At 35.3% G+C, this 72,089-nt stretch overlaps 3 protein-coding genes and 1 non-coding gene across 6 annotated transcripts; 1 reads left to right on the top strand and 3 right to left on the bottom strand.

Annotated features, from left to right (window-relative positions):
- Positions 1 to 24,565: 24,565 nt before the first annotated feature.
- Positions 24,566 to 24,726, bottom strand: LOC136207687 (U1 spliceosomal RNA). Its single transcript, XR_010676816.1, has one exon. It is a non-coding gene; the product is annotated as a U1 spliceosomal RNA (small nuclear RNA).
- A 1,522-nt stretch (positions 24,727 to 26,248) lies between these two features.
- On the bottom strand, positions 26,249 to 29,480 carry LOC136206255 (uncharacterized). Its single transcript, XM_065997236.1, has 5 exons — positions 29,075 to 29,480; positions 28,837 to 28,985; positions 28,543 to 28,704; positions 27,491 to 27,606; positions 26,249 to 26,590 (listed from the first exon to the last, which is right to left on the bottom strand). The coding sequence occupies exons 1-5, from the start codon at positions 29,295 to 29,297 to the stop codon at positions 26,569 to 26,571; spliced, it is 672 nt and encodes a 223-aa protein (XP_065853308.1). The 5' UTR covers positions 29,298 to 29,480; the 3' UTR covers positions 26,249 to 26,568.
- A 12,985-nt stretch (positions 29,481 to 42,465) lies between these two features.
- LOC136207097 (uncharacterized) lies at positions 42,466 to 45,065 on the top strand. The gene is made up of 2 exons (XM_065998371.1): positions 42,466 to 42,932; positions 43,904 to 45,065. Exons 1-2 carry the CDS (start codon positions 42,595 to 42,597, stop codon positions 44,559 to 44,561), a joined length of 996 nt encoding a protein of 331 aa, XP_065854443.1. The 5' UTR covers positions 42,466 to 42,594; the 3' UTR covers positions 44,562 to 45,065.
- Positions 45,066 to 46,741: 1,676 nt separating this feature from the next.
- On the bottom strand, positions 46,742 to 51,056 carry LOC136206525 (kinesin-like protein KIN-14U). 3 transcript variants are annotated; one of them, XM_065997605.1, is made up of 11 exons: positions 50,877 to 51,056; positions 50,208 to 50,460; positions 50,043 to 50,126; positions 49,808 to 49,969; positions 49,611 to 49,717; positions 49,325 to 49,515; positions 49,057 to 49,221; positions 48,774 to 48,971; positions 48,581 to 48,618; positions 47,752 to 47,879; positions 46,742 to 47,656 (listed from the first exon to the last, which is right to left on the bottom strand). In XM_065997605.1, the coding sequence occupies exons 2-11, from the start codon at positions 50,386 to 50,388 to the stop codon at positions 47,036 to 47,038; spliced, it is 1,875 nt and encodes a 624-aa protein (XP_065853677.1). In that variant the 5' UTR covers positions 50,389 to 50,460; positions 50,877 to 51,056; the 3' UTR covers positions 46,742 to 47,035. The 3 variants fall into 3 exon arrangements, with proteins under 3 accessions (XP_065853677.1, XP_065853679.1, XP_065853680.1); XM_065997607.1 differs by lacking the exon at positions 50,877 to 51,056 and adding an exon at positions 50,553 to 50,847; XM_065997608.1 differs by lacking the exon at positions 50,877 to 51,056 and adding an exon at positions 50,679 to 50,847.
- Positions 51,057 to 72,089: the final 21,033 nt, after the last annotated feature.

The following is a 72,089-nucleotide window of genomic DNA, read 5'->3' as shown; positions in this document are numbered from 1 at the left end:
CCTTGGGTAGTGATACTTCTCATCCGGGTTTGGAGTCGACCTCGATAATCCAGCTCTGGTTTTTAACTTGAAATCAATTCTTTCACCCTCTTAACTTTCTTCCATGCCCGGACTGTACATCGAATTTTTACCTTGGTGTTTGGTTCCCCATAAGTGAAGCCTGACCATTCCAAACCTGTCGTCACGGGTATAAATTGTCGTGCCCTAAATTATCGTCATACCAAATAAGGGGCATAGCCTATTCTCCCCTATGTACTGAGGAGAGGCACCCACGGGTAGGATCCACACCTAAAAGTCATTTCTGCTTAAATATTTCACTTATCTCGCTATGTATGTCGCCTTCTTTGATCGTTTTGAAGAATTCCAACCAATGATTCTTAGAAGGTCCCATATTAGACCAGTCGGCTTTCGTAAAGTCATGGATGTAGTTCTTTGCTAGGTTGTACGACTTATAGAATTTAGCTCAGGACGTTGAAAATGTTCCGAACACTAGAGATGACTCAAAGCCCAAAAGCAGAGTAGTTGTGTACACCCTTTGAATCTACCCCCGACATTTTTCTAGTGACCGAAGAGTCTCTGCCATGATCCTTATGACTGGATTGACCCCAACTATTTTCCTCTAGCTAACCTTGGCGAAGTAGATGATTACCTTAGGATGAATCTTCCCTTTTTCCTTTGGGAACAAAACCAGACTATAGGCGAGCAACACTATTACTCGTAAGCCATTATTGTTGTCGAGGTTGTCATTTGCAAAATCTAACATTTTGGAGATGTCAAATTCATTTCCTATCTCCCACTCTTCCATGTTACTATATTACTCTCTGGTCATCCTTGCTAATTGTATACATGTTTTGTCTTCCTTCACATGTTAACACAACTGATTATTATCCTTTATTGGGAGGTTCAGTGGCTGGTGATATTCCTCTAGCATTAGGGTCAAATGAAATTCTTTGAATGTGAAGCACTTGAAGCTGGGGTCCCAAAAATTGACGAGAGCTCTAACCAAGGATGACTAGGTTGGAACATATAATAAATGTAGGATGCATCCATACTGTATCATCATGTTTCCGATGGCTTGATCTAAGAGTTTACTAACCACTGATTTTAGGCTCTTCATGTCATTTGGGTTGCACTCTACTTTACTCGGATCTAAAACTATAATAGAAATGGTCATGATGTCCCTGCAGTGTTTCTGGTTGCGTTGTGACCAACTCTCAAATGTCTCTTCGCTCAAGATCTTTAAAACACATACAGACATGTAAATGTTTGTAGGATTTGATTTTTGTGTCTATGATTATATGTAAATGTACGTATGTGTGCTAACATTCACCATAACATGTTTTTTCTATAAAAGAGTATGAAAATGAAAAATGGAGTATCCATGAAAGTCCAGGACTTTAGATAATATCCAGTTGACTAGAGATAATTTATCTCTCTAGATGAATAAGTAATTTTGAGAAAGTGAAATAGACCCTTTTAAGGATAATTCATTTAATATAATCCCATGACATACTTTTCAAGTAGAATAGAGATCTTAAGTGAAGAGACATTTGAGAGTTGGTCACAACGCAACTAAAAACACTGCGGAGACAGTATGGCCATTTCTACTATAGTTTTAGAGCCCAGTAAAGTAGATTGCAACCCAAATGACTTGAAGGGTCTGAAATCAGTGGTTGGTAAACTCTTAGATGAAACCATCAGAAGCATGTTGATACAGTATGGATGGATCCTACATTTGTTATATGTTCCAACCTAGTCATCCTTGGTCAGAGCCCTCGTTAATTTTTGGGACCCCGGCTTCAATTGCTTCACATTCGAAGAATTCAATTTGACCCCAATGCTAGAGGAATATTACTAGCTGCTGAACCTCCCAATAGAGGATAATAATCGATTGTATGAACATACGAATGAAGAGAAAACAGGTAGAGAATTAGCTAGGATGATCAGAGAGCAATATAGTAACATGGAAGAGTGGTGGATAGAAAATGAATTCGACATCTCCAAAATGTTAGATTTTGCAAATGACAACCTCGACAACAATAATGGCTTAAGAGTAATAGTGTTGCTCGTCTATAGTCTGGTTTTGTTCCAAAGCAAAAAGGGAAGATTGATCCTAAGGTAATCATCTACTTCACCAAGGTTAGCTAGAGGAAAGTACTTGGGGTCAACCCAGTCATAGGGATCCTGGAAGAAACTCTTCGGTCACTAGACAAATGTCAGGCTGTTGGGGGAAGATTTGAAAGGTGCGCATAACTACTCTATGTTTGGGCTTTGAGTCATCTCTAGTGTCCGGAACATTTCCAATATCCTGAGCTAAATTCTATAAGTCGTACAACCCAACAAAGAACTACATCAATGACTTTAAGAAGGACAAATGACCTAATATGGGACCTTCCAAGAATCGTTGGTTGGAATTCTTCGAAAGGATCGAAGAAGGCAACATACATTGGCAAGCTAAGTGGAATATTCAAGCGGAATCACTTTTAGGTGTGGATCCTACCTATGGGTACCTCTCCTCGGTCCATATGGAGGGAATATGTTATGCCTCTTGTTTGTTACGGTGATAATTCGGGGCACGAAAGTTTATACCTGTGATGTCATGTTTGGAATGGTCAAGCTTCGCTTATGGGAAACCAAACACCAAGGAAAAAATTTGATGTATGGTCCGCACATGGAAAGAAGTTAAGAGGGTAGAAAGAACTGATTTTGAGTTAACAACCAACATGGATTATTGAGGTTTGCTTCAGAACCAGATGAGAGGTATCACCACCCAAGGAACACACAAAGAATCTCCTTCGAATTCGGATAAGGATAGCAAAATTGAGCGTCTACAAAAAAAAGTACTCGAGTTAGAGGTCAATAATCAATTGATAAAGGAAGATAGAGAGCGCATCAATGAAGATAGTTAGTATTATCTAAAAACTATGTCTGCCAAGGTTCAGGAATACAATGACCAAATTTGCAAACTAAGGGAACAAAACTACTTCTACCAATAAGAGAGAACCATAATAGATTACCAAATCACTCGAGCCACTGAAATCCTCAGAATAATAGCAGCAAGAGATAGGGTCATATCACAAGAATTGACTAAAATAAGAGCAAGTCTGGTGGTATCTAATGCTCAGGAGGCAACATTAATGCGGTGATAGATGAATTAATCAGGGAGACTGCCCACTACGGAAAGTTTGCTTGAAAAGAGGGATTATTTTTGGATGTCTTTGTTTGTGTTTGTGATTTGATTACTTTTGTATGAGTAATGCTTAAACTTTTGAATTAATGAAATTATGCCTTTGCATTCATCTAAAATTTTATCTCATTCCATAAGTTTAAAAAAAAATATCACAAAATAAAATATAAGGTGAAAGAAAACTAAAAATTTCCTTTTTGCAACACAAGACCCCAAGTAGCATGGTCTTATACGAGAAAGATATTTTTGGCCCACCGGTACTTGACACGATCAAAAGGCATAGTCGTGGAGGGGCATATGAATGATTAGTTGAGGAAATAAGTTAAGACCGTGAACGGGCAGTTAGTCAGGATCGAAGAACTGAAAGACCAGATGGCCTTGTTAATAAGTTTATTAAAGAACAAGAACCCCGGATGTAGAAGAACATAAGACCTCTGAACCTCACGTGTTTATCGGGCAAAAGAATAATGTTCACAAAGATGGATCCGGAGAAAAATATGTCAGCATCCAGAAGGAGAAGAGCGAAGTTGAAGTACCTTATATCGATAAGGTACAACTAGAGAAAGAAAGGTTCAAGTCGCTAGAGGAATGGTTGAGAAGCATCGTAGGGAGCCAAAAATTCATGGATGCAAGAGCTCTATGTCAAATACTAGATGTTGTAATACCATACAATTTTAAGACCCTAGATTTTGAGAAGTTCTCAGGCACCACATGCCCAAAAGACCCTTTGGCAATGTTTTGCAATAAAATGGTTGCCTACTCTAGCAACGATAAACTTTTTATGCATGTCTTTCAGGAATGTTTACAAGGACCGGCCTTAAGGTGGTACATGCAACTGGAAAAGTTCCACATTCGAAGGTGGAAGGATCTAGTCGAAGCATTCATACGGCAATACCAGCATAACGTGGTTTTGGCCCCGACTAGGGAAGATCTAAGATTAACTGAAAAGGGAGGAGATCAAACCTTTCGTGAATACGTAGCAATATGGAGGGAAAATTTGGCTCAAGTGAAACCTCTATTGTTAGAGAATGAGATGATCAATGTGTTCTTGGAAACTCTCAGAGCGCCATAATGTGTGATGATAATCACCATAGTGCGACACTCTTCCCAAACTTTATCATAGCTATCAAGAATGGAAAGTTGGATACGGCCTCCGCAGACAAGACCTTTAGGAAAAAGTTTGGGAATGTATTGAGAAAGAACCCACATGGTCGGCTTCTCACATGAAATTTCCACATACATACCCATCATGAGCCTTGATCACTGCATAGCAAACATACACAAACAAACATGTTCAACAACCCAAGGCCCACTTTGACAAAAGAAGTGGAACCAATAGAACCAATTCACATCCGTTATGCAGAGTTATTCCCACAGTTATTGCAAAATAAACAAATATATGTCACCCATTGGCTCTTTTAACCCCGCCATACCTAAAATGGTATTACCCTAACGCTACATGTGAATATCATGTCGGAGCTACAGGGCACTCGATCGAAAATTGCATTGCATTTAAGAGGAAAGTCCAATCTCTAATAAAAGCCAGGTGGTTAAAATTCAACCAGACTAATCAAAGGCCGGATGTGAAGAACAACCCCCTTCCTAATAATGAGAGTCCTAGTATCAACATGCTATCATATGAGGACTAGTGAAAGCGGGTTCAAGTGAAGGAGAACTTCCATCCCAGTGGAGCGAGTTTATCGAGTCATATGCCATGCTAGTTTAATTACGAAGAAGAAAAGAATGGGAAATGTTACCTGCCTATGCCATGCAGAGAACACTGATTTATGACATCCAAGAATGCACCCCATTCCGGACGATGGTCCAAGAATTCATGAATTCAGGGATCATTCCATTTTGGGACGGGGGAGAGCAACCCCCACCAATTAACATGCTACGGTGGAACGAATTGGTCAGACCATATCCTTTAATCATTGATTGGGCCCCAAAAGGGCCAGTTGAAGTTGACATTACGGGAGCTACCATCGCAAAGTTGGAAATCCAAACCCCTACCCTGTTTCCGTAAAAGAGAGACAAGGATGTACCATGGTCATTTTGTCATTCAGAAAGGCACAAAAAATTACAACTCAAACCATTCAATTTCATCTTCAAAATTTTGACAGAACAGCTCAAATCCCTAAACAGTGCTTAGGATTAGAAATCCCTCAAAGCTCAATTTCAAATTTCCTAATCCAAACCAAATCCCTAATCAATTCCTAGATTAACAAAGGTTGAAGTCTACTACTCTGCTCTCACTCTATCCGTCTGTCCATCCTTCTTCGAAGGTTGTTGAAGTCTGCTTCACTCACTCACTCGTATGGTCTCATTTCTTAACTTGATGTGTAAGTTGTGTTATTATCAGTGTTAATTGATTTAGATGTAGTTTTGTGTTATTATTAATTGAAATTCATGTTTGTTTGTGTTGATTAGCTTGATTTAGTTTTATGTTATTGTTTTTTATTAGCTTTAATTTTATGTTTGATTAGGTTGCTGTTAATTCATGTTTTATGTGTTATTATTAGTGTTAATGTATTACCTTTGGTTTTATGATTAAAAAGAAATGGGTCCTCTCAAACAGGATAAACTTAAACCAAACTTAGACCCGTAATTTAAACCATCCAATATGTAATAAAATTGAACCATCCAAGTAGGAAGGTGAACTTGAACATAATTTGATTTATCCAATTTGTAATAAAATTGAATCACTAAAAAAATACTAGTGCTAGTTAAAAAAATATTTGAATTACTTACTAATATTTGGTTTGAAATATTATAATTTAGTTTTATACATTGTAATTGTAATTGAAATTATTTATTTAGATTAGTATTGATCTTTTTGTACACTTAATTTTATAGTGCATATATAATTTGTCCCATCTTGGATCCATCTTTGTTTGCATCAACAGAATGGAGAGCCTAAAGTTCAACTATTTGAAGTGGACCAACCTCATTCTCTAATCATCATATGTTGCTGCTTCTGTAAAAGAATAAACTCGATTCTAAGATATTAAGAGACTTCATTAAATCTATTTTTTCTAATTTTGGAGGATCCACGCCACCACAATGACACTTTTAAATTATATCTGCATCCAGACTAATTCATGTTCGCTGATTGATAGACACCTTAAATGGATAGAACAGCTGGTCCAAGAATTTAAGATTGCTTTATGTTCAAAGTGAGGTTCGAACCTTCACACTTTATTAAGTCTTTATAGTTACTTATTTTTATCAATTTTTATAAATGTGAAGAACATACGGAATAATAAAAAAAATCATATAGTGTGATGCCCTCTGCAATGCACAGAATACATGTAAACAATGGTAAAAGTAAATAATACTCACTTAATTTTATTAATAGAATACAAATGTATTTATACTATTACATACCACTTAACTAAATTACATATATACCCTTGTATATAAAATATATCTTAATATAATCTAATACCCCCCCCCCCCCCCTTCAAGATGGAGGTTGTGATGAAACAAGACCCAGCTTGGGAAGGAAAGAACGAAGTGCGGGAGCGTATAATGGTTTGGTAAAAAGGTCAGCAAGTTGTAGTTTGGTGTTAATATGAGGGGTGGAAAGAAAACCAGAAAGTAATAGTTCACGAACAATGTGACAATCAATATCTAGATGTTTGGTACGTTCGTGAAAAACTAGATTCGAAGCAATATAAATAGCGGCCTTGTTATCACAATGAAGAGGAATTGGTAGTTGTAAAGGAATACGAAATTCACGAAGTAAGTAAGACAACCACTTCAATTCACAACTCGTACTTGCCATACTGTGATATTCGGCTTCAGCGGAAGACTTACTAACAGTGGGCTGTTTCTTGGCTTTCCAAGATATTAAAGAAGTGCCCAAAAAAATACAGAAACCACTAACAGAACGGCGCGATTTTTTACAACGTCCCCAGTCTGCGTCACAATAAGCAGTTAAACGAAAATCAGCGGAAGCACTATAAAAAAGACCGTAGTGAATAGTACCCTTAAGATACCGAAGAAGATGAAGTACGGCATCATGATGGTGAGTGCATGGTTTTGCCATGAACTGACTTAATTGTTGAACCGCAAAACTGATATCGGGACGAGTAAAATTCAGATATAATAATCGACCGATTAAACGACGATATTGATCTGGAGAATCAATTGGAGTGCCAAGGTCAGAATCTAAGATGAGACCAGGTGGCATGGGACAAGGAGAAGGAGTTGCATTTTTAAGTCCCGCATCGGATAATAAGTCCAAGATATATTTGCGTTGAGACAAAAAAATACCATTAGTGTCCCGAGCTAACTCAATGCCCAAAAAATACTTGGCAGGACCGAGATCCTTTATGGTAAAAAGAGAATGTAAATGATTTTTAACATTCTGAATACCATCCGAAGAATTGCCAGTAATAAGAATGTCATCAACATAGACAATAAGAACAAGGAAAGTATCAGAATGATCATAAGTGAAAAGACAATGATCACAAGATGTTTGCTTAAAGCCATATGCAATAAGTTGAGAGGTAAGTTCTTTATTCCATTGACGACCGGCTTGTTTAAGACCGTATAGAGATTTGCGTAATTTAAAAACCTGGCCGAGTGGAGCTTTGGAATACCCATTAGGGGGTTGAAGATAAATATCTTCATCCACAAAGCCATGTAAATAAGCATTATTAATGTCTAGTTGATGTATGGGCCAAGTATGAGCCGAAGCAAAGGCTATCATTAAACGAACAGTAACAACTGGAGAAAAACTCTCAGTATAGTCGATACCTTGAATTTGATTGTACCCTCGTGCTACTAATCGAGCCTTATAACGATCAATAGAACCATCAGGCTTTCGTTTAATACGAAAAACCCATTGAGTAGAAATAGCCTTTTTTCCTTTAGGAAGAGTAGTTAAATCCCAAGTATTATTTTCTTCCAAAGCACGTAATTCATCTTCCATAGCTTGAACCCATTTAGGATTAGAGCAGGCTTGTTGATAAGTAGTAGGTTCAACATTAGAATCAATAGTAGAAAGGAAACTAGAATGTTGAATACTGAATGGTGGTAGACATGGAAGAATGGAAGATAAAGGAGTAGTGGTATGAGCAACAAAATCTTGCAACCAAGAAGGTTGTTTTAATGGACGACCACGTGTGCTACGAGGAATAAGAGGAGGAGTAGGGGAATGGGGAACGGATAATGGGACAATAGAAGAAGAGGAGGGTAGTGTAGAATTGGGTAAAGAAACAGGAGAATTAGCTGAGGAAGAGGGTAAAGAGGAAATTGCATTCATAGGAGATGAGGTAGGAATTGTAGAAAGAACAGGAGAGTGTTCCAAAATAGGTGAGGATGAATTAATGGGAGAAGTAAGAGAATCGTGAGGTAAAGAGGAAGAGTTGGGTGGTAAAGAAGTGGGTGTAGAAATGTTCGGAGTATGAGAATCCGGGTCAAGTAGTAAAGAAGTGGTAATAGGGGTGAGCGGAGTAGGAGGATCCGGGTAAGGAAAGAATGTAGGTAATGGTAAAGAAGATGTAGGAGGTGTAGTAGTAGGAATAGAGGAATATGGAAAAATAGTTTCATGGAAGACGACATCTCGTGAAATGACAATTTTTTTAGTTAAAGGATTATAAATTTTATATGCTTTATGGTCAAGAGCGTATCCCAAAAAAATTCCGAAAAATGCACGTGGATCCAATTTGTCCCGAGAGGGATGAAGATTAGAAAAATAGCATTGACAGCCAAAGGTCTTTAAAAAACCATAAAGTGGAACTTTATTATGTAATTTTTCATATGGTGATAACCAATTTAACAAAGGAGTAGGTAAGATATTTATAAGGTATGTGGCTGTCAATAAAGCCTCTCCCCAAAATTGCTTAGGTAAAGAAGCATGAAAAAGAAGTGCCCGAGTAATTTCAAGCAAGTGTTTATGTTTGCGTTCAACAATGCCATTTTGTTGAGGCGTATACACGCATGATTTCTGATGTAGAATACCTTTGGAATGAAAAAATTCGAAACAAGTTTTATTAAGAAATTCAGTACCATGATCGGTACGTATTTGTTTAATTTTCACCTGAAACTGAGTTTCAATTAGGGAGACAAAAGATGAAATAGCGAAAAAAACTTGATCTTTAGTATTGAGTAAAATTGTCCACGTTGCACGTGTGAAATTATCAACAATAGTAAGAAAGTATTTTGCTCCAGTTAAAGAATGCAATTTATATGGCCCCCATAGATCAATATGTAACAATTCAAATGAAGCAATGGTGGAAATAGGAATACGAGAAAAAGAAAGTCGTTGTTGTTTGGCCAAAGGGCAAACAGAACAAGACAAATTATTTGATAGAGTAGAAATAGCAGAAATATGTTGTAACTTGGAGACAGAAGCATGTCCTAAACGTTGATGCCATAAATCGGCAGTAGGAGAATGAGTTACAACATTTGCAGTAATATTGCTAGAAAATTGTTCTAAAACAGTATGCATAAAAGAATGAGATGTAAGATAGTAGAGTCCTCCATGGAAAAATCCAACAGCGATGAGACGATTAGTAAGTGGGTCCTGAAATAGGCAAACATTGGACAAAAATTTAATCACCAACTGTGAATCATGTATCAATCTGCCAACAGATAACAAATTATGTGTAAAAGTAGGAATGTGAAGAACATTCTGTAGTGTAAAATTAGGTCTAATAGTAACCAAACCAACATGTTTGATGATACTTTTGGAACCATCAGGTAAATGTACCAAATTATTGGAATTGATAGATTTGTAGTTAGTAAATTGAGTAAGATGACTACTCACGTGGGAAGTAGCTCCCGTATCGATAATCCAATAAGGAAAATCGGAGGTAAAAACTGATGGAGAAAAAGGAGGGATGTTCATATTTGCATTAAAAACAGAAGGAAAAGTAATACCTGCAAAACCAGAAAAGTTGGCAAAAGGTGTAGGAGATGAAGAAGTACCATCATCACCATGATTCATTTTTCCTTTGCTTTTCATAAGCTTATGAACTTCATTTTGAACAAGTTGAGCAAAACCCGGAGGCATAGAGAAGTTTGCAGAATTATGATTCTCCTTATTCTCATAAGCTTCAGAATCTGAAAAATCCATAGGAGTATCAGTAGAATAAGACACACAATTAGCCTTTGGTTTAGAAGATTTAGCCTTCTTTTTGTTCTTAAAATCCTGAAACCACTCCGGGTAACCGTGAAGTTTGAAGCAAGTGTCCTTCTCATGACCGGGTTTGTTACAGTGAGTGCAAAATCGATCAGCTTTATTACCGGAATCTCGTTTCTGTCCCCGAGTAGGAGTGGAGGACGGAATAACAGCAGATTTGTTATGAGAAGTGTGGGCAGCAATCTCTAATTGAGAAACATCAGAATATACCTCTTTCTGTTTTTCAACATATTGAATCATAGAATAAGCCTTGTGAATGCTAGGTAATGGATCTAAGAGAAGAATCTGATGTCTCACATGTGAATACTCATCTCGAAGACCCATGAGAAACTGAACTAGAAGATCAGCATTATAAGAATCATATGCTTTCTTAACACATAGACAAACACACATTTCAGAAGCTTCACAAGTGCAAACAGAAAGGGGACACATATATGCTAATTCATCCCATAATCTTTTCAGCTTAGTGAAATAGATTGCAATAGAAAGGCTGCCTTGACGGAGACCATTTATGTCACGTTTCAACTGATAGAGTAGAGGTCCGTTAGAACCTCCGAATCGTTGTTCCAACTCTTTCCAAAGAGCTCGGGCAGAAGATGTGAACATAAAACCGTCAACCAAATCACGAGAAATAGAATTAAAAAGCCATGAGATAACCATAGAGTCTGCTCGTTTCCATTGAGGATACTCAGGAGAAGTACGAGCAGGAGTAAAATCATCATTAAGAACAAAATTCAACTTCTCTTTAGTGGAGAGGGCAAGTAACATTGCCCTACTCCAAGTTATGTAGTTCGTACCGGTTAAGGGAGCCGTAACAAGGCAAATCCCGGGATTATCCGCCGTAGTAAGCAGAAGAGACTGAGTATACTCATCTTGTACAAAAGATGCATGTAATGAATGTTTAGGAAGTTTAGGATTAGAAGACTCACCAGAAACATATGTGTGAGCTTTCTCCTTAAGAATAAAAGAGCGATCATGAGCTTTACCACCTGATTTTTGTTTCTCAGAACCATTAGAAGGAAGTTTCTGTGAAGAAGACAACCTATGTTGTGAAACTGGAGATCTGTGCTGAAAAGAGAGTTCGGTTAACTCTAACTCCGGCGGAGGTACAGGCGACTTGGCAATATCAGAAGGCAGTGGTGAGGAATCGGACGAGAGCTCGCCGACCTCAAAGTCTACAAATCCAGGCTCAACAAAACCTTGAGAATCCATATGAGATAATTGTTGTTGAAAGAAGATGAGATCAAAACACAAACAGCAGCCAAGGACAAATCACCAGAAAACCAGAGAAATAGAACACCAGAGAAACAGAGAACAAGAAATTGCGATACCAGTGAATCCGAGAAAACGAGATTGCAGGATGAATCCGAGTAATCAACAGAGATTCTAGTAGACAGCAGCACAAGCAACAAGTAAAAGACCAGTGAAATACCAGATAACTTGTTGAATTAAGATGAAGTAATAACCCGCAGATATCAGAAGCAGAAATCACAGACGAAGAAAAAACCGCGAGTCGCAGATGAAGAAACACCGCAGATGAAGGAAACTGTGATAATAACTAATTGACTGCTGAGATAAAGAAGAGATCGAGTCCCATCGCCGGTTCACTATTGAGAAAACAGAGAAAGCGAACTGTATTGGACAGGAAAACGATTTCCCGAGGTAGTCGCGAGAAACGCGATAGGCACAGCTCCAACGACTCAAAGTCGTTTTGTCTTATTAGCAGTATAGTGAAATTTCCGAATTCATCCTTTAGTGATGGAGGAAAATTTCAGAATAAATCCTGTAAACTATGTGATTTTATTATAAGAGTGAGAGAGAAAAGAAACTTTGCTCTGATACCATGTAAACAATGGTAAAAGTAAATAATACTCACTTAATTTTATTAATAGAATACAAATGTATTTATACTATTACATACCACTTAACTAAATTACATATATACCCTTGTATATAAAATATATCTTAATATAATCTAATAATACATTATAATTTTATAGATCTGCAATAAATATATATTTTAAAATAAATAGAAAAATTGAATATTTTAAATTTAATGTGAAAATTAAAATAATAATATTATATATATATATATATATATATATATATATATATATATATATATATATATATATATATTCTTCTTTTCTAAATAGAAGTTCTCTCTATTAGCTTAAAACTCTAATACAATCTTCAAAATAAGTAGTATACTGTTTTTCATTTTTTTCGTAAAACTGAAAATATAATTGAATTGTTTTTCTTTAGTGTGTTTCCATTTTTATACTTAAAAAAGCACAAAATAATTTTTGAAAAACATATATTAATTTTGTTATGATTTTTTTTAAAATGCATAATTAAACTGAGTTTTATTCTGTTCAAACTTTGTTAATAGAAAAATTAGGGTTGTAATTGAACGGAATTGAGCTTTGGTCTGTTGAAATTCGACTCATCATAATATTAACGAGCTCGAGCCGAGTTTCGAACTCTGTTTTCAAATTTGTGTTTGAACTCGGTTCGTTAAAAGCTCGTTTATTCACGAGTTGTTCGCAAGCTAGCTCGTTTATCTTGTTCACGAGTTTAGCTTGTGAGCTGCTCGTTATCTGATGATGATTCAGGAAAAAAAAAATCTAAATATCTTCCTTATCCTCCTAACGTAATTTATATTTTACTATAATATCAAATAAAAGAATTTTGGAATCGACCATATCTTAAATTATAATTATTAAATATAAATAATGTTTAATATTATTCATGGACGTGAGACTGATTGTGAACATTATAATTGAGCTTGGTCATAAACTTATATAAGAACCTGTAACTGAGTCGGCTTGTGCAGTTTGTCATGCTAAAACTCGACTCGTTTACAAATCGAATCTCTAAATTGTGTTCGCGAATGACTCGTTTATAAATTGAGCCGACCATCAAACCGCTGATAAACGGCACGGCTCATTTACAGCCTAATGAAAGTAGAAACGGAATTAAGAAGTAACCTTTTTTCAATATGCTCTTTTTGGTCCGTCAGGAGATAGGTAACTTTGTTCTATATCCTGCATTTGAAATTTGGTCCGTTGTAAGAATTGATTGAAACTAAATTGGTATTGCAAAATAAACCAATTTCAGATTTATAATTCCATGAATCACACATACATTTCTACATGATTAAATAAACTCAACTAATATAATTTCGAGGACTGAAGTAAATACCAAATTATTTGGGCTTTATACATTCCATTGTAAAAATTAAAAATAGCAAATACATAGTTTATCATTAGTTTGGATGTGTTTGGTTACTCATTTTTCTCGTACTTTCTGTTTGCTTTTCATAACTGAAAATAGATTTAAAAAAAAAACATGACTTTTCTTTTTGAAAAAACAACTTACTTATTAAATATCTAATAGCTATAAAATCTTAAATGTTTCCTAAATCTGAGTGTTAGGGCATTATCTAAAACTTTCATTTTACCAATTTCACTGTACAAATGACTATATAATTGTTGAAGTGTAAGGTTCATTATCTAAAACTTTCATTTTTATCAATTTCAGAATCAAAGTTGAAAACAAATAGATTCTCGCTTACCTAATGGAGAGATAAAAGACCAAATTCTTACGCAGCTGATGAACAGATCCGATCACACTCTCAATAACTGCATATTTCCATTGATTAGCTTCTTCCACAAATTCTTATAAATAACACTTAAAAAAAACGGGACTAGTATTGGAGAATGAAATTAAAGAGAGCTAAGTAGAAGATTGAAACAGGTTAAATTGAATGGAATTCGTTATTATATAATATCATCTAATTGAGAGACAAATAAGAAAGGATTGGGGCATGATTTTAATAGAAAAGACAAAATAATTGAGAGAAGAAAAGGTAACAGATTCACGTGAAAGGAATGGGGGGTGGGGGGCTCAACTTCTCAACAATTACATCCATGCTTTGACCCTCGATAAAACAAAAAATTGGAAAGGGAGCCAAAGAACCAATGATAGGGGGAATCTCAATTTTAGAAAGATAAAGAGGAGATCTTAAGCCCCCAAAGAGAGGGAATGGGAAGCAAGTTGAGGATATGTTAGATCGAGCGAGAATCAAAACTCTTGCATAGATGAGAACTCTCGGTTAGGCCCATTTTAGAGGTCTGGACGGAATAGCAAATAAGGGTCTTATATATAAAAATTAAAATAAAAAAATCAATTGCGTTCAGTTATATATGATATATTTTTATTATATTTAACAAGAAATCTAATAAAAACATTCGATTTCATATAAAACAAGTATTCTATTTCGCTTTAAGTACCTCGTTGCTCATACAAAATATTATCTACGAGCATTTCTAGATGTAGAATCACTAATAATATTGTCTACATCAATATGTGTTCAATACATAAAATGGCTAAACCAATTCATCTTTCTTATGACGTTAATAATCTCGAGTAGTTTTTCAATAATTTTAACTTCCAAAAAATTCTTTCAGAAAATACAACGGTTTAACACAGTTAGGAGAATGAGAAAAGCAACTGAAGTATTTAAATAATAATTACTGCTTTGACAAACTCGAGAATTTTTCAAATGTTATTGGACATAGTTATTTACAACACTCTCATTTCTGAAAAAATATCATCCGCATCAATATAAAATTAATACAATAAAATGTAGTCATTAGGCCTAGGGCATGTGTATATTTTGAAATTTTAATATTCATATTTTTTTTATAAAAATATTATTTTTTGGATCTTTCCCTCCCTTATTCCTAGATCTATACTTCAATTTGTTATTTTTGTAACTGTTTCGTTTTTTGAAATTTAATTTTTATATTGTTTTTACAAGAAGTGTTACGTTTGGACCCCTCTTTCCCTTGGACCTTGAGCAGGTGCCACTCTTACCTAGGGCTGCACAAAACTAACCGGAAAACCGAAAAATCGGTTTCCGAAACCGAAACCAAACCGAAAAATAGGTTAACTGTAACCGATGGACTAGTTTACGGTTTTTTATTTAAAAACCGATGGTTAACCGAAACCGAAAAATAAACCGATTGTGTATTAATACATATAAAACTAGTATAAATATACGTAGAAATTTAATTATCAATCTATAAATAGACATATTTATATTTTATTTTGAAGTGAAAAATATCAAAATAACATAAAACTTATTTATTTTGGCAATTTTGTTAATTAAGTTTGAAGTTACATATATTTATTTAATATTTAAATAATTATATATTATTTTAAAGTGAACAATTATAGATGTAAAGTGATTTTTGCTACGAAAAGTCACTAATGGTTAACCGACCGAAATATAGGTTAACCGACCGAAATTTATATTAACCAAAATATGGTTAACCGAATTAAATGGACTGGTTAATGGTTTTTGTTAATGGACTGGTTAACCGACCATGTACACCCCTACTCTTACCTATGCCTAGAGACGACCCTGCTCTAGATGACAGATCGAGTGCTGGAGATTCAATTTCTGAGAGGGAACTGGAAGGTGTTGAGAATGTGGGTAGATCGAGCAACAATCTAAACTCTTGCATGCATGAAATCTCTGGATGATAGCTCTAGTGCCGGAGATTCAATTTTTGAGAGGGAGTGGACGTAGTTGAGGATGTGCGTAGTGAAAGAAACAGTTACTATGTGCTTGTAAACTAGAAAACAAAAACAAACAGCAATATGGAAAAGGAAAAACTAAATATCAGCAACTAATAGTTTAAGAAAGTGAAACATCAACATTTTGTGTATTGATTTATATTATAGTAATAGATGTGCAAAATCACAGGCATGCTGCTAAGAAAAAACTGAGCATTAATTATTGAGAAATTTACATAAAAAAAAATCAATGTTAGAAAATTATATATAATTACATTAAGTTTATTTTGAATTATGACAAATTAAGTGAATTCTTATTTTTAATATATTTTAAAAATTATAGTTGAGTTTTAGAAATTTATATTAAATTATATTAAATTTTATCAGATTAGAGCCAGCTCATGCTTATAAGATTTGGCTTGGCGTTCAAAAAATAAGGAATCTCAAATATTTTTAAAATCCCTATTAAATTTATTTTCTATTAATTATTTATATTAATTTAATTTTTAAATCTCTTTTTTTCTCTCTCTCTCTTTTCTCTCTGCTAGGGTTTATGGTGAAGAGGGTTAGGGATAGATCTAGGGAAAGGAGGGCGGCGGGTGAAGGTGATGGGGTGGTGCCGGCTACGGGTTGGGCGGATCGGGTGGAGGAGAGCGGCAGGGAAGGGGATTGCGGGCTGGAGGTTTGGGGCGATAGGGAAGAAAGGGGAGGGGAGGAGGCGGGGCGTGAGGGGGTTGTGGCAGGCGCTGGGCGGCGCAAGGTTAGGGATCGAGGGGCAGGAGGGCGGGATCGCTCGGGCGGCTGGGGCAGGGCTGGTGTCCGATGCGGGGGGAAGGCTCCACCTGGACAGGCCGATTTAGACGCCGATGGCACTGGGCGGGCCAGGACGAGCGCCGGCAGCGCTGCTGGGCACTGCTCAGTGAGCGCCGGTGGTGCTGCTGGGCACTGCGCAGTGAGCACCGGCGGCGCTGCTGGGCAGTCCAATTCCAGCGCCGACGCTGGTTCTGGCACTGCCTGTAGGGTGTTGAGCAGGGTAGGGGCTGTGCAGGATAGGGCGACGGCAGTGATGCAGGCTGCCTCGGGACAGATCCAGGAAAAGAAAGGGATGTTGGATAGGTTTGGTGATGAGTGTGGGGTTCAGATTCAAGGGAATTCAGTTTCTCCCAAATCTAGGGTTGCGTTGAATGGTTTAGGGCAAATTTGGTGGAAAGATACGGTTAATGGGGTGGTTGAGGAGGAACCTTGTATGGAGGAGGTGTTGATGGAGGGGGATTATGAGGAAGTGTTCTCTGACTCTGATGAAGAGGATGGTGAACATGACGATCCTCTTTGTCCGGTGATCAGGCTTTCCTCAGCAGATAAGCGGGAGCTCAGGGAAAAGTGGAAGATCTCTTTAATTGTTACTGTACTTGGGAAGAGAATTAGCTTTAACTACTTCGCTCAGAGGATCCAAGCGCAGTGGGCCAAGAAAGGTAAAGTCAGTATTACTGACTTAGAAAATGACTACTATGTCATTAAATTTACTCGTGTTGAGGATTATAATGCTGTGATCAATTAGGGTCCATATATTATCTCCAACCATGTTCTGGCCCTGCGGCCTTAGGTTCCAAAATTTAATCCTCATGATTGCTCGGTGAACAGGATTTTGACTTGGGTTAGGTTTCCAGGCCTTCCTATAGAATATTATAGTGAAAGTTTCCTCAATAAAATAGGAGGTCTGGTTGGGAAGGTCCATCATGTGGATAAAACTACGGTTGGAGCCATTAGAGGTAAGTTTGCAAGGGTTTGTATTGATGTTGATCTTGCAAAACCCCTGTTATCAAAATTTTGTGTTCATAACAAGGTGTACCTTATTGAATATGAAGGGTTACATAATATTTGTTATGATTGTGGTATGTATGGTCATATTAGGGAGGGATGCCCTAAGAGGGAGAAGGTGTTAGAAGAGGAGGTTGAGGGTGATATCGGAAGAACTGAAGGGATCCAAGGTGATGGGGGGAATTTTGGCCCCTGGATGGTGGCAAAGAGGTCTGCTAGACGGAGGACTCATCCTTCAGTTGTTCAAAATCGTCCCCCTGATATTAACCCTAATAAAAAAGTCTATCCTGCCAAATCCTACTGCTAATCCTAGTATCAAAGAGAGACCTAACCCCAAAGTTAAAGAGGATTATAGGGCTGCTTCAGGTACCACTTCAGGTTCCAGGTTTGGGGCCCTGGCTATTGAGGAAGTCCAAGATTCTGGCCAGGTCGATGAGCATATTGATCCAAGCATGCCAGGATTAGATTCTATAGAACCATCAGTTAAGGTGATTGAAACTGTTAACCCCCTTTTTGTCTCCAAAGGCGAATCCCAGGTGGGATCCCAGACTTTAGCTTATCAAAGGAAGAAAAAGATGAATGAGGTTAGTAGTCCTAATCAGGGTGGCGATCCTGGTATTGGGAAGACTATGGAAGTTAATAAAACTAGTATGAAAAAGCTAAAAGGGAAGCAAAAAGGTGGCCATAATTCTTTGGTTTTACCAGATAAGAGAGGGTCTGCGGGTACCTCGGCAAGGCTCTCAGGAGCCCCTAATAAATACCTGGCTTAGGGTTGTGGGTGCGGTCAATTGTCCTCCTTTCTATGGATTTGTTGCTTTGGAATGTTAGAGGTGCGGCTAGCAAGGCTACTCGTATCCATGTTAATGATCTAATTAAACAATTTAATCCGTCTTGTTTTTCTTTAATGGAAACTAAGATTAGTGGAGATAAAGCAGATGAGGTAGTTAAAAAGTTTAGGAGCTGGAACTGTGTTAGATCGGAGGCTACTGGCCGGGCTGGTGGGATTTGGCTTTTCTGGAAGCCAGATCGTGTTCATTTCGATATAATCAGTATGGATAAGCAGTTTATTCATACTAAAGTGAGTGTTTCTGGTAATAACCCTTTCTTTATTACCTTGGTGTATGCTGATCCTGTGCTGGCCAATCGGAAACGGCTTTGGGAGGTTCTTTACTCTATAAGTGTTAACATAACTGAGCCTTGGTTTGTTGCTGGTGACTTTAATGATATTGCTTTTATGAGTGATCAGAGAGGGGGTTCACATCAATATGTTAACCGTTGCCTTAACCATAAGAATAGCATGGATTTATGTGGGCTTTCTGATCTAGGGGCTTCTGGGCATAAGTTCACTTGGAAGCGCAATAGCACCTTTGTTCGGTTGGACAAAGTTTATGCTAACGTTGCAACTCAGTCTACTTTCCCTGATGGTTCTATGTTAAATCTTCTGTTCTGTCATTCAGATCATTGTCCTATCTTATTCACGCTTGTGAGAGGGTCTCGGCCTAGGGGGGAGAGACCTTTCCGTTATCAGGTGGCTTGGGAGTCTCATCCTCAGTTTAAGGATTTCGTTCAAAATAATTGGAAGCCTCACTCAAATGTCCTTCAAGCTGTTGAGGGATTCAGAAGGAATGTGCTGGGGTGGAATAAAAAGGTCTTTGGGCATATTATAAGGAGAAAGAATAAATTATTGAATAGAATTGAGGGCATTCAGCGTAGGTTGGAGGTTAGGTTTGATCACAGTTTGGATGGCCTTCTCAGAACTCTTCAGAAGGAGTTGGAAGTTGTGCTTAGGCAGGAGGAGCTTCTTTGGTTTCAAAAGTCTAGGAAAGCCTGGATCAGAGATGGGGATCGAAATACCAGGTACTTTCATCTCTCTACCATCATTAGAAGACAGAGGAATAGGATTGATGCGATTAAAAACTCTAATGGTGATTGGGTTTATGAGGAGGAAGATATTCGGAACTTGGCTCTGGATTTCTATAGGAACCTGTTTAAAGAGGAACCTGTTGATCTAGATAAGGCTCATTCTGTTGCCACCTTTCCCTTTGTGGAAGAGGATAGAATTCTGGAGGCCTTCCATCCTATCTCCCTGAAAGACATTGACCAGGCCATTTTTAGTATTGGGGCTACTAAAGCTCCTGGGATTGATGGTCTGCCTGCTAGCTTTTTCCATAAACACTGGGAGGTTGTGAAGAAAGGTATTTATAACTTCATCAAAGGTGTTTTTAATGGTTCTCAGGATATCGGGCTGGTGAATAGAACCCTTCTGGTCTTAATTCCTAAAGTTGATAAGCCTTCTTTTTTCTTACACATGAGGCCTATCAGTCTTTATAATGTTCTCTATAAGACTATTACAAAGATGGTGGCTAATAGAATCTGCTGCATTCTCCTTGAGATCATTAGTCAGAATCAGGGTAGTTTTGTGCTGGGTAGACAAAAGATGGATAATGTGGTGATTGCCCAAGAGATGGTCCACACTATGAAGTTCAAAAAGGGGAAGAAAGGTATTGTCGCTCTTCAGTTGGATCTGGAGAAAGCCTATGATCGCATTAACTGGAGTTTTCTGATGGAGAGTCTGGAGAGAGCTAGGATCCCGGACAATTGGAGAAGGTTAATAAAGGTTTGTATTTCTTCTCCTGTTTTTCAAGTTTTGATTAATGGGGATATGTCGGAGGAATTCTCTCCGGGCCGGGGTATCCGTCAAGGAGACCCAATGAGCCCCTTCTTATTTATTATTGCAATGGAAAGGTTGTCTCACCTAATCCAAGATGATGTTGATAATGGGAAGTTCCACCCGGTGGCTATCAATAAGTTCTGTCCCAAGGTTACTCACTTGTTCTTTGCGGATGATGTTCTGATTTTTATGGAAGGTAATGAAGAGCAGTTAAGTGTTATTATGGAGATTTTGGATTGTTTCTGTTCTGCATCTGGTCAGAAGCTCAATGTCCAGAAGTCCAGGCTGATGTGCTCTAAGAATATGAACCAAAGAGCCTGTAAAAGAATGAGTGAGCTGTCAGGGATTCCTCTGACTCGTTCTCTTGGGAAGTATCTGGGTATTCCCCTCCATATTGAGAGAGTGTCGAAGGTGTCCTTTAAAGAGACTTTGGATAAAGCTAATATGAAGTGTGCCACGTGGAAAGCTAAGACGCTCTCTCTTACTGGCCGCCTTACGTTGATTCAATCTGTCAATTGTGCGATCCCCAATCACATTATGCAGGCTTGTCATCTTCCGGAGCCTGTGCTCAAGGATCTTGACAAAATTAATCGTAGGTTCCTGTGGGGAGAAGCCGATGAGGGGAGGAAGATCCATCTAGTTCCTTGGAAGGAGGTTTGTCAACCTAAGGATATGGGAGGTCTGGGCATTAGGAAAGCCAAATATAATAATAAAGTCTTATTAATGAAACTCCTGTGGCGTATGTGGCAGTCTCCTTCAGCCTTGTGGGTGAAGCTTTTATGCGGTAAATACCGGAAGGATAAGGTGTTTGGGGGTCCTAAGGATAGAGTGCCTAATTGTTCCTTTCTTTGGAAAGGCATTAGTGCAGTTTTTACTGAGTTCTGTTCAGGAATTGGTTGGAATGTGGGTAATGGCAGGTCCATAAGCTTCTGGAAGGATATATGGATAGGTAAAAAGCCTTTATTAGAGGTTTGTACTTCTAGACCGCCTTTGGATATTCAGGACTGGAGGATTGCAGACGTAGTGGACTCGGAGGGTGATTGGATTTGGCCTAAATTTGAATCCTATCTCAGTCTGGAGTCGCTCCTTACTATTAGAGGTGTTCAGATTAGTTGTCAAAGTGAAGACAATGATAGTTACTGTTGGTCGTTATCGAACAACGAGGCCTATTCGTGTAAATCTGCTTTTCAGGCTTTCTATCAGGAGTCGGATACCTCGCCCCCAGGGGTGTGGAGGACGATTTGGGCTTTAAAAGTGTCATACCGTATTAGAAGTTTCTTATGGCTTGGGGTTAAAAATAGATTGCTTACCAATTCGGATAGGAAAAGGAGGCATCTGGTTGAGTCTGGAGCTTGTGGCAGATGCAGAGATTTTGAAGAAACCTTGTGCCATGCTCTCAGGGATTGTGAGAGAAGTAAAGAGGTTTGGAGGAGAATTCTCCCAAGGGATTTGCTTTCTTCCTTTTTAGCCCACTCAAAGGATGATTGGTTTGTGGATGGGATTAAGGGGATTCTTCTGCCTGATTTGCATCAAAGTGTTCTTTTATTTGTGGTGGTTTGCCATCAGATTTGGAGATGGAGGAATGAGGAGATTTTCGGAGGAAATATGGTATGTCAACCAAATATCTTAGATTTCTTTGCTAGAAAGATTAGCACCTTGGTGGAGAGCTTTGTTGAGGACCCCCTGGCTAGGTCTACTCAGAGGAAGGAGGTCCATCTTTTAGGCTGGTGTAGGCCAAGCGAAGGTGTGGTGAAGCTTAACACTGACGGTTCTTGTCTAAGGGACGGGAGAATTGCAGCAGGAGGAGTTATTAGAGATGATGGTGGCAAGTGGGTTTCTGGTTTCTCTCAGAATTTGGGTGTTGGGTCGTCCTTTTCTGCAGAGCTTTGGGGGATCCTGTCTGGCCTGAGGTTAGCAAAGAGTCTGGGGGTGAAAAAGCTTCTTGTGGAATCTGATAACCTGGAAGCGATCAAGTTGATCTCTGAGAGCAATGCTTCTTGCTTTAATAGCCTTAACTTAATTAAAGGCATTAGAAGGATTAGTTCCTCCTTTGATTCTATTAGTTTTGCTCATATTTATAGAGAGCAAAATTGTGTTGCAGACCTTCTTGCGATGGAAGGGCATTCTAGAATGTTGGGTCTCTCTTTCTTTCCTTCTCCTCCGACCTTCATCTCTGCTTTGATCTTGGAGGATGTGGTGGAGGTCAGTTTTCCTAGGCTGATCCCGGGTTGAGTGGCTTTTTGTTGGTTTTTCTTTTCATTTCCTACCAAAAAAATTAATTTTTAAAATAATAATAATAATAAATTTAAAAATTAATGGAAATTTAATTTGCATTAAATATTACACATTTCATTTTTTAGGATTATTATTTTATTATTGGATCCTATAATTAGTAATGATTGTTAAAAAGATCATAAAATTATATTTAACCTTCGTTAACTATATAAACCTATATAAATTGATTGTAGTGGGTTTCTTGTACTTTAGGTGTTTTTCGTTCTGCTTTGTCAGTCTTTTTCATCTCTCTTTTCTTTTCTTTACGTTTTTAAGCACTTGATTGAAGAGCAATTCCATCTCTGATCAGATCTGACGGAATCCTAAAAGGTTGTAAATGATAAGAATAAAAGAGGAGAAGACAATTGCTTCAACCTTATCAATAATAGGCGTGCTTCAAATTTTTTTGATAGACTCTTCGACACATCACTTCTCGCCTCCACAATCTTTGACTGGAATGTAATTCTGATGTTACATGTTTTGTCAATTATTTCAATTTTGGATTTGTGCCACAAGGCTGACAATGGTTTTTTGTGATATTCTTCGGGTTAGTTTTCCTAAGTTCATAAATTGCAGGAAACCACTTATCGGCTCAAGGATTTAGATATGATAAGATTAATTTTTCATCGAACTCTAAATTTTTTGTTCATTTTTTTATTGCAATATTTTATGTTGAATCTTTTTATTGAAATCTTATACGGTGTTTATATAACCTTGTTAGCTTCATTTCAATACTACTAAGTATCATTTTTTAGACGGTCAACTAACTAAATTTTCCTCTCTCTTATTCAAGCATTTGTTAGCTTTGGTTTGATACTATCAGGTAATTTTTTTAGATGGTCAGCAAACCAGTTTTTTCTTTTTCCTGTTCGAGTATAGTGTTTGTATATCTTTGTTAGCTTCGTTTTGATACTACCAAATATCTTTTTTCAGACGGTCAGCGAACCCGATTTTCCTTTCTCTTGTTCGAGTATCAAATTTTTTCCTTTTTTTTTTTTTTTTTTTTTGAGTATCTGACTCTCATCATGAGAGTCATTTGTAGGTACTCCCCCTCCTTTAATTAATGGTAAATTATTAGTTCTTTCTAGAGGTGTGTATTGGTATAAAACCGAACCGAAAAAACCGAAAAAACCGAATACCGAAATGATCAAAATAATTCACATCGATACCGAACCGAATAATAGGTAAAACCGAACCGAAATATATGGTTCGGTTCGATTTAAACCGAACAAACCGAATTAAATTAAAAATGGCAAATAACAAATAAAAATCACTATATTTTCTCAATAAATTTACCTCAACAACAACAAAAATTGAAATGTTTCCAAAATATATCTATATTGGGTTGTTATCTCAACAATCATAAAAAAAAAAAAAAAAATAAATAAAATATATGTACGTATATATATACAAAAATGTAAAATATGTGTAATTCGATGCGGTTCGTTTTTTTTTTATATTTTCTGTCAAACCGAACCGAATCGAATACCGAAATACATTTAAAATTAAAACCGATGCCAAACCGAATTGTTAAAAAAACTGAATCGAAAACCTAATTCACTCGGTTCGGTATGCGGTTTAAACCTAATTCACTCGGTTCGGTATGCGGTTTAAACCGACGCACCCCGTCTGTCTAATCTTTTGATCGGTCTGTCTCATTTGAAACATTATTTTAATTGCTACTACTTGCTACTGTTTCATATGTATAACTATTCAGGTTCTGGTCCACCCTAGCTACAGTCCTATAAGTTAGGATTTTGCATTACTTGTGAGTCTGCAAGAAGTTAGGACCCATAAAGACAATCCAAAGCCTTAGCCCAACAAAAAGTTGCTAGAATTAGAAAGACAGGCCCATAAAAGCTCGAACTAGGAATGGATAGGGGCCGCGCGAACGCAGGCCCCCACTTGCACAAATTATGATGTAGGCTCTCCCTCTTGGGGAGACCTTAGACCAGCACCCCTCCAAAGTGCAATGGAGGTCACAGTTCTAGGCCATGGGCCTCATTGATCACCCAGTAGCCCCATCCAGGTAAGTATGTTCAAAGGCGCAACTATGCTTCTATTTTATACTCACTTTCCTGGACTCTTTCTCTTCTTGTAACCGATGTGGGACGGGACAACTTCAGCTTCTCTTTAAAAGGTGATATTATCTCGACTTAAGCCTCTTTTGCGAGTTCCCATTACTTAATTGACTTACCGCCCGTTTGTTTTACCTACTGTTTGTTGTTGTTATTTACTGTTACGGTGCTGATTTTCCAAAAAGTAGATTCTCTGCTTTTGTAAAATGCTGCTTTTCGGGTGTAAAATGCAAACAGGAGATCACTAACCAAACACCTAATGCTGCCTTTCAGATATAAAAGGCAAATAAAATGTCACTAACCAAACACCTAAAACTCTCACTTTGAAGTGAAAATGCAAAAAGCAATATGAAAAGTAGCAACCAAACACCCCCTTAATATAAGTCCACATACTTTATCAAAAATTAAAGATTAGATCAATATACGAAATGAAATAAATTTAATACTAACATTTCCAAGCAAACTCAATTTTACCATTACATTATCAAAAATTTAAAATGTTAATTTCACTGTTATTTAATTGCAAATTAGACCTTTCAAACATCAATTATGTCACAGTTACACGAAATCTGTTAAAACGCTAATTAAATTTGCCATATATAAATTAATCATAGAAAAAATTATCAAAGTGTTTAAAATGTATATTGTGTTACTAATATAGTTACAAATAACCAATAAAAATATATAAAATTGCTTCAGTTTATTGTTAAATAATTGATCTTATTTGAAATTTTTAGAATTAAATTTGTACTATTTCATACGTTAAGGTCAAATATACACCTCTCAAAAATATTAGAATCAAAACTTACCCTTATCCATCTGCTCAATTGCTTCTCGACCCATGAAACACCAACACGGTACAAATAGAGTACAGTACAGATACTAGTACATAAAACTCGCTTGTTTTATTATAATTGACATTTTAAAGAACAAATTGCGTTTCAAATTATTTTAAGTTTTAGATTTCTCTAAGTGTTTTTTAAAACTTTGTACTAGTAGTAGTCATAAAAGAAAAGAAATTTATTGAGAATTTTTAAGTATTCTTACAAGACAATTTTTACTTTGCAGACTAATTGCTTAATAATACTTAGGCAAAAATCATCTTGAACCCTTCATCTTTTATATTTTGCTACATTAAGCACTTAATACACATTAGATCCCTAATTATTTATTTTTAGTGATATTTTTGTTTTTTACAAAGTAAACATTACTTTGTTTTTTCTATCATTGGATGGTGATGAACTTTGACAAAGTAAACTTATCCAATGGTAGAAAAAACAAAATAAAGCTTACTTTGTAAAAAACAAAGTAAGCATAGAAGGCACGTTAAACCCCTCACTCACATTTCAGTCAATTATGATTTACAAAGCAACATCTCTGCACTCTTACTATGGTTTATTGGAATATATTCAATTTAAGAAATTTTATGGGTAAAAAGTTTCTATGGTCACGAAATACGAGGTTTGTACACCAGTAGTCACTAAAAATTAATGGTTTTTTACTCAATAAAATGACTAAAGTAGTATATTTGTATCAAAAAACTCACTATAATCATATCCGACCATCTAGACCACCGAAAAACTAATGTACCTACCATGTCATTCACACCTCACAATATATCTGACACGTGACAATTAAAAAAAATTTAAAAATTGTTAATTATTTGGGGGTAAATGAAAACTTGAAAACTTCATTATTTGGGGAAATTCGTCCGCGCAAAAATTCGGGTTCGAAATGGTGTGCCTTTTCTCCAACCTTCAGGGGTATCTCTGAATTCTCTTGTTCAATGTTATCTTCAGACCTAAGAATCCTTTCCACAACACCTTCATCATAAAGAACATGAATACTTGTAAGCTACTAAATGTCCAGAAGAAAAAGAAGGATGTATAATAAAATAACACTATGCACGCTACAACTTTGTATATTAATGACATCTGTGGATAAGAAAAACATAGTTCAATCAGAGTTTTCTACTCTTTTTAATAGTGAAAAAACTACAATATTTATAGCATGAAAAACTGGGGTAAATTATAATCATGTCCCTTGAACTATAGGGCTGCTAACATTATAACCACTAAACGTCATTTCTTAGACATAAAAATTATTGATCCTTACGTTTTGTAACATTAAAGTCCAAATCAACCTTAAAAAACAAAGTTCTGTTAACTTAAAAATATAAACAAAATGGTTAGGGTAAAACAGGTACTTGACCATATTTTTTGGTGACATTGATATATACAACAGAAAGATGTAGTCAAACTTGTCCAGATCATTATTTTGTTAATTTTTTTTAATTGAGTTAGACTTCATCGTTAGGGAATGTCAAGTTCAAGGATTTTTGTGCCAAGAAATGAAGTCTAAGGACCATAATTTTAGTAGCACTATAATTCCAGGGCCATGAATGTATTTTACCAAAAAAAACTGAGAGAAAGGTACATAAGGTGTGCACATGCAAGTGATTGTACCCACAACATTTCAGAGTTCAGACAAAGTAAACTAAAATGTCAACTTGTCTTCTATTACAAGCTCTGAAGAAAAAAGGGTCCAAAAACGTATCAGTACAGAAATTGGAATTGGCAAGCATATGGAGATGCAACAGATTTTGGAGTTGATGTAAAGATGTCATTATATGTTTTAGAACAAAACCACAGCAAGAAATTTTTCAGAAAATAATCTACAAAATGAAGTCAGAAAGTAACAGAAACTGGAAGTATGAAAATTACCTTTTGTATCTCTTCTTTGAACCACATGGGCAGAGTGCATTTCTACTTAGCTGCCCACTCTTTGCCAAATTAGACCTAGCCATATCTAATGGTGTTGATCCCATCAGCTTTTGTACCTAAAAACATAAATCACAATCCATGATACATGTTTCCACTATTCAATTCCTAAAGCAAAATTAAGATAAGAAATGAACACAAATTATACTTTTTACAGACTAAAAAAACTCCAGACAATCAAGTCATGAGACAATTCACCACTTCATACATAAAAGAAAACTTAGCCAAGAGTGACTTAATTATTAAGCTTAAAAATTGGAATCACCTATCAACCAGTCCACCATATACCCAACTACCTATGCCAACATGAGAAGTAGCCAAGTTATGGAAGTATAGAATGTTCAAGCTTCAATATGACAATCTCAGCTTCAAACAGGTGAAATCTAGATACACATCTATCCTTGAAAGACGCTAATCAATATCCACAGGTTCAAGCTTATGGGAGAATTTTGGTATACCAGTTTGTGCTTTTGTATGCAAACCCCCAACAATGAAAACCTAATTTTATAGCCAACTCTCCTTGAATCACAAATAAGCTTCCATGTACTTTTTTTTGGGAGCTTGTTCAGAGAATTAGAAACTTGATGCCAAAGAGACTCTGAAAAACATGATGGGCTAATTTTTTGGAAGTGGGTTCAGACAATGAGAAACCTGGCCTTACATTATGCTCGATAAAAATATATGCAAGGGGTAATCATGAACTTCATATAAATTATATCAGTGTAGACTGAAAAATTTCTTTATAATATTCTGCAGTTGTTAGAAATCAAAATGCTCAACCATGAAAATGGACAGCTTTGGGCAATAATCATCACTATGGATTCAATATAAAACCAAACTAAACACAATTTGCACCCGACAACACTAGGCAACAACACTACAGTTTGAGAAACTTAAACCCCACAATAGACCAGCAGTAATGAATCACTTACCACATTCAGTCATGAAGATATTTCAAAATATATAAAACAGCCAACAAGTACCAAGATTAATACCTCAGCGATGCTTGTTGGTGCAGGTTTTCCTTCTTCCTTTAACTTCTGTACCTTCATTTGCGCTTCTTTGGCCCAATTAAACTGAGCAAGCGCTGTCTCAACATCAGCAATTGTGCAGTTACAGTGCTTTGCTGCTTCTTGCTTGTGACTGGTTTTGAGGTTCTACAATCAACACATCTAAAATCATAATCAGGAAAATTACCCAAAAAAGAAATTTATATATCAAGAAAAGGTTAAAGGAATCGGTTACTTCATATAGCTAAATAAAAGGCAGCTGAAAAGGGCCAAACTAACCTCTCCAGTGGAATCAAGATCACTTAGGTATCTAATTACTCTCTCCATTTTTTCAAAGGCATCAGCAAATGTGGCTTCACTGCTTCTTCCCACTATGAACTGCTTGAAGGATCCAACCCGCCTTGCATTCTTCAACTCATCAGCAAAACCTTGAAATGAAATTGCAACAAATATCAATAACATAAATAAGCAACGTCTTCCAATCGACAAACAATAAATTTGGTGATGCGAGACTCACGAATGAGCGTAAAGGATTCCGCAGTGTCTTGTGACGCCTCCTTTTTGCCGGTGAAGACGCCTTTGACTTTGTCCATCCATGAGCCCAAGGAGGTGGTGGAGGAGATCAACCGGTGCTGTGATGGGGCTATCTGAGTGTTACGGTGAAAGTAGCTGGAGGAGTAGAAGAAGATGGATTTGGGGTTTTGCTTTGAGATGCTGGTTAGAAATCTTTGAGAATGCATTTGCTGTTTTTTTTGAGAAATCAAAAGGTTTGGGTGATTTCTTGAGGTTAGGGTTTAATTAGGGGTTTTCAAGTGACTTTGGCCAACGGAAAATGGTACCTTGTTCATTTACATTCATGACGGTAAACGACGCCGAACGCTTCACATCTCTCACAAGGTAAAACATTTTTACTAAGGCGAAATTTGAATACATAAATAAATAACACGATGTTTTATCAATTTAAGAAGTGGAGAAATTTGATACTACTTTTGTTTGCAAACTAAAGCATTTATATAAAGCTAGCAAATCATGTTCAATATCAAGAAAATGGACCACCCTGAGTACCACGATGGTGTATTTGGCACGGGAGGTGCAACCGGATCTTCCAAAACGAGGATAGGAGGCTTACGGAAAAAATTGCCTTAATTAAAACCAATCATATCTTGGAAATGGAAGCCTTTCATAAAGATAACAGGAATCCTACTCAAAGGATGGACAAAATCGAGATCAGAGTTAACTGGTTCCCTCCTGAGACCAACTGAGCTCAACATTGACGGGTGCAGCAAAGGCAACCCAGGTCCGGCTGGAGCTGGTGGTGTCATTAGAGATTTGTATGGTACATGGAAAGCGGGATTCACGTTCAACATTGGAAACTGCTTGGCCATCCAGTCTGAGATGTGGGCTATCCTTAAAGGTCTCGAGTTAGCATGGGACATGAGGATTAAACATTTGATTGTTGAGAATGACTCTGTGACTGCCATTACTGGATGAAGAATAGGGATACTAATAATGGTTTGTGCTCTAATCTTTTTGGGGCTTGCATCGACCTCATCAACAAAGAGTGGGAAGTCCAGTTTGCCCACGTCTATAGAGAAGCGAACATGACTGCCGACAAGCTTGCTAATAAGGCCCTCTCGGAGCCCAGATGCCTTCACTTGCTTCCTAACTGTCCTTCTTGGGCGAGCCTCGAATTTTGGCGGGATGCCATGGATATATCGTGGCCTAGAGTTGTCAACCGTATCTAGTTTTTTTTTTCAATTGTCGTTGTTCTGTTTTGTGGCTTCTTAGCCTTCCCTTGTATTAAAAAAAATATAAAGCTAGCAAAAATAAAGAATTTGGAGAAAAAAAAAACTAAAACATTTATATAAAGCTAGCAAAAACAAAGAATTTGGAGTTCTTATGTAAGAGTTCAGGTTATCCATGTCTAGGATGGGTCGGAATTATTGTACTAATAAGGCTCAAATTTAATTTTAACGTTTTCGATGAAGTGCAAATTTAGTTTTACCGTAAAAAAATGGTTCAAATTTAATCTTAACATTTCTAAGCAAGATCAATTTTAGCTATATGTTATCAAAAATTTGAAAATACTAGTTTGACTATTTTTTAACTATTAAAGCAGATCTTCCAAACATCAATTATGTCTAAAATATTTAATATGTTTAAAAGTTAATCTGTTAAGATGCTAACAACTAAGTCCGCCATATATAAGTTATGGTCAAGTTGGTTCAGGAAGGCACTGAGAACCGTCATCTTTGTTACTGGCTTGTGAATGAGTGTTGAAGGTTGTGTGCAAATGATTGTAAGATTCGGCTAGTGCATGTATACCGGGAAGGTAATTGCGTTGCAGATTGGATGGCTAACTTCGTAGGACGTCTATCTTTAGGTTTTCACGAGTGTGAGGAGCCTCCTGCAGGCATCTAGGATGTTCTTTTTTTCTGATTATTGTGGGACGAATCGTCCGTGGATGATTCGGTCCTAGTTTTCTGTTTTCTGGGTTTGTAGCCCTCCATTCGACCAAACAATTAAATAAAAATATAAAAATACATAAATCATGTATAGGAAGAGAATCATGAACTTACTAAGCTTCTTCACGGTCTCTATATAGATCGCCTTTACCGGCTGTAATCAAGGTATTTATCTTGGGGCAAAGCAGACAGGAAAAGATCAAGAATCAATAGCCAAGGAACGCTAGTTCAACATCTGGATTTCAGCTTTCTGTTTTGGTCTCCCTTGGTTTGCTAGAATAGACTCTTAGATGGACAGAATGTTATGCGCTGCTTGGTCCCCCGGCACGGTGGAGGTTCCATAGCGCGTCATGAGCACCGGGCTAAGGGCTCATTGGTGACCTTCTTACCGATTTTCTTTTGGCTGCTTAGTAATCATGTCTCCAGACCTTCCTTCTTCCTTCTATTAACGGGGGGAGCTACTCTCTTTTAGCGACTCGGAACTCTGTTCACGACACGGTTAGCCCTGGTTCGATTGACCGAGGGTTCGCCTCAAACAAAATGAGAAAAAATGAGAGGTTTATTGATTCGAAGTCACTACGAAAGGAAACATTTTTTTATAAAGGCCTTAGGCGATGGAGAAGGGCTGGACACAATGAGAAGAGAAGCGGCTCAGCCAGCACAGTCCTATGGTAAGTTTATGTTAGGGTTTAGTGTCCTATAGACAATTGTTCCAGGATATAAACCTAATGTAAATGAATTGTTCTTTATGTCATTTGTTTTAATAAGATATGGTTTCATAACCGTATAAAGGCAACATCGTTTAAAGAACTAAATAAGTTTAATAAAAGGAAATCCCTAAGTTTATTTAAAGTAATTATAAAGTGTTCATACAAGCATAAAGTGAGACGAAGCATTATAATAAACTTAAAACCACCCCAAGTCAAGTGATATGTTTTGAATAGGGATTGACATAACACTGTTGAGACTTGCATGTAACAAAGTTTTCTATCGAGACAGAGAGCTGATCTCACAAGCTTCAGATATGCAGATATCTGGATAGTTACATGGATCCAATGAAAGGAGTTCACTAGGATTGAGGACCCGACTTGAGATAACAGGATGGGTAGATTTATCCTTGTCACATGTTCATCTCATTGGTATTAATAGGTATAAGTAATCCTAATACTCAAAGGAATGTTAATTAGTGATTCTGGATTATGGAATGTGATGTTTTGATCCTGTTGTAACACGATCCATAACAGGGATGACTCTGGGGTGTGTACGGCAGACGTTGGGTATCACAGGAAGTAATTGCAGGATAGTTATACATTGGATTAAGCATTTGTCACTCCTGATAAATGGGAGATACATCCAAGGATCGCTTGTGGAAGACTTAACTCTAAATCCTTGCAATGTGATAGCTTAAGACTTGAAATGCAGATTTCACTTAACCTATCTAATTGGAGTTAACTCGGCCTGTACAAGTAAAACGAACGCCTCGCTATATGTGACTTGACATTGCCCATAGTCATAAGATTCTGTTCAAGGATGTAGTTGATGAAGGATCGAATTATACTGTAACTAATACGGAAAGGTCAACGACAGAATCAACCTGTCTTCTTATAACTCTGGGGGAATGTTTCAGATCTGCCAATCACAGTTCGCGTACTCATTCCGTTATACAAAGATTAAATATAATTATGAGAAAATTAATTTAATAGTTGTATACGGCTAGAAGCAATAAGAACCTAATGGGTCACACATAAGACTTGGAACCCAAAAGAGAAACAGATGTTAATTAATTGACGGAAGCCCAACTGAGTCCACTAAGGCCCAGTAGTATAGGGGGGCGAATTTGTGTATTAAACGCACAAAGGAATAGATTTAATTTAAACAATTATAATTAAATTATGATTATGAATTAAATTAATTATAGGATAAATAAGTTAGGAGGTTTAATGAGATTAAATTGTTTTTATTATTATCCTATCAATAAGTTATTATTATCTTTATATTTAAATATAATTATAGATAATAACAATAAGAATTTTATTCCGAATTAAATTCTTATTCAGTAACCTAATTCTATCTGACTAGGGTTTAGATGGAAGAGGCAATATATACCCCCTCATTGTAAATTTCGGCTACCCCTAGTCTCTCACGCAGACTGAGAATTTCGACCCCTACAGTAGAGGACGGAATTCCACCGATTGCTTCCGAATCAATTGATTACATCTCTTTCTTTTTCTCTTTGATCTTGTGTTGATTAATTAGAGGCAATCTATCTTGATTGCTATTACTTGGTTGAGTTCTAATCGTTTACTTATATGTTTTGTTATGTTCATGAATGTAGAAAAGACATACAAAAGGAGAAATTCGTTTTGCTTCTCCTATATCAAGTCAGTTCACGATTTCGCGGATTTTCGGAGATTGAACCGTCGGATCATCGCGATTTTTGGACAGGAGCTCCTAGACATATTATTCCACGTTTCCACCGTTGGGATTGTCGTTCGGAGGTCTGGAAGGTCTGTTCGGGTAGGAGAAGATTGGTAGACAGTTTCCATCTCTTTTGAAGTTGTGGGTACTTCGTTTGCAACGGTAGATTGATCGTCATAAAGGTATTTATGTTCAATCCCTCCTTATATGAAATAACGATTAACGGATCTTGAAAAAAGGAAATAGGTAAAAAATTTATATTTCCGCTGCCAAACGTTTGCCTCTTTCCTTCAGTGGTATCAGAGTTTGCGTTAAATCCGTTATTTCATATATGAAAAAAGGGTTTTCAATCAGATTGAATAGATTTATTGTTAGGTTAATTAATAAATTTGATTTGGTTAATTAATCTAAAGATAAATGGTTAAGATGAGATTAAGATGTTTTATGATTCGGTTAATTAGCAAAGCGGTTTGTAGAATTAAACGATTGATTAAAACAATGTTTGCATATGTGATATACGTGTTTTGTGGATTAAGGGTTTAACCATTTGAATCGTTAAAAGAGTTAATTCGATTAATCTTTGAAAATTTTGATTTTGTTAACGATTTAAACGAAACGGTTAGAATCGATTAATTAGATATATATTTCAAAGGTTATATATATAATTATAAATTACTTTATATATTTATATATAAAAGTTTTGATTAAAGTTTTTCCTAAATTGAAAGTTTTTGTTTAAAACGAATTTATTAAAATTTAATTTTAATAAAATAAAATAAACAAAGGTTGCAAACAGTAGCATTTAGCTAAGCAGAGGGCTTCCGTCTATCACAGACTTTCTATCTCTCTCTTGCTCGGAAAACTGTTCGCAACATATACTCTTTGAATAAAGAGTTGTTTTGTGTTCCAACTCTATTAAAAGAGTTGGACACACCAACTCTTTGATTCAAAGAGTTAGAGCTGGCGGCAATTACTGCCCTGGCGCAGTGGATGTGATCCACGCGGGGACGAACCCGATTTTCGTCCCCATCTCGTTTATTAGGTGATTTTGGTTTTTCTAAATATTTTGTATTTTCAGAAAACTAAAATTGATATATATAGAATTAATTGATCCACATGATTTAATCGTTGTCTATTTTAAATTATATAGATTGAATTCAGTTGTCTAATTAAGATGTTTTGATACGGTTAATTAGATAAACTATTTCATTCATACAAAATTAAAATTTAGGAACAACGAATCAGCCCATATGAATTTATTAATTGTTATAATTAATAAAAGGATATGGTAATGGTATGTGTTTTAATTTGATTTTGCAAACCGTTTTGTGCTTAATAAATATACTTGATATATTAGTTAATCACGTTAAATGGTTTTGGTAAAATGATTAAACACAATGATGTATAATCTCTCGTCTTAAAAGTGTTGTGTTCTGGAATTGATTTTACAAAGTTTAATTATTTGTATGTGATACGGTTGAATTAAACACGTTAAATAATCTTGATAAAATAATTGAACACAAATAATTAATATTTTGTATAGTTGTATTTTGAAGTGTCTAATTAAATTTATATTTGATATACTTTAATTAAGATAAAATACAAATGATACAAAATTAATTAAAGGTTAATTAGATAGTAAAGTTAATTAAAGGACTAAATTGAAAATATAATTAATCTAAAGGTTTAATTTGATTAACTTAAATATTACATAAAGGATTTATGTAATCAACCAATTAAATTTATTTAATTGAGTGTTTGCATGTTTGGAGTTATGGACATATTTGGACCCTCTATAATAGTTATTTAGTCTTTTGGTATTTTTGGAAAATAGGACATGCGTGTCCTACCTTATCTACTCTTTATTGTAATTTCTCTTCTCATTTAAGTCCCTTCAAATTAGTTGAAGTATTCTTTAGTAGTATAGAAATTCATGTTGATGTAATTTCAAGGCGCCAAGGAAAAGACGGAGGACCTGGAGGATAAATATGTAATAGTTAGTATTTACCCTAGGGTGACCTTTATTCCGTTTCTGGCTCAACGGAATAATTTAGATAATATGTCCATAACTACCAATGTAAATTGTATTTGTCTGATGTATGCTAAAGCAAATCAAGACTATGTTAGATTATGAGACTTAAAATAAAAATCTCTCACTAATTAAAAGTTAAGTAAATAAGCAAGTTATTAAAATCGGTTGCCCCTCCCTAATATTATAGTTCAGCCGACAGTACTAGGGGCCTTTGGGTTGTTGAGCAAACTCAAGCTCGGGGTCTTATGGTAACACCTGAATTATCGAAACTCGCTTTTTCATGAATATGGGGTAATACTTAAATTAGATTATGATAATTGGATGGGTAAACTCATGTTGTTATAAACTAATGGACAATATGGTTGGGATTAATATGAATAACATATTAGTTACTAATGTGCTTAGTAACCCAATAAACTAGGAATCACATTGTTGAGTAAATTTAAAGTGAAATTTCAGGAGTTAGGATCCTAGCTCACTAAAGGATTTGTGAAATTCTTCGAATTAATATGGAGGACTATTAATTTGGCAAAATAGTGGGAGCAATTTAAAATGAATTAAAAGACCTATAATTTTTAAATTGATATACTTTAAAGCAAATGAATAAACATACGTCACTCTATCTCACTCTCAAGTTAAAGTAAATACTCTGAATCACCATATCCAAAATGGATCTACATAATATTTTAACCGATAACAAATTGAATAGTTCAAAATTCACCGACTACTTTGGCAAACTCAAAATTGTTTTGAAGTTCGAAAAGATTGGGCATGTCGATGCCCAATGCCCTTGTAGATGATGCTCCTGTCAAAATATTGATGTTTGCTGGAAGCACCAATCAGATGACGAACGTACAGGATGTATCACACTTGCAGCTATGGCACTTTGTGTCAAGACGATTGATTACATCACCGAAGCTTTCTAGTATTAGATTTGAATTAAGTGTCGACTTAGTTCTACGATCCCTCCTGAAGATTTATTCATAAGCTCATCATGAATAAACTCAAAGACCTCTATAGAAGAGCTCTTGAATATGCTCAAGTCAGTTGAGTCCAAATCTTAAGAAAGTGATGTAAGCACTTGGTATTGAGGGATCTCACGAGTGAAAAGGGAAGTTTCCCAATTCTTAAGAACCCAAATCAATAAAAGCAAGTAGGGAATGCCACCAATATGGTAAAGAAAGGAAATGGAAGAAGAACTGTAAGAAGTACTTAGACTCTCTCTAGAAGACGGGTCAGGATGGTGCTTTTACATTTGGAATTAAAAGATAGATAATTCAACCTACTTGTGGGAATGTCACCTAGGCCATATAAACAAAAGACACATGTAAGTCTTGTTTAAAGGCAAATATGACAAATGACACCCTTTAGCAATAAATGAGAATGTGTATCTGACACTCTAGGACTAGTACATTCAGATGTAGTTAGTCATATATCAACACAAGTAAAGAAAAGGTTCAGTCACTTCATTAGTTTCATAAGATGATCATACCAGATATTGATACATCTTTTTGATGAAGCATAAATCAGAATCTTTTGAGAAAGTTCAAATGATTCAAGAATGAAGTAGTAAATCAAACAAGAAAGACTATTAAAGTACTTCGATTAGATCGAGGCAGAAAATTTTTTTCAAATGATTTCCTGAATTATCTAAATGAATATGGATTCATTCACAATGGACTCCTTTGTATACACAACGATGTATCTGAAAGGAGATATTGTACTCTATTAGATATAGTACAATCCATGATGAGCGTAACCTCTCTTCCAAAGATGTTCTAGGGCTACACCTTGGAAACCGCCTTATGTACCTTAAACCGAGTATCCACAAAATCCGCCAGTTCTGTTCATGGAAAAATAAACCCAGTTTCTCTTTTATGAGAGTTTAGGGGTGGTCAGCATATGTTAAACACATAACATCAGATAAGTTAGATTCTAAATCTAATAAATACTTCTTCATTGGATATCCGAAAGAAAAGTAGGATATTACTTCTATCATCCAGATGATCGAAAGTAACGGTATCCAAAGACGCTATACTTCTAAAGAAAGAGTTTCTTCTAGAAACACAAATAAAAAGCGTAATTGAACTTGATGAAGTTCAAAAGGAAGGATAGGCTGAAATAGCGGAAGCGATGGTGGAACACGAATCTGTCTCACAAGATGAGACACTGGCGACATTACTAACTCATAGGTCTGGTCAAGTTCATCAAAATCCCTAAGAGATTTGGATTTCTAGTGGGAGCCGATGAAATCCCAAAGAGATTTGGATTTCTAGTGGGAGACAACGAAGAGGTTCAAGTATTAGACGATGAACCTACATCTTACGAGGAGACTCTTGCAAACCTATACATGTAAACTAGTGGGAGCTCGTATGAGCCTTTACATGCAAACTAGTGGGAGCTTGGTCATTTACTTAGTATGACATTTCAATGATATTCTACTAATGGGAACGACATAGCTACACTGCAATTGGTGAAAATTATGGTTATCGGATAAAGTTCTCCATAATAGACTTAGGAGAAGCAGCTCACATCTTAAAGATTAAGATCTAAGATTAAGAAGACTGCTTGACCCCTCCCAGTCTAAATGCATTGACAAAGTGCTCAAAGCGTTTCGCATTAGACCTAACATCATTGTTACTTTAAGCATGACAAAGTCGATTATAAGTCAATCCAAGTGATGGTCACTGGATTGTTGTCAAGGACAATCTTAAGTACTTAAGATAAACTATGGACATGTTCCAAGTATATGGAGATGATAAAATTGAAAGTTGGAGACTTTCAGATATAAGTCATCAAATAGATAAAGATGATTTGACAGAATACAAGTTTATTCTAAAAAAGGTACGGTTAGCTGGAATAGTTCCAAGCAGGAAACCGTAGCTCAGCCAAAGGTCAAAATCAGAGTATGTAACAGCTTTGGAAGCAGCTGATAGGAAGTTTGGAAAGGAAGTTCATTAATGAACTAGGTGTGGTACCTGACATTGTTAATGAGATTAACAATAGAGCTATTGCTCTTGCCAAGGACCCGTAGTCTCATAATACGTCCAAACACTACCTCAGTCGTTACTATCTCTACCGAGAGATAACAACAAGAGTAGATGTGAGAATCAAAACGGAGTGCCCATAAAAGGACAATCTTATAGATCCATTTAAAGAATGCCTTAACCCCAAAAGGTTCATAATGGTCATGCGTACGCTTTTGGGAATGTTTTTAGAAACAGTTGGCTTTAGTCCAAGTGGGAGTATGTTAGGGTTTAGTGTCCTATAGACAATTTTTCCAGGATATAAACCTAATGTAAATGAATTGTTCTTTATGTCATTTGTTTTAATAAGATATGGTTTCATAACCGTATAAAGGCAACCTCTTTTAAAGAACTAAATAAGTCTAATAAAAGGAAATCCCTAAGTTTATTTAAAGTGATTATAAAGTGTTTATACAAGCATGAAGTGAGACGAAATATTATAATAAACTAATAAACTTAAAACCACCCCAAGTCAAGTGATATGTTTTGAATAGGGATTGACATAACACTGTTGAGACTTGCATGTAACAATGTTTTCTGTCGAGACAGAGAGCTGATCTCACAAGCTTCAGATATGCAGATATCTGGATAGTTACATGGATCCAATGAAAGGAGTTCATTAGGATTGGGGACCCGACTTGAGATAACAGGATGGGTAGATTTATCCTTGTCAGATGTTCATCTCATTGGTATTAATAGGTATAAGTAATCCTAATACTCAAAGGAATGTTAATTAGTGATTCTGGGTTATGGAATGTGATGCTTTGATCCTGTTGTAACACGATCCATAACAGGGATGGCTCTGGGGTGTGTACGGCAGACGTTGGGTATCACATGAAGTAATTGCAGGATAGTTATACATTGGATTGAGCATTTGTCACTCCTGATAAATGGGAGATACATCCAAGGATCGCTTGTGGAAGACTTAACTCTAAATCCTTGCAAGGTGATAGCTTAAGACTTGAAATGCAGATTTCACTTAACCTATCTAATTGGAGTTAACTCAGCCTGTACAAGTAAAACGAACGTCTCACTATATGTGACTTGACATTGCCCATAGTCATAAGATTCTGTTCAAGGATGTAGTTGATGAAGGATCGAATTATACTGTAACTAATACGGAAAGGTCAACGACAGAATCAACCTGTCTTCTTATAGCTCTGGGGGAATGTTTCGGATCTGCCAATCACAGTTCGCGTACTCATTCCGTTATACAAAGATTAAATATAATTCTAAGAAAATTAATTTAATAGGTGTATACGGCTAGAAGCAATAAGAACCTAATGGGTCACACATAAGACTTGGAACCGAAAAGAGAAACAGATGTTAATTAATTGACGGAAGCCCAACTGAGTCCACTAAGGCCTAGTAGTATAGGGGGGCGAATTTGTGTATTAAATGCACAAAGGAATTGATTTAATTTAAACAATTATAATTAAATTATGATTATGAATTAAATTAATTATAGGATAAATAAGTTAGAAGGTTTAATGAGATTAAATTGCTTCTATTATTATTCTATCAATAAGTTATTATTATCTTTATATTTAAATATAATTATAGATAATAACAATAAGAATTTTATTCCGAATTAAATTCTTATTCAGTAACCTAATTCTATCTAACTAGGGTTTAGATGGAAGAGGCTATATATACCTCCCTCATTGTAAATTTCGGCTACCCCTAGTCTCTCTCGCAGACTGAGAATTTCGACCCCTACAGTAGAGGACGAAATTCCACCGATTGCTTCCGAATCAATTGATTACATCTCTTTCTTTTTCTCCTTGATCTTGTGTTGATTAATTAGAGGCAATCTATCTTGATTGCTATTACTTGGTTGAGTTCTAATCGTTTACTTATATGTTTTGTTATGTTCATGAATGTAGAAAAGACATACAAAAGGAGAAATTCGTTTTGCTTCTCCTACATCAGGTCAGTTCACGATTCCGTGGATTCCTGGAAATTGAACCGTCGGATCATCGCGATTTTTGGACAGGAGCTTCTAGACATATTATTCCACGTTTTCACCATTGGGATTGTCGTTCGGAGGTCTGGAAGGTCTGTTCGGGTAGGGGAAGATTGGTAGACAGTTTCCATCTCTTTTGAAGTTGTGGGCACTTCGTTTGCAACGGTAGATTGATCGTCATAAGGGTATTTATGTTCAATCCCTCCTTATATGAAATAACGATTAACGGATCTTGGAAAAAGGAAATAGGTAAAAATTTTATATTTCCGCTGCCAAACGTTTGCCTATTTTCCTTCAGTTTACCGCTCCACTAATGTGAGGTCAATGATCAATATGTGTTCATTTTCTCGCTCAAAGCGGGCGGATTTAGCTGCTTCTTCATAGATCAATTCTTCACTGTCAGAATACTTCTTTTGTCTCCCTCGAAATCTCTCCCTCCAGTTCAGTTGTGTAACAAGGCGGAAAGCTAGCCATAAGTCAAGTAAGGTTAACAGCCCTATACTGGCTTACCATACTGACCAAAAACGGATATAGCGCACTACCCATCCACGAATATGTTCACTGTACCGCACCGAAGTTTGTCTAGGTTTCGTAACTATCCTGTAGGGGCCCTCCAGTTACGTAGCTCTGGATGCTAAAAGAAAGAATGACTGCAACAACATATTAGGCGCTCTAGATAGATTGAAAAAGTTGTGAATAGGGCTTCAGTTCTTATTTCACCAAGGTAGTTCCGCGGGCAGTTTTCTTGCATGTATACATCTATCTCCGTAAAAAATAAACTTTTTTTGGGATGTACTTTAGCCCGTAGGGCATAAGAGCAGTAGTTTGGTAGGGAAAGAGAAAATTCTTCTTGTTATGGGAACAAAAGCAGTATCACAATCGGGATATTAGGTGTGAGTTTGAACTTTTTGGTATTTTCCGTTTCTTTGGATGAAATGATGGTGAAGGTGCGGATTCAGATGAGGCAGTTTATGCGCGTGCGGTCGAGAATGAGTACCTATCCTTTACGGGAATCGAACCCGTGTTCGACCTACGGAAGAGCGTGGATAGAGTAACCATTATCTCAATCATTTTTGGAGTCATTTTTGGTAGTACAAAGGGGGAATTGGTCCAAAAATTGGAAGAAGCTCCACCTTATCCTAGATAACCTATCTACCCACTCGGGATCGAGAACTGGTTCAAAAGTGGAAGGTGGTCCAAAGTACACCCCTTTTTTATTACAGCCCAAACTCAGATCTGATTAATCTCCGACTAATTATTAATTCTTGAGAGTTATGTCCGTCCGATTAGCGTCTGACATTTTTTATAATCTTGTTTTCAATGTTAAGGATATTTCAGGATCTTACCTTCTTTTTAAAAAAATCTGCATATGAGATAAAATCTTAACGGTCTAGAAAACTTTAACTTTTTCATTCAAGTTTTGGGATTTTCTTTCAATTTGTAGCTAGAAGAAAGTATTTTCTTTACTTCTCTGTTTTTTTTCTTTATTGAATAATTTTTTTTATCAATCTACTATTTATTTAAATTTTTGGTTCTTTCTTATATTTCTTGATTGTGGGTTTTCCACCAATATTAGTGTTATCTCGTAGAAAAACAGAAGAATTTCATTTAGCATCATATAGGTCTGGCTTCTGAAAGATTATGAAATCATTCTTAAAGAAAAAGACTTTAAAATCGATTCTAAATGAAGTTTGTTTCCGACGTTATGCCAAAAACAATTTCAAATCTATCATGACTTACTATGTTGAAGGTGTATATTCAACTTTTTATGATGTACTAATTTTTTAATTAATCATATCGCGATAGTATTTTTCTGTGAAACAAACAATTACATTTTTCATAAAAAAAAAAAAAAAAACAAAACGTAAGTAATTTAATTGTTTAAAAAAATAATATTGTTAAAACGACAATGTTCAACCACATGAACAACTCATCAGTACCGATTACAAATCCCAAAACGACAAGCTATTAAAATATTTCTATTTCTATTTTATTTTATTTTTGAAAAAGGAGCTCTGTAAAAATGGTGGAAGAAAGAAGATAGTAGATCGAAACAGGGAATTAGAGATACCAAAAACGACAATCACGCAAAACACGCAGAGCAGAGGCCAACGAGAAGACCAGAAGTTAATGGCTATCTTAGCATCATCACCGGCACAGAAGGGAATAGTGATTACAGTGCCAGTTCTGGTGCTGTCGGTCTCAGTTGCAGCTATTATGCTCTTCTTCCTCCTCTCTTCTCTATCCTCATGTGATTGTCCGGTTTCTGTTCCTTCTCTACAACGCTCTGACGGTGGCTCCACCGGTGGTGGATTTGGAGAATCTGAGGCGAAGATATCTACGACGAAAGAGGATATTGACTGGGTTAAGGATCAGATCCGTGTGAATGGATTACATATGCAGGAGAATGTTCTTAGAAAGGGAATTAACCCTCGCACTAGGGCTCAGCAACTCCAAGATCTCATTCAGTAAGAGCTCTTTCCTTCTGATTTTGAATTTGTTAACAATGTGATTTGAGTTTATCTATGCGAATGTGCTTCATTTCAGTATCGAATAGTGTGAATGTGCTTCATTTCAGTATCAAATAATTTTGAACTCGGGCGAAGTTAATTTTTCTTAGATCATAGGAATTCATGTGATATTTGCGTGATGGATATGTTGGTAGCGTTTATTACCCTTGAGGGGTTTCGTGAATGGTTTACTTGCACTTGAACTTGATGCTTGACCTAACTGATGAGAGGGAAAAGAAAGATATAAACAATGGTAAAAAAGCATTCTGAGGCCACACTGATCATTTAGATAAATTTTGGTGGATTGAGTATCTGATCTTTCGCTTCAACATATTGAACCCCTTGATCATGGCTAGAAAATTAAGCTTTGAACATTAAATTTGGTTAAAAGAGCTTTATTGATTTCATCTGCATTGGAAATCTTTTTCAACGGTGTTTGAAAACAGTTTTTTTAATGTGTAATGTGTTTATATAGAAAGTGTAAAAACTTATTTCGAACATTAAAAAATACAATTTAGACACAAACAAAATGAAATGAGTAATGCACTTTTAACAAAATTAGACATTCACAGTTAATTAATTAATTTGGCAATGAGGGGCTTAACGTGACCAAACATAAATGATTAGGGGTTTGATGTGTTGAAATGAAAGATCAAGGGCTCAATCCACCAAAATCAGAATGATTAACGGTCTCAGGATGCTTTTCCCCATAAAGGATCGGTACTATCTACTGTCTAGACATTTCAATTAATGTGTGACATTTCATTTGATCAAGTTGACTCATTCTCTAAGCAATTGATTTATTCGTTTATGGCCTTGAAACTGAACTGTGGTTAATCATATGATTTATGCTTATGTGCAACTTCTTAGAAGCTAAATGATGCATGGTCGTTCAGTGTGTTGAAAATTAATTTGCTTATATTTCCTAGGTACAAGGGCATCTCACATTATGAGCAGCCAGAATCTGATAATAATCATACTGCACTTCCTTGCCCTGGTGCTCTCCTTGTGGAAGAGCACCATAGTAACTATGGGGAGCCCTGGGCTGGTGGGCGAGATGTGTTTGAATTCCTAGCTGAATCTGCCCATCTCTCACCTGGTTCACAAGTGCTTGAGATTGGATGCGGCACACTCCGTGTTGGCTTGCATTTTATCCGGTATCTTAATCCTGAACACTTCCACTGTCTTGAAAGGGATGACCTTTCTCTAATGGCTGCATTCAGATATGAGCTTCCTTCTCAGGGTCTTCTATACAAACGACCTCTGATTTTACGAGGGGAAGATATGGACTTCTCCAAGTTCGGTTCAGGAGTTGTGTATGATTTAATATATGCGAGTGCTGTGTTTCTTCACATGCCTGGTGATCTTGTCTGGGTTGGTCTAGAAAGGTTAGCGAATAAGCTGAAACCTTATGATGGACGAATTTTTGTTTCGCATAATATTAAGTTCTGTTCGAGATTGGGAGGTGATGAATGTACGAAAAGGCTTACAAGTTTAGGGCTGGAGTATTTGGGGAAGCATACCCATGACAGCTTGCTTTTTAACCACTACGAGATTTGGTTTGAATTCAAAAGGTTCAAAGCTTAGAAGATTCGGAATTTGGTCATTTTAGTTTTGGGTAATGCTGGTGCAAGTGTAAAGTAAACTGTAAAATTGCCCTGCCTGTTGTATGCATGTTTTGTTGTTTGGGATTGGGATACTTCCTTCAGCATATATGGAAGGTGAGCTCTTCATCATGCTGTTTATAATTGTTAGTAGAAGAGAGATTCGATAATCCCGTAGATTGCTATCGGGGTGGATCAGCTGTTTGTTGACATAGTTGGAGACTTGGCGTGCTCCACCGGAAAAGAAGAATACGAAATTTCATTTTTCACACTGATTGCAGAAGCTAGGGATTCTTTTGCTCAATCGTGTATTGACCTAACTTAACGCCAAACATACGTATTATTAGAGAAACAGGGAGATTCTTTTTCAGAAATTTCTACTTGAAATCCTACCATTTATTGTGCTTGACAAAACCTTACATATTGGATTGAACAGCTTGTTATGTTGCTTTTCTCTATATATTGACACATTAGTTTAGCCTGTTTATTGTTGACCTCTACTTTTCTTTATTTTTTGCTTATAAATTAAACTGACAAAGTCAAGGGGCAAAGTGATATTAATCTTTTTTTTTTTTTTGAAGTACAAATCAACCTCTTCTAGCTGAAAGAGGAGAAGTGTGATGTACTTCAAATATTACATCCGAGTATATTTATACTTCGAATATTAATCACTTACCTTCTTTTCTAAATGATTACTCCAATTATTTGAGTTTATGGAGTTTATGAAGTTCAATATTTGTCTCATAAGAAAATCCATAACTTGTGCCAAGCACCTGATCAATTAGCATTTGAATCCTAGAGGTCGAAATACGTATGTGATTAAAATACTTGACGAGAGAGTTTTTCCTCGCAAGAGAGATCTATCCAACTCGAACTTGAAAGTTATATTTCTCCTTGAATATATTGAAAGTTTGTTTCTGAAAGAGAACAAAAAAAAGAGGTGGAAATTTAAATTAGGGAATTGTGAGATGGTGGAAAATGGAAAGAGTTTAAGAGATAACTAGTTTTTGACCCGTGTGATGCACGGATTCATCTTAATATATAAATATTAACAAAAATATAATTAATAATTACAATTAATGATATAAAAAAGGAGGAAGTGACACCTCAGCTCCATCGTTACTGTTTTATATTATATATAGATATGCAAAGAAATAGAGAGATTTTAGGGACTAATTTAAATTATGTAGAACTTTTAGATATAGATATCCAGAGAATTAGAGAGATTTTAGAGATTAATTTAAATTCTGTAGAACTCTTAGATATAGTACGGATAAAATAATCTTTTTGTAAATAAATATAATAATATAACTAAAGTTAATATATTATATTTTTTATTAGTAAAAAAGGAGGAAGTGACACCTCAGCTCCATCGTTACTGTTTTATATTATATATAGAATATAGATATGTAGAGAATTAGAGGGATTTTAGGGATTAATTTAAATTATGCAGAACTTTTAGATATAGATATACAGAAAATTGGAGAGATTTTAGGGATTAATTTAAATTATGTAGAACTTTTAGATATAGATATGCAGAGAATTAGAGAGATTTTAGGGATTAATTTAAATTCTGTAGAACTCTTAGATATAGTACAGATAAAATAATCTTTTTATAAATAAATATAATAATATAACTCAAGTTAATATATTATATTTTTTATTATATTTTTTATCAGTAAAAAAGGAGGGAGTGACACCTCAGCTCCATCGTTACTATTTTATATTATATATAGATTGTGTTATATGATCAATAAATTCCTTGTTACATTATATACTGCAAATGTAACAAAAGCGATAATCGTATTAAATGGGTCATGCAATGTTTACGTAGACCCTAATGATCGGAGGAATTTGGCTATTCACATTAGATCCAGACTCATTTAAATCCTAGGCTCCATGGGTGCATCAAATTTGACTCTCAAATTTCAAAGCCAAGAAGAGTTAAATTCTTATTTAGTATTATGGTGTCCGATTGCAAATCCTTTAACCAATTCGCAAATCAAGTAGTTCATACTCTAGCTCGAGGGGAATTTGGAGAACCTATTCCACCTCCGTTTCTAATTGATGCATTGAGAGCCGGTGCCTAATAAAATCTCTTTCTTTTTTCAATGTTGTAGTAGTAGTAGTAAATAAAGCAAATTGCAACACAAAAACAATTGATCCTAAATATAAAGTTAAGGGATCAAAAGTATATTTATAATGAAATCAATATTACAATGATCTGTTAATAAGTAATTAACAATTCCCACCCAAAGAAAAGGGGTAAAAAAAAAGTTCCCCAGATCAATCTTAAAACAACACAACACAAATCATGTGAAAACATAAACAAATCCCAAGAAGCCTAAGCAAAACCAAACACTCTTACAATATATTTATGGCACAAATCAAAGCAGACCTATACTGGTTAGCAGACCCCAAAGGAAAAGATATAATGGGACTTTTCTTCCTTCTCACTTAGATTAGATTAGACATTCTCCTTCTATGCCGAGCTAGCGTAGTTTTCAAGTTCGGATCTGATGAAGCAACAACCATCTTGCTTCGTGTCAACGGAGCTATCTTCGAATCTGACCCGTTGCAATTGAGATTCTCTGTAATGATTTTCGCATCACCAAAACGGGAAACTTTATTTGAATCTCTTGAATTTGGTTTGAGACGAAACTCCGAGTAACTTAGGGATTGAGAACAAGAAAACTGAACTGAATTTCTTGATCCTGATCTAAGACTTGTAGCTCTTTTAGATATCTCCTTCTCTGCAGCAGTTTGCCTTAGCCTGCTAGCTGCAGTAGAAGTCATGAATCTAGGAAGGGAAGTGGAAGAAGCGGTCATGCTTCTTCGAATTCTATTTTCGGCTATCGGAGGAGTTTCGTTGATCTCTATATTATCTTCTTTGAGAATTATAGGTGTATTTTCCTTGTCTTCATCAAGTGTGCAAGTGGTTAAGAAAAGCTTCTTCTTTCCACTTAATAAAAACTCAGCTTTCTGTAATTGATTCCTAATCTTCTGACTCTCTTCTTCGGCTTCTCTCATGTCTTCTTCAAGCTCCATTATCCGTTTCTCCCGTGGCTTCATTATCTCCTAATCAAAAGGACATACACAACTGATAGTTTTAAACCAGATATAACTGCTGAGATTAGTAAAATTGGGGAAAAAACTTTGATAAACATACATACCGCTGGCACTTCTCCGTTGATTTCGGTTGCTCTTGCTCTATTCGCGAAACTCAAAGAGCAGATCGTCTCTCCAATATCCTCCTCACAAGGGCTTACATGCACAAGCATTAAAACCTTTGAACCATCACCTGAAGCAATTAGGTTCAGAAATGTTAAGCTTTTAGGTCATTATCATACAATAAATGATGGTTCTTTTTTTGGCAATAGCATTTAAGTTATTGCAGGAGTAAAAGCTTGATAAGGTTGTTATTTATTGTGGTCAATACTCCATAAAACAGTTCATGAAGAACAACAGTTGCTTCTTTTTCTAGGATAAATTACACCCATGGCCCCTCAACTTTGCCTTACTTTCTTTATGGTCCCCAAACTTCAAAACCGAACATAAAAGTCTATGAACTTTGCCTTTCACTAGCATAAAAGTCCCTTAAACAACCTCAAAATGGAAAAAACCAAGAATTAAAGTTGTTGAGAACTACATTTTCCATAAAACCAGCATTTTCGATTTTCCAAATCAGTATTTTCAGAGTTTTCTCTCTCTTAACCAAACAATATCTAAATGACTTCAAAACCAAAAAGTTCAAGAACCAAAGTTGTGTAGTATCATTTCTGTCCGCTCTACAATAGAGGGTTAACTGCTATTGGAGTGATCAAAGGTTAAGGGACTTTTATGTTAGTAAATGCAAAGTTAAGTGACGACTTTCATGTCCGGTTCCATCATGTCAATAAGCGCAGAGTTGAGTGGTTGTAGGTGTAATTTACCCTCTTTTTCTATGGCTTTAAAACATTGCAGTACTTTGGTATATTTCATTAGAATAGAGCAGTGTCTTACCTAAGGAATCTTTGAGGATTTGAGTTAGCTTGCTATTCCTGCATCCAAATAAATGAAAATTTGAATATATAAGAATAAAGTGCAAAAATTCAGAGAAACTGAAACTTTCCACTTGTGTATTACAGTATAAAAGGGACCCACAAAGCAGATTGCTATCAGAAAAAGGAAGAATTGATTAAAGATGAAAACTTGCCTGTAAGGCACATGGCCCCTCTTCCTTCTGAGAGCAGCAATAACATCAGCTAAAGCAGAAAGAGATAGATTTATTGCCCTTCCTTCGTCTAGTGTCTGTCCTGTGGCCCCTGTTTTCAGCAATCTTTCACTGCCTCCAAGATCTACCATCCAAAGTTTGCTTATTTCTCCATGTCCACAAATGTTGATCCTCATTAAGCTAGATATATAGTACTAAAACAGATAATTTAATTATCAAACCAGATGATTAATCAATATTAACTAAGGAAGACCCTTAAACCCACCAGTGTGATCTACTTGATGTCTCGTTCACATTAGTCCATGAAGTCGATCGAGCTCGTCTCCCCTTCGAGTACCACCATTTTGCTTTTGCCAAATCCGGGATTTTCACCTCTGTTAGTCCCTCGATTTCTACGTATCCTTTTGGATCCGTTTGGATGTTGAGATTGCTGGGGTGAAGTTATAAGAAACAACGAAATCAACATATTTAGGGGCCTGTAATTCGTTGTCCGAGTTTTCCATTCGTAAAGAGAATTATAAGTAGTTAAGTACCATTTAGCTGCAGTCTCATATGATTTACATGCTGTCTTTTGAGCAAGTAGATCTCTTAGATTTCCCATGTAAACCTCCAACATGCTCATCGAAAACGTTACAGAATGCGAGTTGGAGTTTTCGAAAGAAGCATGACGGTAAAGCTCTTCTAGAGCCCGAGGAATGATCCCAGGCTGGTCATTTGTGCCATCCTGCATATTGCAGAATGATTTCAAGTTTAAATGCATAAAAAACATCAACAACATAAACGCAAGGATAGGATGCTCGAATCGAATAGGTGACTAACCATTGTGAAAGTCTTCCCAGTCCCGGTTTGGCCATAAGCCAATATACACACATTATGCCCATCAAGTGCAGATCTAAGGATTGGTTCAACCTCAACGAAACAATCCTCTCCATAGTTTTCGAGCAGAACAAACATTCAATACACCAGCAACAAAAACATAAGTAACCTAAGAGAAACATGTCAAACTAAAAACCAACCTTGAGTTGCTGCTTGTTGGAAAACCTTATCGAATCTGAATTCCTTCCGAATTCCTGCAGATTTTACCATGATCTTTCCTAACCCAATTGAAATTGGTTCATGAACTCTTCTCCTTCCTGTCACTAGAAATGGCCTAACTCTGCAAAATACTCTTATACTGCCTGAAAACCAAAACCATTACTTTAAGTGAGCAAAAACCAAAATTAAGAACAGACAAAGCTAATTACTAGCTACCTTTAATATCTAATATCTTATTCAATGCTTCTTTACGCTTCTTGTCCAACAACCTCTCCTTCTGTCTCAGATGGGCAATTTCTTCTGTAAAATCAATTGAATCAAAATGTATAATTAAAACCCCTCTTGAACTTAAATCAAAACTTCAACACTTGAGAATTTTACCTTGTAGATTCGATATGGACAGCTCGAGCTCATCCTTTTCGTGCTCAGGAACAACATTGACATCTGTATAAATGCTGGGGTCAGACTCCCATTGCATCCCACCAAGGTAATCCAGATTTGGGGATGAAATTAGGGATTCTTGCAAAGAGATCTGCTCCTCCATTTCACTAGAAATCAACATTTTTCACTGGAAAAAGAGCAGACCCTTTTGACAGAAACAGATCATACAACAAGAAAGCAAAACTTCTGAGTCCTGAAAAGAACACCCCAATAGAAACTGTAACAAACAACAACGGCTATTTCTTTGAAATTGATTCTTACTTAGTACATAATAAGATAAACAACCTTAGACATTTGAAGAAAAGTTATAAAATTGACAGACTAGCAGAAAAGTAGTTGAAGTGGTATTATTTTAAAAAATGAAGATGAAGTGTAAATGAAGCTAAATCGCATTATATAAGCACGCAAAACCTGAACTTTTTGAACAATAATCACGAAACCAAAATTGGAAAGCAAATCCAAGATCATTTAAGACAATAAATGAAGTGATTTTCAAAAAGAACCCTAGAAAAAGGGAAACCCTAAGACTTTGAAGAAGCTAGAGAACAAAAAGAAGTCAAAAGCTGGGAAAGAAAAAAAAACCCTATGAAATTAAATGGGGAAACCAACCCAAGATTTCATTTTTCAATGATTGAACTCTCTCTTGGACTCTGATTAGGAGGTGAAAGTGGTTATGTACAGTAGTAATTTTATAAAGCTGACAGTAATGGCCAATAAGGAATGGAAGTATAGTGAAATGTTTGAAGATAATCTTTTTATTCCATGGTTGGTCCAGACCTACATGTTTTTTCAACAGAGGAGCGTACGGGGGCAAATTGGAATCAAAGTGGAAATTACATGTTTTTCAACCATTTTCAAATCTGAAATCATTTTCAAAAATGAAAAGGGATAACTATAAAAATAGATTTAATGGGGTGTCAATTTTTTTACCCGAAAACACGATTTATAGGCGATACGATATAATTAATATGAGAAATTATTTTCTCTAAAATTTATATCATATATAAATTAATATATATATGAGATAATACGATTTTAACACGATATAAAGCATTATTATCGGCTAAGAGTAATTTCAATTTGCAAAACATATAATTTTACTCTAATACAACATATTTTAACACAAAATCAAAACATAAAAGTATGGATGTCAAAAGGAATTCTAATGTTTTAACCGAAATATCAAATACATGCTATCTTCTTCGGATTTTCAATGTCATAAAAGATATTTTTATTTACCTTTATTGTTTTATGGACGATTCATCTTTTACTATTCCTTTGTTTTATCTTCTTCCTATGTTTGATAATCAAAATGAGAATTATATTGATTTTTATGAGATAGTGTAAACCAATTGCATTTTATAAAGTTGTTTTTTAACAATTATAGAGCAATTAACTGGTTTAAATATGATAATTTAATTCAATTAAATTGAATTTTAATTAATTACAATATAATAAATTTTGAAACTGAAAATTCAATGAAATTAGATTGTTATTGTTATGTATACATTAATAATTTTGGAAATGGCTTAGAAATTCACTAGCTATTGTATTCCGTTTTATTTGTTCAAATATGAAGAAATGGTAAGACGTTCAGCTCAAATCTCACGCTTTATGTTAATAAGGAGTTGATTATAGGTCTGATTTTGTTTTACATTGGGATAAGTCTCATACGATATTCCTAAAGCTTAACATTGACGTATCAATTATTCTAAGATCAAATTTACTTGGTTAGAGGGTTGTTGTGTGATATTAACAGTGCTTTTTGTATGTCCTTTCGAAGTTATCGTTAGGTAATTATTTGGCTAGAGATGAAGAGGCTGTGGGGATTAGATAGGCTCATATTTGGCTAACAAATTATGGCTTGGATAATTGTTTAGTTGAGACTGATACAACAATAATAGTTGAGCATTTTAGACAATCTCCTTTTCGGTTTGCATATGATTTTATTTTAGAGGATTGTACATTTTTACTTTATTTTTTTAATGACATTAATATCAAATTTGTTGATCGTTCTGTGAATATTGTGACTAATGAACTAGCTAAAGATATCATGAAGAACTTATAGAATGATCGGATAGACATGAGATTTTATTTTTTCATCCTTATATTTTGATTTATGTATCAATTTTTTCCTTAAAAAATTGGAAGAATTTTTTAAAATATTTTTATGGATTGACACATCAGCACATCAATTTTTGCTGATGTGTAGGATTAAATCCGTCTAAAGCAGTTCTCTTAATTTTCTCTTTTGACAATTACAAAAAATTAATTGGTATAAATATGAAATTTCAACTCAACTAAATTGAATTTTAATCGGTTATAATGTAATACATTTAGAAATTGAAAATTTAACTAAGGCTCTGTTCTTTATCGTTGAAAAAAACTGAACTGAACTGAATGCTACTGAATACTGAACTGAACTGAACTAAATTTAACTGAATGCTATTGAACTTAACTGAATGCTACCGAACTTAACAATAATGATGATATTAGACTTTAAAATAATTTTAATGATACTATTGGACATTAATAAACTTATAATAATAATAATGGTTCTAATAAATTTAATAATATCAATAATAAATAAATATATTATTAAAGATAAAACTAAATTGAATATCAAATAAAAGCTCGGGTTGATAAAATCTTGGCTCGATAAAAGCCTATGAAATTAAATAAAAATGAGTCTAATTTAAATTAAAAATACAAATTACATACAAACACAAATTTACATATAATTTAAAGCCTATGAAATTAAATACAAATTTTCATATGAATATAAACTCTTAACTTTTTATTCTAATTAAGGGTTAAAGTGCAAAAATAACGTTTTGGGTCAGGAGTAATTTTACCTCTAACGTCTAAAATGGTGCAATTTTATCCCTAACATTGATAAATTCGGTAAATTTTAGAAACAATTCATAATATGGATGCAATTCCTAATTTTTAAATATGGATGCATACTTTAGTTTAAAATTTTTTATTAAACGATATATACTTTAATAAACTATCATTTCTTGACTTTTATCTAATTTATAGATAATGATAAAGTATAAATAGTAATAATAATAATAATATATAATAATGATAAATTATAGATAAATAATAATAATTATTATAATATAATAAATAATGATAAATTACTGAATGCTGAAACTGGATGCTGAAACTGAATGTTGAACTGAACTGAACTGGACTGAACTAAATTGAATTGAACTGAACTGAATTGAACTGATTGTTACTGAAATTAAGTGATAAAGAACAGGGCCTAAGTTGTATTTTTTTTTTAGAAAGTTGTATTGTTGTGCCATTGTGAATCTTATAAGATTTTATTCCTTATTTGTTTTTTTTTTTTTGTACTTGCTTATTCATTTATTAGAGATATAAGCATTTCCATAAAAAAAAAAAAGTTGTATTGTTATATATACATTTGTTGAGCGATTTCCGCAAGTGCACGGTTTCGCTTGTAGTAATAAAAAGATATCGATCCAAACACCCCATTATTTTGGTAAGTCAAAAGCTTTAACTTAAAATTTTAAGTTAAACATTATCGATTAATATTTTTAAATTCAGTATTTATTTTTAGTATTTATCAAATAGCTATATTATTTAATAATTTCATCATTTATAATATTCAGTACTTATTTTTCAGCACTTAATTTTAAGTTTTATAAAACACCACCTAATATTATGATCATTAAATTTCAAAATATAACATAAAAATCACTCAATTTTATTACTTTCTAATATTATAGTCAGTAAACTTCAATTTACGCCTCAAAATGACCATTGATGAACTCAAAATAAAAATCTCAATAATTGATGTATTTTAAGCAACTTTAATTCTTCAACGTTTACGCTTTGAAGTCATTTAGGTATTGTTTGATTAAGAGAGATGAAGTGAATGTTTAAAGAAAGAAAATTTTAAAAATTGTAATTTTGGAAAATAAAAAATGTGGTTTTAAACAACTTTAATTATTGGACGTTTAAGTGAACATTTTTCTTAAAAGACATTGGTTTCTTTAAATTTTTATGGACCGGCTTTCTATTAGATAGATTAATTAAGGTTTTAATATAACTGTTATTTTTTTTGGGTAAATTCCAAAAAAAACACTGTGGTTTCACTGATTTCCAAAAAAACATCTGTGGTTTGTTATTACAAAAAAAAAGGACTGTGTTATAGGCCGTTATCCGAAAAACGGAAAATGGTTTAACACCGTTAAAAAGCTGACGTGGCACAAGGGCAATTTAGGAAATTCATTTTTTTTTTAATTTTTTCTTCTTTTTTTTTAATTTTTTCTTCTTCTTATTCTTCTTCTTCTTCTTCTTCTTCTATTTTTTTAATTTTGATTCACCGAATTCTGGAATTTTTCCAGAATTCGGTGAAAATTTCCAGAATTCTGAAAATTAAAAAAAGAAGAAAAAAAAGAAAAAAAAAGAAGAAGAAGAAGAGAAGAAAGAGAGGAAGAGAGGAAGAAGAAGAAGAAAAAAGGAAGAAGAAGAGAGTAGAGGAGGAAAAAGAAGATGAAGAAAAAAGGAAGAAGAAGATGAAGAGAGTAGAGGATGAAGAAGAAGAAGAAGAAGACGAAGAGAGTAGAGGAGGAAGATGAAGATGAAGAAGAAGATGAAGATGAAGAAAAGGAAGAAAAAGAAGAATCTATTTGAAGAAGAGAAGAAGGAGAATGAGAAAAAGAAGACGACGCAAGAAGAGAGAAGAAGAAGAAGAAGAAAATGGTGGGTTTTTTATATATTTTAATTTTCTTTTTATTTTTTATTTTTTTATTTTTTTCGGACCATTTTATCCATGTGCCACGTCAGCTTTTTTAACGGTATTAAGCCATTTTCCGTTTTTCGGGTAATGGCGTATAACACGGTCCCTTTTTTTTAATAATAAACCACAGGATTTTTTTTGAAATCGGTGAAAGTTTTTTTTTTTTGAATTTACCCTTTTTTTTTAAAGAACAATGGTTGAGATTTCACCAATTTTGATAGGTCGGTGGAGTAAAACCAACATTTTGGATAGGTAAAAAGATAAATGGTTAATTAAAAAAAAAAGACTTGTGGTTTCATGAATTCGTAGATTCGTACCTGTGGTCTTTTTTGTACGGTAGCAAAATCAAGGTAAAAGGCCTAACACCGTTAAAATTGCTGACCGGAAGTGGAGGCTTAAGTACCCATTGATCGCTGAAAAATGTCAAAAATTTCATGAAAGTTGTATAACGGTGCTTTAATTTTTTTTATATAGAAATACCCAAAAATATCAATTAAACACTCATAAATTATAAGAAACCAATGTAAACACCTCCTATCAGTGAATCCGATATAGTCTTATAGATATGGATGTACACATCCTTAGCGATTTTTTGAGAACTGTTAAAAAAATGAATAAGTAATATATATCTTTTAACATTATTAGCAATTCTCATTTATTTAATATAGTAGTTTGTGTGTGTTTTTTCCGTATAGAATATAGTTGTAGTTTGTTTATGGAATGAATGATATTCTCATATTTTATTTGAACTTTAATTTGGTGGGGTGTGTAGTGTAGGATTAAAAAGGTAATTGAGTTGAGTAGTTATTTCTGGTACTTTATTTACAGAGACAGCTTGTCGTTTATCAATGGTAAAGCTGTAATAATGGGGAGGGCATACATACTACTTACTGCTTTTCCTTTAGGATTTCCACCCACTAGAAATGGATAACTACTAGTTTTTGACCCGTGCGATGCACGGATTCATCTTAATATATATATATTAATAAAAATATAATTTAATAATTATAATTTAAATTCTGTAGAACTCTTAGATATAGTACGAATAAAATAATCTTTTTATAAATAAATATAATAATATAACTAAAGTTAATATATTATATTTTTTATCAGTAAAAAAAGGAGGAAGTGACATCTCAGCTCCATCGTTACTGTTTTATATTATATATAGATATGCAGAGAATTAGAGAGATTTCAGGGATTAATTTAGATTCTGTAGAACTTTTAGATATAGATATGCATAGAATTAGAGAGATTTTAGGGATTAGTTTACATTCTATAGAACTTTTAGATATAGTTATGCAGAGAATTAGATAGATTTTAGGGATTAATTTAAATTCTGTAGAACTCTTAGATATAGTACGAATAAAATAATCTTTTTATAAATAAATATAATAATATAACTAAAGTTAATATATTATATTTTTTATCAGTAAAAAAAGGAGGAAGTGACACCTCAACTCCATCGTTACTGTTTTATATTATATATAGTTAGAGAGATTTTAGGGATTAGTTTACATTCTATAGAACTTTTAGATATAGATATGCAGAGAATTAGATAGATTTGAGAGATTAATTTAAATTCTGTAGAACTCTTAGATATAGTACGAATAAAATAATCTTTTTATAAATAAATATAATAATATAACTAAAGTTAATATATTATATTTTTTATCAGTAAAAAAAGGAGGAAGTGACACCTCAGCTCCATCGTTACTGTTTTATATTATATATAGATATAGATATGCAGAGAATTAGATAGATTTCAGGGATTAATTTAGATTCTGTAGAACTCTTAGATATAGATATGCATAGAATTAGAGAGATTTTAGGGATTAGTTTACATTCTATAAAACTTTTAGATATAGTTATGCAGAGAATTAGATAGATTTCAGGGATTAATTTAAATTCTGTAGAACTCTTAGATATAGTACGAATAAAATAATATTTTTATAAATAAATATAATAATATAACTAAAGTTAATATATTATATTTTTTATCAGTAAAAAAAGGAGGAAGTGACACCTCAACTCCATCGTTACTGTTTTATATTATATATAGTTAGAGAGATTTTAGGGATTAGTTTACATTCTATAGAACTTTTAGATATAGATATGCAGAGAATTAGATAGATTTTAGAGATTAATTTAAATTCTGTAGAAGTCTTAGATATAGTACGAATAAAATAATCTTTTTATAAATAAATATAATAATATAACTAAAGTTAATATATTATATTTTTTATCAGTAAAAAAAGAGGAAGTGACACCTCAGCTCCATCGTTACTGTTTTATATTATATATAGATTTGTTGGAAGTTGAACAACAAATTCCATCCTTTTTCTTTTATTATTTCACCATCTTATTAGGAGTAAATAGTTTATTCTTTTATCTTCAAAAAAAAAAGTTTATTCTTTATTATTATTATTATATCACCTATATAAAAATAAAACTAAAACTAAGGCTTAAACCACTGTCTAATTGTTTAACAGCTCCTATATTTATTTAGTTACAATTGACCTCTATTGTATTCTAATTGGTAAAATTTCATCCAATATGAATGGAGATTTAACGGAACTGTTATCCTATTAACACGTGGTCATAATTTAACACTTACACTTGATAAATTTTAGTTTATAAATTTGTTTTTTTAATCTAATTAATTATTTTCACATAAGAAAATGTATGTGCTAAATAAATTTTAATACGTGATTTTTGTCAAGTACATGTGTTAAAATATCACCATATATCATAGGATAACAGTTTTGTCAAGTCTCCATCTAAATTGAGTAAAATTTCATCGATTAGAATAATTCATGAGCCAAATGTGACTAAATAATAGGTCAATAGTCAAATGATAAAATTGTGAATAGATCGATGGCTAAATAACGCTTTAAGCCCTAAAACTAATCATCTGAAGGAAGATTAGTCATCAACAAAAGTATAAGTCCTAATACATCGGTTACTTGTAATTGGCTCAAAATTTTAATTACCTACCTAAAGTTTTAAAAATTTTAAATGACATCTATTCTTATTCTTTTTTTTGGTAGGATAAGAAATGAAAAAACAAAACAAAAAGCCACTCAGCCCGGGATCAGCCTAAGAAAACTGACCCCCACCACATCCTCCAAGATCAAAGCAGAAATGAAGGTCGGAGGAGAAGAAAAGAAAGAGAGACCCAACATTCTAGAATGCCCTTCTACTGCAAGACGGCCTGCTACACGATTTTGCTCTCTATAAATATGAGCAAAACTAATGGAATCAAAGGAGGAACTAATCCTTCTAATGCCTTTAATTAAGTTAAGGCTACTAAAGCAAGAAGCATTGCTCTCAGAGATCAACTTGACCGCTTCAAGGTTATCAGATTCCATAAGAAGCTTTTTCACCCCCAGACTCTTTGCTAATCTCAGGCTAGAAAAGATCCCCCAAAGCTCTGCAGAAAAGGACGACCCAACACCCAAATTTTGAGAGAAACCAGAAACCCACTTGCCACCATCATCTCTAAGAACTCCTCCTGCGGCAATTCTCCCGTCCCTCAGACAAGAACCATCAGTGTTAAGCTTCACCACACCTTCGCTCGGCCTACACCAGCCTAAAAGATGGACCTCCTTCCTCTGAGTAGTCCTAGCCAAGGGATCCTTAACAAAGCTCTCCACCAAGGTGCTAATCTTTCTGGAAAAGAAATCTAAAACATTTGGCACAGACATCATATTTCCTCCAAAGATCTCCTCATTCCTCCATCTCCAAATCTGATGGCAAACCACCACAAATAAAAGAACACTCTGATGCAATTCAGGCAGAAGAATCCCATTTATCCCATCCACAAACCAATCATTCTCAGAGTGGGCTAAAAACGAAGAAAGCAAATCCCTAGGGAGAATTCTCCTCCAAACCTCTTTACTTTTCTCACAGTCCCTGAGAGCATGGCACAAAGTTTCTTCATAATCTTTGCATCTTCCACAAGCTCCAGACTCCACCAGATGCCTCCTTTTTCTATCCGAATTAGTAAGCAATCTATTTTTAACCCCAAGCCACAAGAAACTTCTAATACGGTAAGGCACTTTTAAAGCCCAAATCGTCCTCCACACCACTGGGGTCGAGGTATCCGACTCCTGATAGAAAGCCTGAAAAGCAGACTTACACGAATAGGCCCCATTGTTCGTCAAAGACCAACAGTAACTTCATTTTGACTACTAATCTGAACACCTCTAATTGTAAGGAGAGATTCCAGACTGAGATAGGACTCAAATTTTGCCCAAATCCACTCACCCTCCGAATCCACTACATCAGCAATCCTCCAGTCCTGAATGTCCAACGGCGGTCTAGAAGTACAAACCTCTAATAAAGGCTTTTTCCCTATCCAAATATCCTTCCAGAAGTTGATGTACCTGCCATTACCCACATTCCAACCAATCCCTGAACAGAACTCAGCAAAAACTGCACTAATGCCTTTCCAAAGAAAGGAACAATTAAGCACTCTATCCTTAGGACCCCCAAACACCTTGTCCTTCCGGTATTTACCACATAAAAGCTGAACCCACAAAGCTGAAGGAGACTGCCACATTCGCTACAGGAGTTTCATTAATAAGACTTTATTATTATCTTTGGCTTTTCTAATGCCCAGACCTCCCATATCCTTTGGTTGACAAACCTCCTTCCAAGGAACAAGATGGATCTTCCTCCCCTCCTCGGCTTCTCCCCATAGGAACCTACGATTAATTTTGTCAAGATCCTTAAGCACAGGCTCCGGAAGATGACAAGCCTGCATAATATGATTGGGGGTCGCACAATTGACAGATTGAATCAACGTAAGATGGCCAGCGAGAGAGAGAGTCTTAGCTTTCCACATGGCACACTTCATATTAGCTTTATCCAAAGTCTCTTTAAAAGACACCTTCGACACTCTCTCACTATGGAGGGGAATACCCAGATACTTCCCAAGAGAGCGAGTCAGAGGAATGCCTGACAGCTCACTCATTCTTTTACAGGCTCTTTGGTTCATATTCTTAGAGCACATCAGCCTGGATTTCTGGACATTGAGCTTTTGACCAGAGGCAGAACAGAAACAATCAAGAATATCCATAATAACACTTAACTGCTCTTCATTACCTTCCATAAAGATCAGAACATCATCCGCAAAGAACAAGTGAGTAATCTGGGGACAGAACTTATTGATAGCCATCGGGTGGAGTTTCCCATTATCAATAGCATCTTGGATTAGGTGAGACAACCTTTCCATTGCAATAACAAATAAGAAGGGGCTCATTGGGTCCCCTTGACGGATACCCCGGCCCAGAGAGAATTCCTCCGACATATCCCCATTAATCAAAACTTGAAAAACAGGAGAAGAAATACAAACCTTTATTAACCTTCTCCAATTGTCCGGGATCCTAGCTCTCTCCAGACTCTCCATTAGAAAACTCCAGTTAATGCGATCATAGGCTTTCTCCTGATCCAACTTAAGAGGGACAATACCTTTCTTCCCCTTTTTGATCTTCATCGTGTGGACCATCTCTTGGGCAATCACCACATTATCCATCATTTGTCTACCCGGCACAAAGCTTCCCTGATTCTGACTAATGATCTCAGGAAGAATGCAATGGATTCTGTTAGCCACCATCTTTGTAATAGTCTTATATAGAACATTACAAAGACTGATAGGTCTCATGTGTAAGAAAGAAGAAGGCTTCTCAACTTTAGGAATCAGAACCAGAAGGGTTCTGTTCACCAGCCCGATATCCTGAGAGCCATTAAAAACACCTTTGATGAAGTTATAAATACCTTCCTTCACAACCTCCCAGTGTTTATGGAAAAAGCCAGCAGGCAGACCATCAATCCCAGGAGCTTTAGTAGCCCCAATACTAAAAATGTCTTGATCAATATCTTTCAGGGATATAGGATGGAAGGCCTCCAGAATTCTATCCTCTCCCACCATGGGAAAAGTGGCAACAGAATGAGCCTTATCTAGATCAACAGGTTCCTCTTTAAATAGGTCCCTATAGAAATCTAGAGCCAAGTTCCGAATATCTTCGCCCTCATAAACCCAATCACCATTAGAGTTTTTAATCGCATTAATCCTATTCTTCTGTCTTCTAATGATGGTAGAGGGATGAAAGTACCTGGTATTTCGATCCCCATCTCTGATCCAGGCTTTCCTAGACTTTTGAAACCAAAGAAGCTCGTCATGCCTAAGCACAGCTTCCAACTCCTTCTGAAGAGTTCTGAGAAGGCCATCCAAACTGTGATCAAACCTAACCTCCAACCTACACTGAATGCCCTCAATTCTATTCAATAATTTATTCTTCCTCCTAATAATATGCCCAAAGACCTTTCTATTCCACCCCAGCACATTCCTTCTGAAACCATCAGCAGCTTGAAGGACATTTGAGTGAGGCTTCCAATTATCTTGAATGAAATCCTTAAACTGAGGATGAGACTCCCAAGCCACCTGATAGCGGAAAGGTCTCTCCCCCATAGGCCTAATACCTCTCATAAGCCTGAATAAGATAGGACAGTGATCCGAATGTCGGAACGACAGATTTAACACAGAACCTTCAGGGAAAGTAGATTGAGCTGAAACATTAGCATAAACTTTGTCCAACCGAACAAAGGTACTATTGCGCTTCCAAGTGAACTTATGACCAGAAGCCCCTAGATCAGAAAGCCCACATAAATCCATGTTATTCTTATGGTTGAGGCAACGGTTAACATAGTGATGCGAACCCCCTCTCCGATCACTCATAAAAGCAATATCATTAAAGTCAACAGCAACAAACCAAGGCTCAGTTATGTTAATACTTATAGAGTAAAGAACCTCCCAAAGCCGTTTCCGATTGGCTAGCACAGGATCCGCATACACCAGGGTAATAAAAAAGGGTTTATTACCAGAAATATTCACTTTAGTATGAATAAACTATTTATCCATACTAATTATATCGAAATGAACACGATCTGGCTTCCAGAAAAGCCAAATCCCACCAGCCCCGCCAGTAGCCTCTGATCTAACACAGTTCCAGTTCCTAAACTTTTTAACCACCTCGTCTGCTTTATCTCCACTAATCTTAGTTTCCATTAACGCAAAACAAGACGGATTAAATTGTTTAATTAAATCATTAACATGGATACGGGTAGCCTTGCTAGCCGCACCTCTACCGTAAAATTATGGCCACCTTTTTGCTTCCCTTTTAGCTTTTTCATACTAGTTTTATTAACACCCATAGTCTTCCCAATACCAGGATCACCACCCTGATTAGGAATACTAACCTCATTTATCTTCTTCTTCCTTTGATAAGCTAAAGTCTGGGACCCCACCTGGGATTCACCTTTGGAGACAAAGAGGGGGTTAACAGTTTCAATCACCTTAACTGATGGTTCTACAGATTCTAATCCTGGCATGCTTTGATCAATATGCTCGTCAACCTGGTTAGAATCTTGGACTTCCTCAATGGTCAGGGCTCCAAATGTGGAACCTGAAATGATACCTGAAGCAGCCCTAGAATCCCCCTTGACTTTGGGGTTAGGTTTCTCTTTAATACTAGGATTAGCAGTAGGATTTGGCAGGATAGACTTTATATTAGGGTTGATATCAGGGGGACGATTTTGAATAACTGGAGGATGAGTCCTTCATCTAGCAGACCTCTTTGCCACCATCCAGGGTCCAAAATTTCCCCCATCACCTTGGATCCCTTCAGTTCTTCCGATATCACCCTCAGCTTCCTCTACTAACACCTTATCCCTCTTCGGGCACCCCTCCCGAGTATGACCATACATACCACAATCATAACAAATATTATGTAGACCTTCATATTCAATAAGGTACACCTTGTTATGAACACAGAATTTTGACAACAGAGGTTTTGCAAGATCAACATCAATACAAACCCTTGCAAACTTACCTCTAATAGCTCCAACTGTAGTTTTGTCCACATGATGAACCTTCCCAACCAGACCTCCTATTTTATTGAGAAAACTTTCACTATAGTATTCTATAGGAAGGCCCAGAATCCTAACCCAGGTCAAAATCCTGTTCACCGAGCAATCATGAGGATTAAAATTGGGAACCCAAGGCCGCAAGGCCAGAACATGGTTGGAAATAATATACGGACCCCCATTGATCACAGCATTATAATCCTCAACACGAGTAAATTTAATGACATAGTAGTCATTCTCTAAGTCAGTAATGCTGACTTTACCTTTCTTCGCCCACTGAGCTTGGATCCTCTAAGCGAAGTAGTTAAAGCTAATTCTCTTCCCAAGCACAGTAACTATTAAAGAAATCTTCCACTTTTTCCTGAGCTCCCGCTTATCTGCTGAGGAAAGCCTAATCACAGGACAAAGAGGATCGTCTTGTTCACCATCCTCTTCATCAGAGTCAGAGAACACTTCATCATAATCCCCCTCCATCAACACTTCCTCCATACAAGGCTCCTCCTCAACCACCCCCATTACCGTATCCTTCCAAGAAATTTGCCCTAATCCATTCATCCCAACCCTATATATGGGGGAAACTGCGTTCCCCTGAATCTGAACCCCACACTCATCACCAAACCTATCCGACATCCCTTTATTTTCCTGGATTTGTCCCGAGGCATCCTGCACCACTACCGCCGCCCCATCCTGCACAGCCCCAACACTGCCCGGCACCCTGCTGGCAGTGCCCGAACCAGCGCCGGCGCTTAAATTGAGCTGCCCAGCAGTGCCACCGGCGCTCAATACGCAGTGCCCAGCAGCGCTGCCGGCGCTCAACCTGCCTTGCCCAGCATCACCGGCGCCTGCTACGACCTTCCCACCATCAGCTCCCGACAGCGGTGGTGCCTTACCCCCCGCATCATACACCAACCCTGTCCCAGCCGCCCGAGCGCCCATCCCTCTCCACACATCCTGGACACCAGGCGTCTCCCTTACACCGTCCTGCCCATCAACCCCCAACCTTCATGGATCGCGCCCCACTCCCCCCTGCCACGACGCGTAGTGGCTCTCCGCCCTGCTCCCCGCTAGCGAGAACCCACCCCTCTTCCCTAAATCATTTGATCCCCCTCCTATCCCCTCCATTCCCCTTTCCAATATGCACCCCTCGCCAGCCGACACTCCTTCCGGCCCCGCCCTACCCCGCTCCCCACCATCACCAGCCGCCGCCCCCCTCTCCCTAGATCTCTCTCTCTCCCTTTTTGCTTTCACCATAAAACCCTAATCGCCTTATTCCTGCTTTGAAAACTTATTGATACTTCTATTCTTATTCAATTACATTTAATAATCCTCTATTTCTCAATAGAATTTACTAGATGTAAAAATATGAGACACGCTTCACCACGTGTCAAAATAGTAAATACCAAATAGATAAATAATTAAGAACTTTTGAAAGTTCACGGGATAATGTAAGTTTTAAGGTTATTGAATGCAAGTGGACAAGAATAAGAAGTTACTGGATGCAATTGAATAAAAATAGATGGGTATTTGAAACTTTTAAAAGTTTAAAGTAACAAGTTTTAGACTAAATAGAAGGGCAACAAATCTATTAAGCCAAAAGTAAATTATAAATAATTGGATGAGGCACATCACGTTTGTAATGGCCAAGGAATTAAATTTAGATTTATATGTATCATACTATAGTAAAAAAATGTTCTATTATTAGAAATACATTAAAATTTATTGGTACATTGAAAATCAGGTAGGGCCACGCAATAGGTCGTAACTGATTCGGGACTATATTCATATCTCAAATAACCTCTCGAAAGAATGGAAAAGAGGAACTCAAAATCAATAAGTGAGATGTGCCTCATAGAGAATTAAGGCGTTTCTCGACATTCGACTATTCGCCAGGATCTCAGGCCCAAGATCCTCTAGTGTATAAGTCCATCCAACTCAGTACATAATAACTATCAGGGCCACATCTTCCATCGTTAATATGCTAACAAATTATTTGACAAGGAAACCCTTTTCGTAGACATAAGGCAAAGGCAGTGCTCGAATCTACTGCCAAGCATGATCAAATGCTTTATTTAAGCCCACAGTTTCCCTCTTGTCTTCCTCGTAAAGGGTTCTTAAATCGACATTTGCATCCTTAACAACTTGGGAAATGAAAATTTCCTTTGTATATTTGGTCATGGTTGGAAAGGATACATGTGCCTCATAGATAATTAAGGCGTTGCTCGACATTTGACTATTTGCTAAGATCTCAGGCCCGAGATCCTCTAGTGTATTAGCCCCTTTAACTCAACACACGATAACTATTAGGGCCACATCTCCAATCGTTAATATGCTAGAAAATTATTCGACAATGAAACACCTTTTTCGTAGATATAGGGCAATGGCAGTGCTCGAATCTACTGCCAAGCATGATCAAAGGCTTTATTTAAGTCCACAGTTGCCCTCTTGTCTTCCTCGTAAAGGGTTCTTAAATCGACATTTGCATCCTTAACAACTTGTGGAATGAAAATTTCCTTTGTATATTTGGCCATGGTTGGAAAGGATACATCTGAGCATGGGGTCATGACTTCTAATCTTTTTGGGTTTTTAACTGAGGAGTTCTTGTCCCCCTCGATAGAGTCATCGGTCCAAGAAATGTCTAAGGATGAAGAAAGGTTGGGCATCCCACGAAAAGGGGAAAAGGAGAAGAATGTCTAAAAAGTTCTAAACATGGGGGGGACTGGGTGGGTAAACTTAAATCAAAACACGGCGAAAAAAAAAATCTGAAGGAACGGGAGAATTATGAAGTGAGATGTTATCGTTGCATTTTATAGTATTTTCGTATTATTAGTATTTATTTCACATCGTTTTTGTAGTTATAATAATAATTTTCATACGTTTTCACTAACTTGCGTGTTTAAAGTTATTTTCGTGTGTTTTCACAAGGTTTTAGTATAAATAACCAAATTTAGAAGCATTAGATGATGATTCGGGATTCAACGGAATACGTCGATGCCAAAATTTAGGCAACTACTCGATGAGTTGGGGCTTTAACTTATTGAGTTACTCCCTCAACTCGACGAGTTGAAAATAATAGAAAGTTTGTTTGTTTTAACCCTTCTAACTCGAAGAGTTGACAAGAGAAAGTCTGTAGAAACTTCCTCCATCACGCGGTTACAATGTTTTAGTTGTCAACAACCGGTGCATAATTGTCCTAGGACATAAAAGAGAAGGGTTGGTAGTTGGGAAATGTCAGTATACTTGGTGTTTTAGAAGCCATTTGAAAGCACAGTAGGCTTAGGCTTACTTCTCCCCCTCTCTATGTTAGTTTGTTGATTCTTTTCTTCAAGAATCAGTCATATATGTTGTTGTCATTATAGTTTATATTCAGAGTTATAATTTGTTGCAAAAGTTCATCCAATAAAAGTAAGTTTTCAATTTATCGAGGAAGTTCTGTTCGTCAATCGTCACTATAGTTCTTTAATCTAATCTTCTTTTATTGCTATGAACTCCATTATCCGTCTTTCTAACATGAGCTTTAATCTAACCATGGGCTAAAATAATCTTAACTAAAGCTAAAAGTGGATCTTAATCTTAATTTTATGGTAATTAATGTTTAACCTAATAAAGTTACTTTCATTCACTTCACCCATGCTTAAAGTCCTTTCTCGTGGCCTACTCGGGCTTCTTCAAACCTTATATAAGTAAATCTTACACAATGCTAAATCTATCTTATTTACGCTATGTTAGAAAGAGACCTTTGGAACTACGCTCAATCACTCAGTCGAAGCACTTGAGAACTAATTTATCATTCTTAATGCTTGTCGGGGATGGACCAAGTCCAAACTCGAACATAGTTAATCGATTATATTCACCGTGATTAAATTGATTAATCGAAATTCATAAGTTGGACCTAATGACCATTTAGTGCAGCTTATTGGCTTTGCAATGTTTTTCATGAAACTTAATGCTTTTTCTTATTAATTTCTTTGTCAAACTAAGGTAAAATAATTAATCATAAGTTTAGAATTAATAACTTGAGACCTTAGTATTAACTTAATAAGAAAACCATCATCTCAAGTAGGACAAAAGAACTTGAAAATAGTTAAGTTTTGTTACTAAGTAAAAGGTTAAGTGAAACTAAAAACTCTAGTTTCCCTCGTCACAAGTAATTTCCCTCTCCATCACTTATGTAATTCTCATTTCATTTTTTTAATAGAATATTCATTTGGTTAAATATTGTGGTGTTTCTAACAGCGGCAGATCAAAAAAGAACTTGATGAGCGAAATTTGCTGACGAAAAAAAAAGAGACCCTTTTCAATTCGGAAGCCTAGCGTCTCCCAACAACTCTACCTTTCGATTGTTTAAATAATAATAAGTTTGTAAAAAGATTAGTAATTACAATCACCATCTTCATGGGAGTGATACTTTAATTTCACTTTATTATTTGATGATACACGATAAAGGTACATTTGCTTTCACAAGCATGTATACAGAAAATATGCATCATAAGACTAACTAAGAAGAAGAAGATTTTTCATTTTATGATTCAAACACTAATGAAATGCATCATCTCCGTCTTATAGTCAATGACTAGTGAATGTGAAAAAGTTCTTTAAGACTCAACACAAGTCTATATACCTTCTTATTAATATGGGTGAATGTTCGTTTGAATTAAATGGTTACTAGAAATTCGATCAACAACAATTAAATCTCGGGATAAGTGCAAAAGACAGATGTCATTAAAAATGTCTTTTCACAGCAATGTTCGAAATGAGAGTGATGGACATCTATTTTAAATCAAGTCTAAGCAGAGTCTCAATTCATCCGGTAAGAATCACCCAACTCTAATAGGCCCAATAACAAAGAGAAACCTAAAAGGGTTCAGAACAATGGGAACCGCCTCACCATCCAGTTCAAAGGTAGAATGACACTTGCACACATTTGACAACTTATAAATGGGTAATATATATTTTATCTTTTCATTATCACGATCTACTTTCTTTATTATTACCGGTTACTTTGATATTACAGTGCATTCAAGGAGATTCAGCATACTTTTTAAAAAAAGACCCACCCCAACGCATGTCAACAAACATTTTAGGAAATCAAATTGGGGATTAGATCAGATAGATTCTATAATATCGAAATAGATGTTATTTGGATGGAAAACATGAATAAGTTGATAATTAAGTAATTTAAAATTATTTATAAGAAATATTTCACCTTTTTTTTTATGAGATGAAAAATGGACATTTTAACCTCTAGTAGTTCCCCCTTTCTTAAAACAATAAAATTGCTCTTTTAGCATGCCTTTAATGTATTAATGTTATGAAAATAAATATGAATTAAAAAAAACTCAATACATAATTAAATGGTTATGAAAACTGTACATTTGACTTTCATTATATATAGGTATGAAATTTTTAAACTTTTAAAAAAATAAAAAAATATCAAGCTATTAATAATAATAGTAAAAGTTCAAAGCAAAATAATGATTAGACAAAGGGCAAAATCCACATGGACAAATTAGCATCTGAAGAAAAAGTGCAAAAGATCAATAATGGAATTATTGAAATAAAATATCTTAAATTTAATTTAATAATTCAACCTGAATTTATTGAAAAAAAATATCTTAAATTTAATTTTTAGTAAACATATTTACAAAATCTATCTTCTTCATAAAAAATAAAAATAAATGCTTAATAGCAATAAACATAGCATACTTAGTAGTTATAGTTGTTTCTGATTTCTAATTTATACTTTATCTTTAAAATTTAATAGCAATGCAATAACATGTTAATGTCAGCCATTAATTATCATTGTTATATAGTTTATAATCTATACTTTATCTTGATAATGACCTTCAAATTACAATTACCAAACCCTTTGAAAGTTAGATAAGACAACCTTTAATTTTACACCGTTGTTGGTTGTACAGTTTTTTTTTCTTTTGCAAAAATCATCTTCAACCTTTTATCTTTCATTTTTCAATGTATTAACTTCTTAAGGGTCTATTTGGCTGTTTGTTGGTTATATTGCTGGTTGCTTTCGAAAAATAATATTTTTCTACAAAGCAGAGATTCCATACTTTTGTAAAAAACTATTTTTCAACTGTAAAAAACAAACAAGAAATGTCTAACCAAACACCTAAAACTTTGCATTTTAAAGTGAAAAAACAAACATGGGGTGAAAAGTAAATAAACAAATACTCCCTAAGTTTTTAATTTTTATTTTCTATCATTCTAAGTTTTTGATACCATAAAAGTTAATTTTGAATATATATTCAAAACTCAATTAACAGGGTGTTATTCATTTCATTTGCATTATATTTTTTTAAACTCGAAACAATTTTTAATATGTGTAATGTGACTATAGAAAAACTGTAAAAACCTTATTTCGAGCTGTAAAAAATATAATTTTAAATACAGATTAAATTAATAACATTTATTTAACTGTATTAGATATTCACAACTAACCAATTTGACAAGCAAGAGCTTAATGTGATAAAAAATAAAAGATCAAAGACTTAATGTGTCCAGATAAAAGATCATGGGCTTAATACACCAAAAAATGAAAGATCAGGGCCTCATGATGTTTTTGACCTTTTTTTAACTTTTTTTATAGAATATCTTTTTTAACTTAATACATCAGTTGCTCTGAACTTGTCAAAAAAGCTTGATTGGTCCCTTCAATTTATATAATGTCTCATTAGCTCCATGAACTTGTTTAAAATCTCATGCTTAAGTCTTTAAATCTATAAAAACGCTCTAAAAATCTAAAAAATAGAAAGTTAATTTGTTTTAAATAATTATAATTGCCAATTAAACCTTCATTTTTAAGTTTTGATTTTTTTTTACAGATTTAGACAAATTAAAATGTATATCACTTTAAAAAATTTGAGGGGCTAATGGATCACTGTAAACAAGTTCAATAGGTCAATATGCCACTTTAAACAATTTTAGATGATCAATGGTTTTCTTTTAAACAAATTGATGATGCTAACGAGACACTTTATATGTTTAGAAGGTCAATAAAATTCTTGAGACAGGTTCAGAAGGCCTTAATATATTAAGCTTTATTGAATCTCTAATTTAAATAGACCTATATATATTGTAGTATCAATATGAAAAAAAAATTTAAAAAAATTAATTTTATTTCATTTCACATCGATATTACAATAATATATTAATATATAGGGTAAAGTTCAAATAAAACCCTTGTGGTTTCACTAATTTTTAGATAAAGGACTGTGGTTTACTTTTTGTCAAAACGAAGACTGAGGTTTTCAACTTTAGCAAAATAAGGACATTTTCGATTGATACTATTAAAATCACCCTTAACAACTTCAAAAATGACATATTTTAAGAACTACTAATATTTTAAGCAACTTTAATTCTTCAACTTTTTTATTTCGAGATTATTTAGATGATATTTGGTAAAGAGAGAGAAAGTTAATGTTTAGAGAGAGAAAGTTCCAAAAAAGATGATTTTCTAAAATCGAAAATGTAGTTCCATAGAAAATATGACATTGAACAACTTTAATTCTTGAAAATTTTCATTTTCAGGTCGTTAAAGATAGTTTTAATAGCATTATTAAAAGTGCGAAACCTCAGTCCTCGTGTTGACAAAAAGTAAACCACAATCCTTTATCTAAAAATTAGTGAAACCACAAGGGTTTTATTTGAACTTTCCCCTAATATATAAGCAAATTTAAGTTTTCAAAGACTTGCAACATTCTACTAAAGTTTCACATAACAAATGGAATAAACAATCAAATTTGAGGGACAAATTAGACTTTTCCATCTAAAAAGTTATCACCATGTCTTGTATCATCACCCTCCTAGTATACTTTAGTGGAATAATGAGTTTATCTCTTTATTATCACATCTTCTTATCTTTCAAACAAACATTAGATAAGTTGTCTTATTTTTTTTATCCATATCACATCTCCTATATCCCTTCTAACAATCGACCCCTGGAGGCCACAACATCCATTAGACTTTGATCTTTGTCAATATGAATCCATCATACGCTCAAACTCATCAAGAATGGTGCTCGGGAGAAAGAAAACATGTAGAAAAATAGCTCTCTTTTAAGAAGCTCGTATTGTTAGTCTAAAGGGAAGAAGAGGAAAAAGTGTATATTAGTTGTTCAAAGTCCCACATTGCAAAGCTAGATTTTTTGAGGGAGTTTGAAAGGCTATATATTTAGGCTTGGGTTTTAGGCTTAAGGCACCCCACAACTAGCCTCCTCTAATTTCTAAGGCTTAGTTGTTTTTCTCATCCTTTCTCTATTGTAATATTTGCTCATTTGCAATAATATTTAGTAGTGTCTGAGGACGTAGGCAATATTGGCCGAACCTCGTTAAATTCGGGTGTCTTCTCTATTTGTTTTATGCTTTAGCTTTCAATTTGCTAGTCGTTTCTGCAACAATTGGTATCAGAGCCTTGGTTTAGAAACTTAGTATGCTCTGTGCACCGCAGTTAGACTGATCGGTCGGCACATCAGAAAAGTTTCTTTTCTCTAGGGTTTGTTGGTTTAAAAACTTAGTATGCTCTGTGCGCCACATCTAGACTGATCGGTCGGCACATCAGAAAAGTTTTTTTTTTTGGTTTCATTGACAATTTATCAAATTGAAAGGCAGTGTTTAAAACACTCATTTGAAAAAATCTTAGATAATATATTGTCTTAAGCGCATAGGAAAATTCTGTCAAAAGGGCAATAATCGCCTAAGAAAGCTGGTATGTAAGTGAGACCGTATGTGACTCCACCAGTGGCCTGGGAATTTTTCTAGTAAAGTTACTTAAGACAAGTTATTACTGGTGATTTTCAATTTGAGTTGAGATGACGACTGATGAAACATCACAGGGTCCCACATCGGTAAAGACATCTATTTTGTCAAGAATAGGCGTGTCAAATAGCAGAATTGCAGTGGAGATCTTTGATGGTACTGGTCATTTTGGCATTTGGCAAAGCGAAGTTTTGGATGCCTTATTTCAACAAGGTCTAGATATTGCCATTGAAGCAGAGAAACCAGAAGATGTTGATGAGAAGGATTGGAAAACAATAAATCGTTTGGTGTGTGGTACAATTCGATCATGCCTTTCCAGAGAGCAGAAATATGCATTCAGTAAGGAAA

Source organism: Euphorbia lathyris, chromosome 9 (genome assembly GCF_963576675.1).
Source record: "Euphorbia lathyris chromosome 9, ddEupLath1.1, whole genome shotgun sequence".
Classification (NCBI taxonomy): domain Eukaryota; kingdom Viridiplantae; phylum Streptophyta; class Magnoliopsida; order Malpighiales; family Euphorbiaceae; genus Euphorbia; species Euphorbia lathyris.
Note: the sequence above shows the minus strand (reverse complement) of the source record. Positions and strands in the feature narration are given on the sequence as shown.

What these genes read in the sequence shown, in the direction of transcription:
- LOC136206255 (XM_065997236.1), bottom strand. Translation starts at nt 29,297, where the DNA reads ATGCATTCTCAAAGATTTCTAACCAGCATCTCAAAGCAAAACCCCAAA. An exon ending in ATCTTGATTCCACTGGAGAG is followed by an intron (nt 28,705 to 28,836) that starts GTTAGTTTGGCC and finishes TGTTGATTGTAG; the next exon opens with AACCTCAAAACCAGTCACAA. An exon ending in CACCAACAAGCATCGCTGAG is followed by an intron (nt 27,607 to 28,542) that starts GTATTAATCTTG and finishes TTATGTTTTTAG; the next exon opens with GTACAAAAGCTGATGGGATC.
- LOC136207097 (XM_065998371.1), top strand. Translation starts at nt 42,595, where the DNA reads ATGGCTATCTTAGCATCATCACCGGCACAGAAGGGAATAGTGATTACA. An exon ending in CAACTCCAAGATCTCATTCA is followed by an intron (nt 42,933 to 43,903) that starts GTAAGAGCTCTT and finishes TATATTTCCTAG; the next exon opens with GTACAAGGGCATCTCACATT.
- LOC136206525 (XM_065997605.1), bottom strand. Translation starts at nt 50,388, where the DNA reads ATGTTGATTTCTAGTGAAATGGAGGAGCAGATCTCTTTGCAAGAATCC. An exon ending in AATCCTCAAAGATTCCTTAG is followed by an intron (nt 47,880 to 48,580) that starts GTAAGACACTGC and finishes TAATTGCTTCAG; the next exon opens with GTGATGGTTCAAAGGTTTTA. An exon ending in TCAACGGAGAAGTGCCAGCG is followed by an intron (nt 47,657 to 47,751) that starts GTATGTATGTTT and finishes CCTTTTGATTAG; the next exon opens with GAGATAATGAAGCCACGGGA.